This window comes from Oncorhynchus nerka, unplaced genomic scaffold, assembly GCF_034236695.1.
Source record: "Oncorhynchus nerka isolate Pitt River unplaced genomic scaffold, Oner_Uvic_2.0 unplaced_scaffold_869, whole genome shotgun sequence".
NCBI lineage: Eukaryota > Metazoa > Chordata > Actinopteri > Salmoniformes > Salmonidae > Oncorhynchus > Oncorhynchus nerka.
In genome coordinates this window covers 79,550-151,638 of record NW_027040417.1, presented here as the reverse complement: position 1 = coordinate 151,638, position 72,089 = coordinate 79,550, and the positions used below count along the sequence as shown (strand labels likewise).

Genomic DNA, 72,089 nt, shown 5'->3' with positions numbered 1-72,089 from the left:
AAGGGGGACTTTACCTAGCAGGGTCTTGTAGATGACATGGAGCCAGTGGGTTTGGCGACGAGTATGAAGCGAGGGCCAGCCAACGAGAGCGTACAGGTCGCAATGGTGGGTAGTATATGGGGCTTTGGTGACAAATTCTAAGCTCTGACCAGTGGAATGATGAATACAGGACCCCGGGTCCAGTGGAGGAATCCGGATCTTTTAATTATGTTGACGAGACAATATTTGATGTTTAGGAGATTTAGGTTATTCATATTTCAATGTATGGACTGTTTTGAAATGACGATTGTAACGAAAATCCTGATAAGAAGTGTTCTGATTCTGATGTAGGTTAAAACAGTCACGGGCGTTGATCGTGTGTACATACGTGTATTGGTTTGTATTATTCCTAGGATATCATTGACATTTCCTTTTAGTGTTTAATGATGGTATGAATTGTTTTGTCATTTTTAGGGTGGATTGTTAGAATTATTATGAATAAATGAATAAACAATATCCCCATTTAAAATAGAACTCTAACTAAGTAAACTTTTACTCTGTTTTATTATATCTGACTAACAATATGAGTTCATAAGAAGGGATTGTGAGACACGGACAAGGAGTAATTAAAGTTAATGAACACCATTCCAACTAGGCAGAAACGAATGGGTTGTGGACTGTGTAAACACATAAGGTAGTTAACCTATGGTTGAACCTACGGAACTGAGCTCTGGGGTTTTTAGATAAGACAGTGAGTGCATTCCTAATTTTTCTGTTAATTAGAACTGTCAGATCAGTGGTGATCGATAATGTTGAGGGGTCAAAAGTTACCTGGGAGTGTGTTAGTAAGTTAGAATGAACTTTTACCTCACTTTGTCCCTGTCGAGAGGAGGGGATTCTGTTAAAACAATGAAATGGCGTCATGTTTTGTATATAAACTGTTGCTCGTGGTGAAGTGGCAGCGCGCTCCGAGAATAAATTATGTTACCTATTATTGAAAAGACTGGTCTCCGTCTATTTTATGCAAACAAGAATCTTACAAATTCTCATAAAATAGATTAAGGGTTTTGAATTAATGAAAACACATTGGCATCATTAAATTACAGTAACAGTTTTATTCAGTAATAATATATATCTGCCTCACTCTCAGTGAAATCAGTAGTACTGCTAGGTTTTACACAGTAATAATATATATCTGTCTCACTCTCAGTGAAATCAGTAGTACTGCTAGGTTTTACACAGTAATAATATATATCTGCCTCACTCTCAGAGAAATCAGTAGTACTGCTAGGTTTTACACAGTAATAATATATATCTGCCTCACTCTCAGAGAAATCAGTAGTACTGCTAGGTTTTACACAGTAATAATATATATCTGCCTCACTCTCAGAGAAATCAGTAGTACTGCTAGGTTTTATACAGTAATAATATATATCTGCCTCACTCTCAGAGAAATCAGTAGTACTGCTAGGTTTTACACAGTAATAATATATATCTGCCTCACTCTCAGAGAAATCAGTAGTACTGCTAGGTTTTACACAGTAATAATATATATCTGCCTCACTCTCAGAGAAATCAGTAGTACTGCTAGGTTTTATACAGTAATAATATATATTTGCCTCACTCTCAGAGAAATCAGTAGTACTGCTAAGTTTTACACAGTCAAATGAGAAATCAGTAGTACTGCTAAGTTTTACAAAATGTAACAAATAATACGTTTTTAGTAAAGAACTGTGGAAGTGGATGGCAATGGAATGGTGATGGAATGGTGATGGAATGGTGATGGAATGGTAATGGAATGGTGATGGAATGGTAAACAGAATGGTAGTGGAATGGTGATGGAATGGTAGTGGAATGGTAGTGGAAAGGTAGTGGAATGGTAAACAGAATGGTAGTGGAATGGTGATGGAATGGTAGTGGAAAGGTAGTGGAATGGTAAACAGAATGGTAGTGGAATGGTGATGGAATGGTAGTGGAATGGTAGTGGAAAGGTAGTGGAATGGTAAACAGAATGGTAGTGGAATGGTGATGGAATGGTAGTGGAATGGTAAACATAATGGTAGTGGAATGGTAAACATAATGGTAGTGGAATGGTGATGGAATGGTGATGGAATAGTGATGGAATGGTAGTGGAAAGGTAGTGGAATGATGATGGAATGGTGATGGAATGGGAATGGAAAGGTAGTGGAATGATGATGGAATGGAAAACAGAATGGTAGTGGAATGGTAAACAGAATGGTAGTGGAATGGTGATGGAATGGAAAACAGAATGGTAGTGGAATGGTAAACATAATGGTAGTGGAATGGTAAACATAATGGTAGTGGAATGGTAAACATAATGGTAGTGGAATGGTGATGGAATGGTAAACATAATGGTGATGGAATGGTAAACAGAATGGTGATGGAATGGTAAACAGAATGGTAGTGGAATGGTGATGGAATGGTAATGGAATGGTGATGGATTGGTAGTGGAATGGTAATGGAATGGTGATGGAAGACTGACAGTATTGTAGAGATGTTCCTCTCTGTAACTGCTAGATGGAGGCTGACAGTATTGTAGAGACAGAGATGTTCCTCTCTGTAACTGCTAGATGGAGGCTGACAGTATTGTAGAGACAGAGATGTTCCTCTCTGTAACTGCTAGATGGAGACTGACAGTATTGTAGAGACAGAGATGTTCCTCTCTGTAACTGCTAGATGGAGACTGACAGTATTGTAGAGACAGAGATGTTCCTCTCTGTAACTGCTGATGGAGACTGACAGTATTGTAGACAGAGATGTTCCTCTCTGTAACTGCTAGATGGAGACTGACAGTATTGTAGAGATGTTCCTCTCTGTAACTGCTAGATGGAGACTGACAGTATTGTAGAGACAGAGATGTTCCTCTCTGTAACTGCTAGATGGAGACTGACAGTATTGTAGAGACAGAGATGTTCCTCTCTGTAACTGCTAGATGGAGACTGACAGTATTGTAGAGACAGAGATGTTCCTCTCTGTAACTGCTAGATGGAGACTGACAGTATTGTAGAGACAGAGATGTTCCTCTAACTGCTAGATGGAGACTGACAGTACAGACAGAGATGTTCCTCTCTCTAACTGCTAGATGGAGACTGACAGTATTGTGTGACCTGCAGAGTGGAAAGGATGGGCAGATGTCCTTTCAGGTCACAGGTCACACACGGAGGGTTTGAGAGGCAGGTTTATGGTTCCCCCTAGACTCTCAGGAGCTCTTTGCCACCTTCTCCTCCCTCTTGAATCCTCCTCCCCTCCCCCCCCCTCCTCCCTCTCTGCAGATGACTTCGTCAACCATTTTGAAAAGAAGGTCGACGACATCCGATCCTCGTTTGCTAAGTCAAACGACACCGCTGGTTCTGCTCACACTGCCCTACCCTGTGCTCTGACCTCTTTCTCCCCTCTCTCCAGATGACATCTCGCGTCTTGTGACGGCCGGCCGCCCAACAACCTGCCCGCTTGACCCTATCCCCTCCTCTCTTCTCCAGACCATCTCTGGTGACCTTCTCCCTTACCTCACCTCGCTCATCAACTCATCCCTGACCGCTGGCTACGTCCCTCCTGTCTTCAAGAGAGCGAGAGTTGCACCCCTTCTGAAAAAACCTACACTCGATCCCTCCGATGTCAACAACTACAGACCAGTATCCCTTCTTTCTTTTCTCTCCAAAACTCTTGAACGTGCCGTCCTTGGCCAGCTCTCCCGCTATCTCTCTCAGAATGACCTTCTTGATCCAAATCAGTCAGGTTTCAAGACTAGTCATTCAACTGAGACTGCTCTTCTCTGTATCACGGAGGCGCTCCGCACTGCTAAAGCTAACTCTCTCTCCTCTGCTCTCATCCTTCTAGACCTATCGGCTGCCTTCGATACTGTGAACCATCAGATCCTCCTCTCCACCCTCTCCGAGTTGGGCATCTCCGGCGCGGCCCACGCTTGGATTGCGTCCTACCTGACAGGTCGCTCCTACCAGGTGGCGTGGCGAGAATCCGTCTCCTCACCACGTGCTCTCACCACTGGTGTCCCCCAGGGCTCTGTTCTAGGCCCTCTCCTATTCTCGCTATACACCAAGTCACTTGGCTCTGTCATAACCTCACATGGTCTCTCCTATCATTGCTATGCAGACGACACACAATTAATCTTCTCCTTTCCCCCTTCTGACGACCAGGTGGCGAATCGCATCTCTGCATGTCTGGCAGACATATCAGTGTGGATGACGGATCATCACCTCAAGCTGAACCTCGGCAAGACGGAGCTGCTCTTCCTCCCGGGGAAGGACTGCCCGTTCCATGATCTCGCCATCACGGTTGACAACTCCATTGTGTCCTCGTCCCAGAGCGCTAAGAACCTTGGCGTGATCCTGGACAACACCCTGTCGTTCTCAAATAACATCAAGGCGGTGGCCCGTTCCTGTAGGTTCATGCTCTACAACATCCGCAGAGTACGACCCTGCCTCACACAGGAAGCGGCGCAGGTCCTAATCCAGGCACTTGTCATCTCCCGTCTGGATTACTGCAACTCGCTGTTGGCTGGGCTCCCTGCCTGTGCCATTAAACCCCTACAACTCATCCAGAACGCCGCAGCCCGTCTGGTGTTCAACCTTCCCAAGTTCTCTCACGTCACCCCGCTCCTCCGCTCTCTCCACTGGCTTCCAGTTGAAGCTCGCATCCGCTACAAGACCATGGTGCTTGCCTACGGAGCTGTGAGGGGAACGGCACCTCAGTACCTCCAGGCTCTGATCAGGCCCTACACCCAAACAAGGGCACTGCGTTCATCCACCTCTGGCCTGCTCGCCTCCCTACCACTGAGGAAGTACAGTTCCCGCTCAGCCCAGTCAAAACTGTTCGCTGCTCTGGCCCCCCAATGGTGGAACAAACTCCCTCACGACGCCAGGACAGCGGAGTCAATCACCACCTTCCGGAGACACCTGAAACCCCACCTCTTTAAGGAATACCTAGGATAGGATAAAGTAATCCTTCTCTCCTCCCCCCCCCCCCCTTAAAAGACCTAGATGCACTATTGTAAAGTGGCTGTTCCACTGGATGTCATAAGGTGAAAGCACCAATTTGTAAGTCGCTCTGGATAAGAGCGTCTGCTAAATGACTTAAATGTAAATGTAAATGTGAGTTAACACACACAGGTCAGGGAGGGTTTGAGAGGCAGGTTTATGGTTCCTCCTAGACTCTCAGGAGTTAACACACACAGGTCAGGGAGGGTTTGAGAGGCAGGTTTATGGTTCCTCCTAGACTCTCAGGAGTTAACACACACAGGAGGGTTTGAGAGGCAGGTTTATGGTTCCTCCTAGACTCTCAGGAGTTAACACACACACGGAGGGTTTGAGAGGCAGGTTTATGGTTCCCCCTAGACTCTCAGGAGTTAACACACACAGGTCAGGGAGGGTTTGAGAGGCAGGTTTATGGTTCCTCCTAGACTCTCAGGAGTTAACACACACAGGTCAGGGAGGGTTTGAGAGGCAGGTGTATGGTTCCTCCTAGACTCTCAGCTCTGGTTGTGGTTGATTGGTAGTGGTGTGGACAGCTTTGGGTTGTGAGGTGCTGACAACAGTCACCGACAGGGAATTCGTAACAGAGGTGTTTTCCAAAATCATTGTTAACCTTTTCAAGTAAAACTTTAATTTCAAATTGAAACCAAGATGACTGCTTTAATACATTACAATATAAACAGCAGGCTATAGTCCTATTTCAATCATACTGAAATACATTTAACTTGTCCATTCGCTTTGTGTGATTATTCTGATGAAGGCTGAAACGTTAATCTTTTAACCTTGATTAAATAAAACAAATCATTTTCCAGGCCACACATCATCAAATATACTGAGACAAATTACAGACAGTAGCCTACAAGTAGCAAAACAGAAGTCAATTGATTGAACATGAAATGCTCCAATCCAGTACTCAACTGATAAACCATGTGATTCTTTGTTTAGCGGGGATCTTCTGTGTATAACGTGACGCAGGAGGGCAGATAAGCATCTAACGATGCATTTCCTGCTCTATGCCTGGGCTGAGGCAGGAGGTACATTACAACTGTTTTCAGGTGCAACCTGAATAACCATGGTTTTGGGAAAGAGATTTAACGATGCTCCTATGAAGGTTAACTTTGCCTTAATATGCGGTTGGGAAACTGGTCCCAGATCAGTTCACAGAACATTATATTATTTATTAAATGTGTTTATGTGACCTTCATTTAACTGGTCACAGATCAGTTCACAGAACATTATATTATTTATTAAATGTGTTTATGTGACCTTCATTTAACTGGGTCAGTTAAGAACAAATTCTTTTTACAATGACGTTTATGTGACACTGGGCCAAACCTGGACGACGCTGGGCCAAACATGGACGACGCTGGGCCAAACCTGGACGACACTCGGCCGAACCTGGACGACGCTGGGCCAAACCTGGACGACACTGGGCCAAACCTGGACGACGCTGGGCCAAACCTGGACGACGCTGGGCCAAACCTGGACGACGCTGGGCCAAACCTGGACACTAGACGCTGGGCCAAACCTGGACGACGCTGGGCCAAACATGGACGACGCTGGGCCAAACCTGGACGACACTGGGCCAAACCTGGACGACACTGGGCCAAACCTGGACGACACTGGGCCAAACCTGGATCACGCTGGGCCAAACCTGGTAGACGCTGGGCCAAACCTGGACGACGCTGGGCCAAACCTGGACGACGCTGGGCCAAACCTGGTAGACGCTGGGCCAAACCTGGACGACGCTGGGCCAAACCTGGTCGATGCTGGGCCAAACCTGGCCGACGCTGGGCCAAACATGGTCGGCCTGATAACTGGGCCAAACCTGACTATTGAATGTCTGATGACGACCAAACCTGGACGCCCCCTCTTTCTTCAGCAAGCTTTGTTCTGCCTTTTATCTACCTGGTACGATGGAGCTGGACCTGCCAAGTACTGATACAGTAGTAACGGGTATCAGGTGGTCTATGGTGGCTGCACCTCTATCACTGTGATGCAGTGCCTTAGACCACTGTGATACAAATAACGTTGCAGCAGGACAGAGCATGTAGCCTAGGCCTGATAACTGATCAGAGCTCAAACCTACTCTGACTATTGAATGTCTGATGAGACCTAACTTTCTGTTCCCCCTATTTCTTCAGCAAGATTTGTTCTGCCTTTATCTAGGCTGGTAGTGATGGAGAGATGAGACCTGGGTTCTATCAGGTGGTCTATATATATATATATATATGGCAGTAGTAGTGGCTAGTACTGATAGAGAGATGAGACCTGGGTTCTATCAGGTGGTCTATATATATATATAGTGGCATGGCTATATATTTCTATCAGGTGGTCTATAGAGAGACCTGTAGTGGCTAGTGGCTATCAGGTGGTCTATATATATATATAGTAGTATATATATATATAGTGGCAGTAGTAGTGGCTGGTAGTGATAGAGAGATGAGACCTGGGTTCTATCAGGTGGTCTATATATATATATATATGGCAGTAGTAGTGGCTGTAGTAGTGATAGAGAGATGAGACCTGGGTTCTATCAGGTGGTCTATATATATATAGTGGCAGTAGTAGTGGCTAGTAGTGATAGAGAGATGAGACCTGGGTTCTATCAGGTGGTCTATATATATATATATATATGGCAGTAGTAGTGGCTAGGTAGTGATAGAGAGATGAGACCTGGGTTCTATCAGGTGGTCTATATATATATATATAGTGGCAGTAGTAGTGGCTAGTACTGATGAGAGATGAGACCTGGGTTCTATCAGGTGGTCTATATATATATAGTGGCAGTAGTAGTGGCTAGTACTGATAGGCAGATGAGACCTGGTTCTATCAGGTGGTCTAGTAGTGATAGATAGATGAGACCTGGGTTCTAGACAGGATTGGTGAGGCCAGATCTGGGAAAGGTGGCCCATATATATGTAGCATATAGTGAATATATATATATATGTATATCTAGCATTGTTTTGGAGAACCAAGAACCCGGTTCCAGAAGGACAACCATCTCTGCAGCACTCCACCAATCAGGCCTTTATGGTAGAGTGGCCAGATGGAAGCCAGTCCTCCGTAAAAGGCACATGACAGTAAGCTTGGAGTTTTCCAAAAGGCACCTAAAGGACTCTCAGACCATGAGAAACAAGATTCTCTGGTCTTTTGAAACCAAGATTTACCTGGTTTGCTAAGCAAACTGAATGCTAAGCATCACATCTGAAGGTAACCTGGCACCATCCCTACGATGAAGTATGGTGGTGGCAGCATCATGCTGTGAGGATGTTTTTCAGCTGCAGGGACTGGGAGACTAATCAGGATTACGGGTAAGATGAACAGAGCAAAGTACAGAGATCCTTGATGAAAACCTGCTCCAGAGCGCTCAGGACTTCAGACTTGTGATTAAGGTTGACCTTCCAAAAGGACAACAACCCGAAGCACACAGCCAAGACAACGCAGGAGTGGCTTCTGGACAAGTCTCTGAATGCCTTTGAATGGCCAATCCACAGCCCAGAACCCGATCAAACATCTCTGGAGAGAACTGAAAATAGCTGTGCAGCGACGCTCCCAATCCAACCTGACAGAGCTTGAGAGGATCTGCAGAGAAGAATGGGAGAAACTCCCCAAATACAGGTGTGCCAAGCTTGTAGCAACATACCCAATAAGAATCAAGGCTGTAATCGCTGCCAAAGGTGCTTCAACAAAGTGCTGAGTAAAGGGTCTGAATACTTATGTAAATATGATCTATGTTTTTTTTAAATAAAAATGTTCACACATAAACAGTTTTTGCTTTGTAATTCTGGGTTATTGTGTGTAGATTGATGAGGGGAAAAACACATTTAATCCATTTTAGAATAAGGCTGTAACGTGACAAAATGTGTAAAAAGTCAAGGGGTCTGTCACGCCCTGGTCTAGTATTTTGTGTTTTTCTTCATGTATTGGGTCAGGCCAGGGTGTGGCATGGAGTTTTTGTATTGTGGTGTGTTTTGTCTTGGGGTTTTGGTGTGCATGTTTTTGGGATTGTAGCTAGTGGGGTTATCTAGCAAGGTCTATGGCTGTCTGGAGTGGTTCTCAATCAGAGGCAGGTGGTTATCGTTGTCTCTGATTGGGAACCATATTTAGGCAGTCATATTCTTTGAGTTTGTCGTGGGTGATTGTCCTATCTGTCCTATGTGTACTCTCTGTTAGTTTGCACAAGTATAGGCTGTTTTCGGATTTCGTTTATTGTTTTGTAGTGTTCGTGTTTAGTCGTGTTTACGTTTGTTTAAATAAACATGGATCGCAATCGACACGCTGCAGTTTGGTCCGACTCTCCTTCATCACAACTAGAAAGCCGTAACAGGGTCTGGCAATACTTTCTGAATGCACTGTAAATCAGTATATTAGTCTCTCTGAAATCTCTCTCTCTCTGCAGTGATGTTGTTTTCATCACTTCTGGTTTAACACTGCCATCAAGTGGTGATTGTCCAAACTTCACCACTGTTAAGATAGATAGAGCAAAGAATGTGGGAGAGAGAGAGAGAGAGAGAGAGAGAGCAGAGTGTGGGAGAGAGAGAGAATAGAGAGAGAGCAGAGAGTGTGGGAGAGAGAGAGCAGAGAGCCGTGTTGGAGAGAGAGAGCAGAGAGTGTGGGAGAGAGAGAGCAGAGAGTGTGGGAGAGAGAGAGCAGAGAGTGTGGGAGAGAGAGCAGAGAGTGTGTGTGAGAGAGATAAGAGCAGAGAGTGTGTGTGTGAGAGAAGATCTCCAGAGAGCAGAGCACACAGAGAGAGCAGAGAGCGGGGAAAAGAGAGAGAGAGCAGAGAGAGGGGAGGGGGAGCGGAGACCAGGCTTCGAGAACAAAGAGAGAGAGCAGAGAGTGAGATCAAAGAGAGCAGAGATAATAGAGTGAGAGAGCAGAGAGAACAAAGGCAGAGAGAGAAGAAAACAGAGAGAGAGCAGAGAACAGAGAGAGAAGAGAGAGAGAGCAGCCAGAGAGAGAGAAGAGAGAGCCTGTTCAGAGAACAGAGAGAGAAGAGAGAGAGAGCAGAGAGAACAGAGGAGCTGCCAGAGCTGCCAGAAGAGAGAGAGAGCAGAGAGAACAGAGAGAGCAGAGAACAGAGAGAAGAGAGAGCAGAGAGCAGCAGAGGAAGTGAGGAGAGCAGAGAACAGAGAGGAGAGAGAGCAGAGAACAGAGAGAGCAGAGGGAGAGAGAGAGCAGAGAACAGAGAGAGCAGAGAACAGAGAGAAAAGAGAGCAGAGAGCATAGAGAGAGACAGCCAGATAACTGAGGAGCAGAAAGAGAGAGAGCAGAGAGAGAGTCTGCAGAGAGAGCAGAGAAAAGCTGAGAGAGCAGAGAGTGTGTGAGAGAGAGAGAAGAGAGCAGAGCACACAGAGAGATCAGAGAGCAGGGAAAAGAGAGAGAGAGCAGAGAGAGAGCAGAAAAAAGAGAGCAGAGAGTTGAGAGAGCAGAAAGCAGGCAGAAAGCAGGCTGAGAGAGCAAAGAGCGAGAGCAGAGAGAAGAGAGAAGGCTGAGAGAGGGCAGAGAGCATTTCCAGTCAGAGAGAGAGAGAGAGAGAGATCTGAGAGAGGGATCTGCCAGGGAGAGAGCGGAGAGCAGGCTGAGAGAACAAAGCCAGCAGAGAGTGAGAGAGAGATCAAAGAGAGCAGAGAGAGCAGAGATAATAGAGAGTGCGAGAGCAGAGAGAGCAGAGAGCAGAGAGAACAAAGGGCAGAGAGAGAGCAGAGAACAGAGAGAAGAGAGAGCAGAGAAGGCAGAGGGAGTGAGAGAGCAGAGAACAGAGAGAAGAGAGCAGACAGAGAAGAGGGAGAGAGAGAGCAGAGAACAGAAAGAGCAGAGAACAGAGAGAAGAGAGAGAAGAGAGCAGAGAGAGAGGGAGCAGAGAGCAGAGGGAGAGAGAAGAGACCAGATAGGGAGAGAAGAGACCAGATAGAGAGAGAGAAAAGAGAGAGAGCAGAGGGAGAGAGAGAGAGAGCAGAGAGAGAGAGCAGAGAGAGCAGATAAAAGCGAGAGAGCAGAGAGTGTGTGTGTGAGAGAGAAGAGAGCAGGGAAAAGAGAGAGAGAGCAGAGAGAGAGCAGAAAAAAGAGAGCAGAGAGTTGAGAGAGCAGAAAGCAGGCAGAACGCAGGCTGAGAGAGCAGAGAGCGAGAGCAGAGAGAAGAGAGAAGGCTGAGAGAGGGCAGAAAGCATTAGAGAGAGAGAGAGAGAGAGAGAGAGAGAGAGAGAGAGAGGGGGGAGGGAGAGAGCGGAGAGCAGGCTGAGAGAGCAAAGCGAGCAGAGAGAGCAGAGATAATACAGAGTGTGAGAGCAGAGAGGGCAGAGAGAGAGCAGAGAGGGCAGAGAGAGAGCAGGGCAGAGAGGGCAGAGAGAGAGCAGAGAACAGAAAGAAGAGAGCAGACAGAGAAGAGGGAGAGAGAGAGCAGAGAACAGAGAGAGCAGAGAACAGAGAGAAGAGAGAGCAGAGACAGAGGGAGCAGAGAGAGACAGCAGATAATGAGAGCAGAAAGAGAGAGAGCAGAGAGCAGAGGGAGAGAGAAGAGACCAGATAGGGAGAGAGAAAAGAGAGAGAGCAGAGGGAGAGAGAGAGAGAGCAGAGAGAAAGAGCAGAGAGAGAGCAGAGAACAGAGAGATAGCAGAATGAGAGAGGAGAGAACAGAGAGAGAGAGAGCAGAGAGAGAGAGCAGAGGGAGAGAGATAGCAGAGAGAGCGAGCGAGCAGAGAGCAGAGAGAGTGAGAAGAGAGAGAGAGCAGAGAGGGCAGAGAGAGGGCAGAGAAAGAGAGAGAGAGAGAGAGAGAGCAGATAAAATAGAGAGCAGCAGAGCAGAGAGTAGAGAGAGCAGAGGGAGCAGAGGGAGAGAGAGAACAGAGAGAGCAGAGAACAGAGAGAAGAGAGAGCAGAGAGCATAGAGAGGGAGCAGAGAGAGACCGCAGATAACGAGAGCAGAAAGAGAGAGAGCAGAGAGAGAGAGCAGAGAGCAGAGAAAAGCAAGAGAGCAGAAAGCAGAGAGCAGAGCACACAGAGAGAGCAGAGAGCAGGGAAAAGAGAGAGCAGAGAGAGAGAGAGCAGAGAGAGAGCAGAGAAAAGAGAGCAGAGAGAAGCAGAGTTGAGAGAGCAGAAAGCAGGCAGAGAGAGAGAGAGAGAGAGAGAGAGCACAAAGAGAGAGAGAGAGAAACAAAGGGCAGAGAGAGCAGAGAAAGATAGAGGGAGTGAGAGAGGAGAGCAGAGAACAGAGAGAAGAGAGAGAGAGCAGACAGAGCAGAGGGATGGAGAGAGCAGAGAGGGCAGAGAGAGAGCAGGGCAGAGAGGGCAGAGAGAGAGCAGAGAACAGAAAGAAGAGAGCAGACAGAGAAGAGGGAGAGAGAGAGCAGAGAACAGAGAGAGCAGAGAACAGAGAGAAGAGAGAGCAGAGAGCAGAGACAGAGGGAGCAGAGAGAGACAGCAGATAATGAGAGCAGAAAGAGAGAGAGCAGAGAGCAGAGGGAGAGAGAAGAGACCAGATAGGGAGAGAGAAAAGAGAGAGAGCAGAGAGAGAGAGAGAGGAGAGAGAGAGAGAGCAGAGAGAAAGAGCAGAGAGAGAGCGAGCAGAGAGATAGCAGAATGAGAGAGGAGGAGAGAACAGAGAGAGAGAGAGCAGAGAGAGAGAGCAGAGGGAGAGAGATAGCAGAGAGAGCAGCGAGCAGAGAGCAGAGAGAGTGAGAAGAGAGAGAGAGCAGAGAGGGCAGAGAGAGGGCAGAGAAAGAGAGAGAGCAGAGAGGAAGAGCAGAGAGAGCAGATAAAATAGAGAGCAGCAGAGCAGAGAGTAGAGAGAGCAGAGGGAGCAGAGGGAGAGAGAGAATAGAGAGAGCAGAGAACAGAGAGAAAGAGAGCAGAGAGCAGAGAGGGAGCAGAGAGAGACCGCAGATAACGAGAGCAGAAAGAGAGAGAGCAGAGAGAGAGAGCAGAGAGCAGAGAAAAGCAAGAGAGCAGAAAGCAGAGAGCAGAGCACACAGAGAGAGCAGAGATCAGGGAAAAGAGAGAGAGCAGAGAGAGAGCAGAGAGAGAGCAGAGAAAAGAGAGCAGAGTGTTGAGAGAGCAGAAAGCAGGCAGAGAGAGAGAGAGAGAGAGAGAGAGAGAGAGAGAGAGAGAGAGAGAGCACAAAGAGAGAGAGAGAGAACAAAGGGCAGAGAGAGCAGAGAAAGTAGAGGGAGTGAGAGAGCAGAGAACAGAGAGAAGAGAGAGAGAGCAGACAGAGCAGAGGGATGGAGAGAGCAGAGAACAGAGAGAGCATAGAACAGAGAGAAGAGAGAGCAGAGAGCAGAGAGAGAGGGAGCAGAGAGAGACAGCAGATAATGAGAGCAGAAAGAGAGAGAGCAGAGAGAGCAGAGAGAGCAGAGAAAAGCGAGAGAGCAGAGAGAGCAAATAGAGAGGCCAGAGGGAGAGAGAAGAGAGCAGAGAGCAGAGGGAGAGAAGAGAGCAGAGAGAGAGAGCCGAGAGCAGAGAGAGAGCAGAGTGAAAGAGATAGCTGAGAGAGAGCGAGCAGAGAGCAGGCTGAGAGAGCAGAGAGAGAGCGGAGAGCAGAGAGAGCAGAGAGTGAGCAGAGAGCAGAGAGAGTAATAAGAGAGAGAGAGAGCAGAGAGGGCAGAGAAAGAGAGAGCAGAGAGAGCAGATAAAATAGAGAGCAGCAGAGCAGAGAGCAGAGGGAGCAGAGGGAGAGAGAGAGCAGAGAACAGAGAGACGAGAGATAGCAGAGAACAGAGAGAGCAAAGGGAGAAAGAGAGAGAGAGAGAGAACAGAGAGAGAGCAGAGAGAGCAGAAGGAGTGAGAGAGCAGAGAACAGAGAGAGCAGAGGGAGAGAGAGCAGAGAACAGAGAGAGAGAGCAGAAAACAGAGAGAGGGCAGAAAACAGAGAGACGAGAGAGCAGAGAGAGAGCAGAGGGCAGAGAGAGAGCAGCAGAGCAGAGAGAGAGCATAGAGAGAGCAGAGAGAGAGCAGAGAACAGAGAGAGAGCGCAGAGAGAGAGCAGAGGGAGAAAGAGAGAGAGAGAGGGAGCATAGAGCAGAGAGAGCAGAGAGAGCAGAGGGAGAGAGCAGAGAATAGATAGAATAGAGAGAGAGTTAGCAGAGAGCAGGCTGAGAAAGCAAAGAGAGAGTGAGAGAGCAAAGAGTGAGAGAGGAGAGAGAGCAGAGAGCAAAGAGAGAGAGCAGAGAGGGCAGAGAGAAAGACCAGAGAGAGAGAGCAGAGAAAAGAGAGAGCACAGAGAGCAGAAAGAGAGCAGAGAGCAGGCTGAGAGAGAAGAGAGAGCAGAGAGTGAGCAGAAAGAGAGCAGAGAATAGAGAGCAGAGAGAGCAGAGAGAGAGAGCAGAGAAAAGAGAGCAGAGCAGAGAGAGCAGAGAGCAGAGAGAGCAGAGAACAGAGAGAAAAGAGTGAGAGAGCAGAGAGGGAGAGAGCAGAGGGAGAGAGCAGAGAGGGCAGAGAGAGAGAACAGAGAGGGCAGAGAGAGAGAGCAGAGAGAGCAGAGAGAGCTGAGAGCAGAGAGACAGATCAGGGAGAGCAGAGGGCAGAGAGAGCAGAGAGAAACCAGAGAGAGAGCAGAGAGATCAGAGGAAGTGAGAGAGCAGAGAGAGAGGGAGCAGAGAGAAAGAAACAGCAGAGAGAGAGCAGAGAGCAAAGAGATACTCTCTTCTGTTGCTATAGTGACCCTGCATCACAACACTACATTGCTATAGTGACCCTGCATCACAACACTATGTTGCTATAGTGACCCTGCATCACAACACTCTGTTGCTATAGTAACCCTGCATTACAACACTCTGTTGTACTAATTGTACAATCTGTATAATTATATTCCACATATTTAATTGTTTTGTATTTCATTTCATATTTGTTTCATGTTTCAACCAGTCGCAGGTTAACATCAACCTGACAGAGGAAACGTAAAATCAATAAACAAACTGTTTTCACAATTAACAGGCCTTTTCTTGTTTCAAGTATGTTTTATTATGAAAAGTACAATATATCCTTGTTTACTTGTACAACTATGGAGCGTATGTCCATATATAATTATATATAATTGTACAATTTGTTGTTCAACATAAAAGACATAAAACAAATGATCACATTGGTATTTTAACAGTGTTATTGTCATGTGTGTGTCCAGTGTGTGTGTGTGTCCAGTGTGTGTGTGTGTCCAGTGTGTGTGTGTGTGTTGTGTGTGTGTGTGTGTGTTTGTTTGTCCAGTGTGTGTGTGTGTGTGTGTGTCCAATGTGTCCGGTGTGTGTGTGTGTGTGTGTTATTGTTTGTCCAGTGTGTGTGTGTGTGTGTTTTTGTTTGTCCAGTGTGTGTGTGTGTGTGTGTGTGTCCAGTGTGTGTGTGTCCAGTGTGTGTGTCAGTGTGTGTGTGTGTCCAGTGTGTGTGTCCAGTGTGTGTGTGTGTGTCCAGTGTGTGTGTGTGTGTCAGTTTGTTTGTCCAGTGTGTGTGTGTCCAGTGTGTCCAGTGTGTGTGTGTGTCCAGTGTGTCCAGTGTGTGTGTCAGTGTGTGTGTGTGTCCAGTGTGTGTGTGTCCAGTGTGTGTGTGTGTCCAGTGTGTGTGTGTGTGTGTGTGTGTGTGTGTTTGTTTGTCCAGTGTGTGTGTGTCCAGTGTGTGTGTCCAGTGTGTCCAGTGTGTGTGTGTGTGTGTTTTTGTTTGTCCAGTGTATGTCCAGTGTGTGTGTGTCCAGTGTGTGTGTCCAGTGTGTGTGTGTGTGTGTGTGTGTGTTTGTTTGTCCAGTGTGTGTGTGTCCAGTGTGTGTGTCCAGTGTGTCCAGTGTGTGTGTGTGTGTGTTTTTGTTTGTCCAGTGTGTGTTCAGTGTGTGTGTGTGTCCAGTGTGTGTGTGTGTCCAGTGTGTGTGTGTGTCCAGTGTGTCCAGTGTGTGTGTGTGTGTGTGTGTTTGTCCAGTGTGTGTGTGTGTGTTCAGTGTGTGTGTGTCCAGTGTGTGTGTCTGTGTGTCCAGTGTGTGTGTGTGTGTGTGTGTTTGTCCAGTGTGTGTGTGTGTGTGTGTTCAGTGTGTGTTTGTCCAGTGTGTGTGTCCTGTGTGTGTGTGTGTCCAGTGTGTGTGTGTGTCCAGTGTGTGTGTGTGTGTCCAGTGTGTGTGTGTGTGTCCAGTGTGTGTGTGTGTATGTGTGTGTGTGTGTGTGTTTGTTTGTCCAGTGTGTGTGTGTCCAGTGTGTCCAGTGTGTGTGTGTTTTTGTTTTGTTCAGTGTGTGTGTGTGTGTGTGTGTCAGTGTGTGTGTGTGTCCAGTGTGTGTGTGTCCAGTGTGTGTGTCCAGTGTGTCCAGTGTATTTGTGTGTCCAGTGTGTCCAGTGTGTGTGTCAGTGTGTGTGTGTGTGTGTCCAGTGTGTGTGTGTCCAGTGTGTGTGTCCAGTGTGTGTGTGTGTGTGTGTGTGTGTGTGTGTGTGTGTGTGTGTTTGTTTGTCCAGTGTGTGTGTGTCCAGTGTGTGTGTCCAGTGTGTCCAGTGTGTATGTGTGTCCAGTGTGTGTGTCAGTGTGTGTGTATGTCCAGTGTGTGTGTGTCCAGTGTGTGTGTGTGTGTGTGTGTGTGTGTGTGTTTGTTTGTTTGTCCAGTGTGTGTGTCCAGTGTGTGTGTCCAGTGTGTCCAGTGTGTGTGTGTGTGTGTGTTTTTGTTTGTCCAGTGTGTGTTCAGTGTGTGTGTCAGTGTGTGTGTGTGTGTCCAGTGTGTGTGTGTGTCCAGTGTGTGTGTGTGTCCAATGTGTGTGTCCAGTGTGTCCAGTGTGTGTGTGTGTGTTTGTCCAGTGTGTGTGTGTGTGTTCAGTGTGTGTGTGTCCAGTGTGTGTGTGTGTGTCCAGTGTGTGTGTGTGTGTGTGTGTTCAGTGTGTGTTTGTCCAGTGTGTGTGTCCTGTGTGTGTTCAGTGTGTGTTTGTCCAGTGTGTGTGTGTGTTCAGTGTGTGTGTGTTTGTGTATTTTTGTTTGTCCAGTGTGTGTGTGTGTGTGTGTGTGTGTGTGTTCAATGTGTGTGTGTCCAGTGTGTGTGTGTGTGTTCAGTGTGTGTGTGTGTCCAGTGTGTTTGTGTGTGTGTTCAGTGTGTGTGTGTGTCCAGTGTGTTTGTGTGTGTGTGTTCAATGTGTGTTTTTCCAGTGTGTGTGTTTGTCCAGTGTGTGTGTGTGTGTTCAATGTGTGTGTGTCCAGTGTGTGTGTGTTTGTGTGTGTGTGTGTGTGTGTGTGTGTGTGTTTTTGTTTGTCCAGTGTGTTTATGAGTGTTTGTCCAGTGTGTGTGTGTTTTTTGTCCAGTGTTTGTGTGTCAAGTCTGTGTGTGTGTGTGTTCAGTGTGTGTGTGTGTGTCCAGCGTGTGTGTGTGTGTGTGTGTCTATTTGTGTGCGTGTGTGTGTGTGTGTGTGTGTGTGTATCACTGACAGAGAGACACTGAGTTGGAGTAATAATGAACCCTAAACCCTGGATAGAGGGGCTCAGTGAATGTGGAGGTGAATGTGATCAGGTGGGTCATTGTGTCAGAGGAGGCTCTATAGAAGGACAGAGTGCCGGCTGGCCAGTCCAGATACACTCCTACTCTGTGGGGGCTGGAGGAGGGGACGTCTATGGTAGTGGGATTATTATTGTGACAGGCATAGTAACTGTTGTCAGAGCAGAACAGACTCCAGGACTTGTCATTGTGTCCAAGACAACCGTCCTTATCCCTTCCTCTCCTGCTGATTCCTTTATATGTCACTCCTATAACAGCCTCTCCACTCCACTCGACCTCCCAGTAACAGCGCCCAGTCAGACCCTCTCTACACAGCACCTGTCTACAGTCCTCAAATCTCTCTGGGTGATCAGGATACGGCTGCTTCTCTGTCCTCCATGTCACCTTTCTGTTCTCCTCAGACAGAGAGAGGAGTCTGTTTACTGTGTTTAGGTCCAGTGTGAGATCACAGACATCTGATGGATGAAACTCAATACCCTCCCTCTCTCTCTTTCAATCTGTTCTGACTCTATACCCTCCCTCTGTTCTGACTCTCTACCCTCCCTCTCTCTCTTTCCCTCTGTTCTGACTCTCTACCCTCCATCTCTCTCTTCCCTCTGTTCTGACTCTCTCCCCTCCATCTCTCTCTTTCCCTCTGTTTTGACTCTCTACCCTCCCTCTGTTCTGACTCTCTACCCTCCCTCTCTCTCTCTTTCCCTCTGTTCTGACTCTCATCTCTCTCTCTCTTTCCCTCTGTTCTGACTCTCTACCCTCCATCTCTCTCTTCCCTCTGTTCTGACTCTCTCCCCTCCATCTCTCTCTTTCCCTCTGTTCTGACTCTCTACGCTCCCTCTCTCTCTCTTCCCTCTGTTCTGACTCTCTACCCTCCCTCTCTCTCTCTTTCCCTCTGTTCTGACTCTCTCCCCTCCATCCCTCTCTTTCCCTCTGTTCTGACTCTCATCTCTCGCTCTTTCTCTCTGTTCTGACTCTCTCCCCTCCATCTCTCTTTCCCTCTGTTCTGACTCTCTCCCCTCCATCTCTCTCTTTCCCTCTGTTCTGACTCTCGACCCTCCATCTCTCTCTTCCCTCTGTTCTGACTCTCTCCCTCCATCTCTCTCTTTCCCTGTTCTGATTCTCTACCCTCCCTCTGTTCTGACTCTCTACTCTCCCTCTCTCTCTCTTCCCTCTGTTCTGACTCTCTCCCTCCATCTCTCTCTTTCCCTCTGTTCTGACTCTCTACTCTCCCTCTCTCTCTGTGATATCTACGTTTTTTTTTTAAATAAAAATGTTCACACATAAAGTGAACCGTTTTTGCTTTGTAATTCTGGGTTATTGTATGTAGATTGATGAGGGGAAAAACACATTTAATTCATTTTAGAATAAGGCTGTAACGTGACAAAATGTGTAAAAAGTCAAGGGGTCTGAATACTTTCTGAATGTTACTGAATACTTTCTGAATGTTACTGTATATCTGTATATTAGTCTCTCTCTCTCTCTCTCTCTCTGCAGTGATGTTGTTTTCATCACTTCTGGTTTAACACTGCCATCAAGTGGTGATTGTCCAAACTGCACCACTGTTAAGATAGAGAGAAAAAAAGTGTGGGAGAGAGATTATTAGAGAGAGCAGAGAGCAGAGTGTGGGAGAGAGAGCAGAGAGAGAGCAGAATGTGGGAGAGAGAGAGCAGAATGTGGGAGAGAGAGAGAGCAGAATGTGGGAGAGAGAGCAGAGAGAGCAGAGTGTGTGGGAGAGAGAGCAGAGAGTGTGAGAGAAAGAGAGAGCAGAGAGAGCAGAGAACAGAGAGAGCAGAGAACAGAGAGAGCAGAGCAGAGCAGAGAGAGAGCAGGCTGAGAGAGCTGATAGAGCAGAGCGAGGAGAAGAGAGCAGAGTGAGATCAGAGAGTGAGAGAGAAGAGGGCAGAGAGAGCAGAGAACAGAGAGAGCAGAGAACAGAGCAGAAAGAGAGAGAACTCTGTTGCTATAGTGACCCTGCATTACAACACTCTGTTGCTATAGTAACCCTGCATTACAACACTCTGTTGCTATAGTAACCCTGCATCACAACACTCTGTTGTACAATTTGTTTAATTCTATTCCACATATTTAATTGTTTTGTATTTCAGTTCATATTTGTTTCATGTTTCAACCAGTCGCAGGTTAACATCAACCTGACAGAGGAAACGTAAAATCAATAAACAAACTGTTTTCACAATTAACAAGCTTTTCTTGTTTCAAGTATGTTTTATTATGAATAGTACAATATATCCTTGTATACTTGTACAACTATGTAGCGTATGCCCATATATAATTATATATAATTGTATAATTAGTTGTTCAACATAAAAGACAAAACATGATCACATTGGTATTTTAACAGTGTTGTTGTCAGAGGTCCTCACAACTATAGAAAGACGCGCATGTGTGTGTGTGTGTGTCCAGAATGTGTGTGTGTGTGCGTGTGTGTCTAGAGTGTGTGTATGTGTGTCCAGAGTGTGTGTGTGTGTGTGTCCAGTGTGTGTGTGTGTCCAGAGTGTGTGTGTGTGTGTCCAGAGTGTGTGTGTGTGTGTGTGTCCAGAATGTGTGTGTGTGTGTGTGTCTAGAGTGTGTGTGTGTGTCCAGAGTGTGTGTGTGTGTGTGTCCAGAGTGTGTGTGTGTCCAGTGTGTGTGTGTGTGTCCAGAGTGTGTGTGTGTGTGTGTCCAGAGTGTGTGTGTGTCCAGTGTGTGTGTGTGTCTAGAGTGTGTGTGTGTGTCCAGAGTGTGTGTGTGAGTGTGTGTCCAGAGTGTGTGTGTGTGTGTGTGTCCAGAGTGTGTGTGTGTGTGTCCAGAGTGTGTGTGTGTGTCCAGAGTGTGTGTGTGTGTCCAGTGTGTGTCCAGTGTGTCGAGTGTGTGTGTGTCCAGAATGTGTGTGTGTCCAGTGTGTGTGTGTGTCCAGTGTGTGTGTGTGTCCATAGTGTGTGTGTGTCCAGTGTGTGTGTGTGTCCAGTGTGTGTGTGTGTCCAGTGTGTGTGTGTGTCCAGAGTGTGTGTGTGTGTCCAGTGTGTGTGTGTGTCCTGTGTATGTGTGTGTCCTGTGTGTGTGTTTGTCCTGTGTGTGTGTGTGTGTCCAGAGTGTGTGTGTGTCCAGTGTGTATGTGTGTGTGTTTGTGTGTGTTTGTCCAGTGTGTGTGTCCAGAGTGTGTGTGTGTCCAGAGTGTGTGTGTGTGTCCAGTGTGTGTGTGTGTCCTGTGTATGTGTGTGTCCTGTGTGTGTGTTTGTCCTGTGTGTGTGTGTGTGTCCAGAGTGTGTGTGTGTCCAGTGTGTATGTGTGTGTGTTTGTGTGTGTTTGTCCAGTGTGTGTGTCCAGAGTGTGTGTGTGTCCAGAATGTGTGTGTGTGTGTCCAGAGTGTGTGTGTGTCCAGAGTGTGTGTGTGTCCAGAGTGTGTGTGTGTGTCCAGAGTGTGTGTGTGCGTCCAGTGTGTGTGTGTGTGTGTGTCCACTGTGTGTGTGTGTCCAGTGTGTGTGTGTGTCCAGTGTGTGTGTGTGTCCAGTGTGTGTGTGTGTCCAGTGTGTGTGTCCAGTGTGTGTGTCCAGTGTGTGTGTGTGTCCAGTGTGTGTGTCCAGTGTGTGTGTGTGTCCAGTGTGTGTGTGTGTCCTGTGTGTGACCATTGTGTGTGTGTCCAGAGTGTGTGTGTGTCCAGTGTGTGTGTGTCCTGTGTGTGTGTGTCCTGTGTGTGTGTGTGTGTGTGTGTGTGTCAGGTTATTATTGACACTGAGTCACCATCACCATTATTTTAGGGACACTGAGTCGCCTTCATCCCAAACCCAAAACCCTGGATAGAGGGGCTCAGTGAATGTGGAGGTGAATGTGATCAGGTGGGTCATTGTGTCAGAGGAGGCTCTATAGAAGGACAGAGTGCCGGCTGGCCAGTCCAGATACACTCCTACTCTGTGGGAGCTGGAGGAGGGGACGTCTATGGTAGTGGGATTATTATTGTGCCAGGCAGAGTAACTGTTGTCAGAGCAGATCAGACTCCAGGACTTGTCATTGTGTCCAAGCCAACAGTCCTTAACCCCTCCTCTCCTGTTGATTCCTTTATATGTCACTCCTATACCAGCCCCCATTCTCCCCCTCCACTCTACCTCCCAGTAACAGCGCCCAGTCAGACCCTCTCTACACAGCACCTGTTTCCAGCCCTCAAATCTCTCTGGGTGATCAGGATACGGCTGCTCCTCTCTCCTCCATGTCACCTTTCTGTTCCCCTCAGACAGAGAGAGGAGTCTGTTTACTGTGTTTGGGTCCAGTGTGAGATCACAGACATCTGATGGATGAAACCAGACACAATATTAGAAATCATCATCATTCACATTAGAATGTTAACTCACTTTTCACTAATTAATTTAATGTAGATGTTTCTAGGTATCAAAAGGAGAAGTTAAGGTAACTTGAGACTTGTTGAATGATCATATGTTATACTGTGTGTTAATATAAAACACACTTATTCACAATAATTACACACACACACACACACTCCCTGATTTCTGCTTCTGTGGAACTACAGCTGATATTTAATATGACCAAGTCAGTAATGATGGTGGTCTTTGACTTTGACTTAACTTGAATTAAGACTTATTCTTAGTCATATTCTTCACAGCAGTCAACACTCACATTTTCTAGGCCCAGGTTTCATTCTGTTCTCTCCACCATGTTCCACACTGTAGCGGTAAGCAGAAGAACAGACAGTCATTGAGGGATACACCTGAACTCCTCACACACACACACACACACACACACACACATCATATAACTTTATCCAAGTGGTGGTCAGAATGTTTGTCTTAACTAGCCTGATAAGTCCAACATGTCTGATATGAACATTGACATAAACCCTCTACATACTTGAGTTTCTCCAGTCTGCAGTGTGGATCCTCCAGTCCAGCAGAGAGCAGTCTGACTCCTGAGTCTCCTGGGTGATTGTAGCTCAGGTCCAGCTCTCTCAGGTGTGAGGGGTTTGACCTCAGAGCTGAGACCAGAGAAGCACAGCCTTCCTCTGTGACTAGACAGCCTGACAGCCTGCAAAGAGTCAAATCATATTAAAACCACACTGATATTCTTTGGTGGTGAAAATAGTGACAGTATATTTTTTCAACATATTCAGATACATCAGTGTCCTGAAACCTTCCATATATATTTATAAAATAGTGTATCATTATAAAAAATGACAAATGATCAAAGTATTGCCTGCAGATAGAAACATGTTTAGTACAAATATTTGAGTAGACTGACCAGACCAGTTTAAAAAGCAGTATCAGTCAAAAGACAGACAGTGAGGAATCAGATTTAGATTGTATTGAGTATACAGTCCCCACAATATCTATTTAGACAGTGAGGTATCAGATTTAGATTGTATTGAGTATACAGTCCACACCATATCTATTTAGACAGTGAGGTATCAGATTTAGATTGTATTGAGTATACAGTCCACACCATATCTATTTAGACAGTGAGGTATCAGATTTAGATTGTATTGAGTATACAGTCCACACCATATCTATTTAGACAGTGAGGTATCAGATTTAGATTGTATTGAGTAAACAGTCCACATCATATCTATTTAGACAGTGAGGAATCAGATTTAGATTGTATTGAGTATACAGTCCACACCATATCTATTTAGACAGTGAGGTATCAGATTTAGATTGTATTGAGTATACAGTCCACATCATATCTATTTAGACAGTGAAGCTAACATTTCAAATGTGGCTCTATACTTCAACATTTTGGATTTGAGGTCAAATGTTTCATATGAGGTGACAGTTAATAATGTCATCTTTAATTTGAGGGTATTTTAAGACACATTTAGTATTTGGTCGTAAACTCCTTGGTTGCATTTGCAGTTTGTTTTGGTTGTGTTTTGCCCAATAATAAAATGGTGGATGATGAGTGGAGTAACTTTTCTGTCTAAGAGAGTAGATAACATGTTTCTAAACAATAATAAATTAATCCTGATGATGTCATGATTAAGAAAAATCATGAAAGAATCATGAATAATAATGAGTGAGAAAGTTACAGAGGCTACAACAACACATGCTAACCTCTCACCATTACCAATAACAGAGGCTACAACAAAACATGCTAACCTCTCACCATTACCAATAACAGAGGCTACAACAAAACATGCTAACCTCTCACCATTACCAATAACAGAGGCTACAACAAAACATGCTGACCTCTCACCATTACCAATAACAGAGGCTACAACAAAACATGCTGACCTCTCACCATTACCAATAACAGAGGCTACAACAAAACATGCTAACCTCTCACCATTACCAATAACAGAGGCTACAACAAAACATGCTAACCTCTCACCATTACCAATAACAGAGGCTACAACAAAACATGCTAACCTCTCACCATTACCAATAACAGAGACTACAACAAAACATGCTAACCTCTCACCATTACCAATAACAGAGGCTACAACAAAACATGCTAACCTCTCACCATTACCAATAACAGAGGCTACAACAAAACATACTAACCTCTCACCATTACCAATAACAGAGGCTACAACAAAACATGCTAACCTCTCACCATGACCAATAACAGAGGCTACAACAAAACATACTAACCTCTCACCATTACCAATAACAGAGGCTACAACAAAACATGCTAACCTCTCACCATTACCAATAACAGAGACTACAACAAAACATGCTAACCTCTCACCATTACCAATAACAGAGGCTACAACAAAACATGCTAACCTCTCACCATTACCAATAACAGAGGCTACAACAAAACATGCTAACCTCTCACCATTACCAATAACAGAGACTACAACAAAACATGTTAACCTCTCACCATTACCAATAACAGAGGCTACAACAAAACATACTAACCTCTCACCATTATCAATAACAGAGACTACAACAAAACATGCTAACCTCTCACCATTACCAATAACAGAGACTACAACAAAACATGCTAACCTCTCACCATGACCAATAACAGAGGCTACAACAAAACATACTAACCTCTCAACCATTATCAATAACAGAGGGGGTGTGATATTTGTGCCTCTGTAACTTTCTCATTCATCATCATTCAAGATTCATTCCTGATTATTCATCATCATAGTAGAATCCACATGAATGTAGAAGTGTTCAGAAACATCTTCTATTCTTACTGACAATACAAGTGAAGTGACTCCAAAATGACAGGACATTATTCACCATTCAGTTTCTATTAGGAAAAACATCCAAAACACAACCAAGACAAATTGCAAATTATTTCAACAAGTTCATAGAGTCACAAGCTTGATGTAATCACTGCAGGCATAGAATATGGGACCAAACACTAAACTTATGACAAAAATAATTTATCCAAAATATTAGGACTGTTTCAAAATGGAGAACTAGATACATAAAGTGTTTTCATTTATAAACTGTAAAATATATATGTATGAAAATACCTTTAAATAAAAGGTGACAAAAGGTGGCACTGTTACTTAATATGAAACATTATATCTCAAATCCAAAATACTGGAGCAAAGCACCACATTTAAAACTGTAAGCTTCACTGTCCAAACACATATGGTGTGGACTATGTGTGTCTGGTAAACACATGTGGATCTGGTGAACAGTTATCACTTGTTGACCAACTACAGGAATACTGACCTCAGAGTCTCCAGTTTACAGTGGGGATTCCCCAGTCCAGCAGAGAGCAGCTTCACTCCTGAATCCTTCAGGTCATTGTTACTCAGGTCCAGCTCTCTCAGGTGTGAGGGGTTTGACTCAGAGCTGAGACCAGAGAAGCACAGCCTTCCTCTGTGACCAGACAGCCTGACAACCTGCAAAGAGTCAAATCATTTTAAAATCACACTGCTATTCTCTGGTGGTGAAAATAGTGACAGTATATTTTTTCAACATATGGAACCTTCCATATCTATTCGTAAATTAATGTATCATCATTAAAAATGACAAATTATCAAATCATCACCTGAGGATAGAAACAAGTACAAATATTTGAGTAGACTGACCAGACCATTTTAAAAAGCAGTATTAGTCAAAACACTGATAGACGCAATACCCTAGATGCAGTTGCACCCCTAAAAACTAAAAACATTTCTCATAAGAAACTAGCTCCCTGGTACACAGAAAATACCCGAGCTCTGAAGCAAGCTTCCAGAAAATTGGAACGGAAATGGCGCCACACCAAACTGGAAGTCTTCCGACTAGCTTGGAGAGACGGTACCGTGCAGTACTGAAGAGCCCTTACTGCTGCTCGATCATCCTATTTTTCTAACTTAATTGAGGAAAATAAGAACAATCCGAAATTCCTTTTTGATACTGTCGCAAAGCTAACTAAAAAGCAGCATTCCCCAAGAGAGGATGGCTTTCACTTCAGCAGTGATAAATTCATGAACTTCTTTGAGGAAAATATCATGATTATTAGAAAGCAAATTACGGACTCCTCTTTAAATCTGCGTATTCCTTCAAAGCTCAGTTGTCCTGAGTCTGCACAACTCTGCCAGGACCTAGGATCAAGAGAGATGCTCAAGTGTTTTAGTACTATATCTCTTGACACAATGATGAAAATAATCATGGCCTCGAAACCTTTAAGCTGCATACTGGACCCTATTCCAACTAAACTACTGAAAGAGCTGCTTCCTGTTCTTGGCCCTCCTATGTTGAACATAATAAATGGCTCTCTATCCACCGGATGTGTACCAAACTCACTAAAAGTGGCAGTAATAAAGCCTCTCTTGAAAAAGCCAAACCTTGACCCAGAAAATATAAAAAACTATCGGCCTATATCCAATCTCCCATTCCTCTCAAAAACTTTTGAAAAGGCTGTTGCGCAGCAACTCACTGCCTTCCTGAAGACAAACAATGTATACGAAAGGCTTCAGTCTGGTTTTAGACCCCATCATAGCACTGAGACTGCACTTGTGAAGGTGGTAAATGACATTTTAACTTCTTGGATATAGGGGGCGCTATTTTAATTTTTGGATGAAAAACGTTCCCGTTTTAAACAAGATATTTTGTCACGAAAAGATGCTCGACTATGCATATAATTGACAGCTTTGGAAAGAAAACACTCTGACATTTCCAAAACTGTAAAGATATTGTCTGTGAGTGCCACAGAACTGATGCTACAGGTGAAACCAAGATGAAACTTCAAACAGGAAGTGCCCTAGATTTTGAAGGCGCTGTGTTCCAATGACTCCTTATATGGCTGTGAATGGCTCACGAATGACAATTTCTGTCGTTTCCCCAAGGTGTCTGCAGCATTGTGATGTATTTGTAGGCATATCATTGGAAGATTGACCATAAGACACCACATTTACCAGGTGGTCGCTTGATGTCCTCCGTCGCAATTATTGCGTAATCTCCAGCTGCAGTACTTTTCCGTTTGCTACTGAGGAGAAACCCAACTGCCACAAATGATTTACCATCGAATAGATATGTGAAAAACACCTTGAGGATTGATTCTAAACAACGTTTGCCATGTTTCTGTCGATATTATGGAGTTAATTTGGAAAAAAGTTTGGCGTTGTAATGACTGAATTTTCGTTTTTTTGTGATTTCTCCTACACAAATAATATTTTGGGAAAAACTGAACATTTGCTATCTAACTGAGAGTCTCCTCATTGAAAACATCCGAAGTTCTTCAAAGGTAAATTATTTTATTTGAATGCTTTTCTTGTTTTTGTGAAAATATTGCCTGCTGAATGCTAGGCTTAATGCTATGCTAGCTATTAATACTCTTACACAAATGCTTATGTAGCTATGGTTGAAAAGCATATTTTGAAAATCTGAGATGACAGTGTTGTTAACAAAAGGCTAAGCTTGTGAGTGAATATATTTCTTTCATTTCATTTGCGATTTTCATGAATAGTTAACGTTGCGTTATGGTAATGAGCTTGAGGCTATGATTACGCTCCCGGATACGGGATTGCTCGACACAAGAAGTTAATGGCATCAGACCGAGGCTTTGCATCTGTCCTCGTGCTCCTAGACCTTAGTGCTGCTTTTGATACCATCGATCACCACATTCTTTTGGAGAGATTGGAAACCCAAATTGGTCTACACGGACAAGTTCTGGCCTGGTTTAGATCTTATCTGTCAGAAAGATATCAGTTTGTCTCTGTGAATGGTTTGTCCTCTGACAAATCAACTGTAAATTTCGGTGTTCCTCAAGGTTCCGTTTTAGGACCACTATTGTTTTCACTATATATTTGACCTCTTGGGGATGTCATTCGAAAACATAATGTTAACTTTCACTGCTATGCGGATGACACACAGCTGTACATTTCAATGAAACATGGTGAAGCCCCAAAATTGCCCTCGGTAGAAGCATGTGTTTCAGACATAAGGAAGTGGTTGGCTGCAAACTTTCTACTTTTAAACTCAGACAAAACAGAGATGCTTGTTCTAGGTCCCAAGAAACAAAGAGATCTTCTGTTGAATCTGACAATTAATCTTAATGGTTGTACAGTCATCTCAAACAAAACTGTGAAGGACCTCGGTGTTACTCTGGACCCTGATCTCTCTTTTGAAGAACATATCAAGACCATTTCAAGGACAGCTTTTTTCCATCTCCGTAACATTGCAAAAATCAGAAACTTTCTGTCCAAAAATGATGCAGAAAAATGTATCCATGCTTTTGTCACTTCTAGGTTAGACTACTGCAATGTACTTTCCGGCTACCCGGATAAAGCACTAAATAAACTTCAGTTAGTGCTAAATGAGGCTGCTTGAATCCTGACTAGACATCCTGACAGTTTGTTTTGGTTGTGTTTTTGGTTGTGTTTTGAGCAATAATAAAATGGTGGATGATGAGTGGAGTAACTTTTCTGTCTAACAGAGTAGATAACATGTTTCTAAACAATAATAAATTAATCCTGATGATGGCTTAATTAAGAAAAATCATGACTGAATCATGAATAATAATGAGTGAGAAAGTTACAGAGGCTAGAACAAAACATACTAACCTCTCACCATTACCAATAATAGAGGCAACAACAAAACATGCTAACCTCTCACCATTACCAATAACAGAGGCTACAACAAAACATGCTAACCTCTCACCATTACCAATAACAGAGGGGGTCTGATCTTTGTGCCTTTGTAACTTTCTCATTCATCATCATTCACAATTCATTCATGATTATTCATAATCATGGTAACATCCACATGAATTTAGACGTGTTCAGAAACATCTTCAATTCTTACTGACAATACAAGTGAAGTGACTCCAAAATGACAGGACATTATTCACCATTCAGTTTCTATGAGGAAAACATCTAAAACACAACCAAGACAAACTGGAAATACATTCAACAAGTTAGTAGAATCACAAGCTTGATGTAATCACTGCAGGCTTGGAATATGGGACCAAATACTAAACTTATGACAAAAATAATTTATCCAAAATATTATGACTTTTTCAAATGGGAGAACTAGATACATAAAGTGCGTTCATTTCTAAACAGTAAAATGTATATCTATGAAAATACCTTTAAATAAAAGGTGACATTTTGTACTGTCCCCTAATATGAAACATTATATCGCAAATCCAAAATGCTGGAGTACAGCACCACATTTAAAACTGTAAGCTTCACTGTCCAAACACATATGGTGTGGACTATGTGTGTCTGGTAAACACATGTGGATCTGGTGAACAGTTATCACTTGTTGACCAACTACAGGAATACTGACCTCAGAGTCTCCAGTTTACAGTGGGGATTCCCCAGTCCAGCAGAGAGCAGCTTCACTCCTGAATCCTTCAGGTCATTGTTACTCAGATCCAGCTCTCTCAGGTGTGAGGGGTTTGACCTCAGAGCTGAGACCAGAGAAGCACAGCCTTCCTCTGTGACTCCACAGCCTGACAGCCTGACAAAGAGATCATCATGACTTCACAAACACACTGTTAATTTAACGATTAGTGTAGAAGGACAATGGTAGATGCATTTGGTTTATTCTCTCAAACAACATATAGATTCTTCTTCCGTCTCCGAGAATTGTATGGTCATGTTGTTATACTAATGTGAAAATCAATGAATTTATTCAATGTGTTTTTCAATATATTATAATACATATTTTTCTCTGAACGTATTATTTCTTCCTGATGATTAGTTCTTATATGTCATTTTATTTACTCACAGAACAGCTCTGGAGGCTTTGACCACTGGCAGCAGCCTCAGAAGACCTTCCTCTGATCTGGAGTATTTCTTCAGGTCAAACACATCCAGCTCCTTTTCTGAAGTCAGCAACACAAAGACCAGAGCTGACCACTGTGCAGGTGACAGTTGATCTTCTGAGAGACTTCCTGATCTCAGGAAGCTTTGGATCTCCTCCACTAGAGAATGGTCATTCAGTTCATTCAGACAGTGGAACAGATTGATGCTCCTCTCTGGAGAGGGATTCTCCCTGATTTTCTCCTTGATGTACTTGACTGTTTCTTCATGGCTCTGTGAGCTGCTTCTTGTCTTTGTCAGTAGACCTCGTAAGTGCTTCTGATTGGACTCCAGTGAGAGGCCCAGAAGGAAGCGGAGGAAAAGGTCCATGTTTCCTGTCTCACTTTGTAAGGCTTTATCCACAGCACTCTTGTAGAAAGTAACTTCAGTAACTTTAGGCTTCTCTCTGAAGAGCGACGAAAAGTATCTGAACTTTGTTTGCGGTTCATCCATTAGATTCTCATTGTTGTTGATGAATGAGAGGAACACATATACAGCAGCCAGAAACTCCTGAATGCTCAGATGAACAAAGCAGAACACCTTGTCCTGGTACAGCCCACATTCCTCTTTAAAGAGCTGTGTGCACAATCCTGAGTACACTGAGGCTTCATTAACATCAATGCCAGCATCTTTCAGGTCTTCTTCATAGAAAATCAGATTGCCCTTCACAAGCTGTTGAAAAGCCAGTTTTCCCAGTGACAGAATGATCTCTTTATTCCAGTGTGAACCTGTGTCTTCTTTCTCAAAATACTTTTCATTCTTCTGTTTGGTATGAAACACCACAAGGTGTGTGTACATCTCAGTCAGAGTCTTGGGCATTTCTTCTCTCTTATGTTTCAGCATGTGTTCAAGGACTGTTGCAGAAATCCAACAGAAGACTGGAATGTGGCACATGATGTGGAGGCTCCTGGATGTCTTTATGTGTGAGATGATTCTGCTGGCCAGGTCCTCATCCCTGAATCTCTTCCTGAAGTACTCCTCCTTCTGTGGGTCATTGAACCCTCGTACCTCTGTCACCTGGTCAACACACCCTGAAGGGATCTTATTGGCTGCTGCAGGTCGGGTAGTTATCCAGATGAGAGCAGAGGGAAGCAGATTTCCCCTGATGAGATTTGTCAGCAGAACATCCACTGAGGTTGACTCTGTGACGTCCCAACAGATCTTGTTCTTCTGGATGTCTAGGGGCAGTCGGCACTCATCCAGACCATCAAAGATGAACAGAACTTTGTACTTGTCATAGTTGGAGATTCCTGATTGTTTGGTTTCCTTTGAGAAGTGATTGAGAAGTTCAATCAAAGTGTGTTTGTCCCCTTTCATCAAATTCAGCTCCCGAAAAGGGAATGAAAATACAAATTGGACGTCCTGATTTGCTTTTCCTTCAGCCCAGTCCAGAATGAACTTCTGCACAGAGACTGTTTTTCCAATGCCAGCGACTCCCTTTGTCAGCACAGTTCTGATAGGTTTGTCTTGTCCAGTTAAGGGTTTAAAGATGTCATTACATTTGATTGCAGTCTCTGGTCTTGCTTGTTTCCTGGTTGTTGTCTCAATCTGTCTCAGCTCATGTTCATTATTGACCTCTCCTGTTCCACCCTCTGTGATGTAGAGCTCTGTGTAGATCTTATTGAGAAGTGTTGGGTTTCCTTGTTGAGCGATCCCCTCAAATACACATTGAAACTTCTTCTTTAGATTAGATTTGAGTTCACGTTGGCAAATCACAGCAAGCTCATCTGAATCTAGAAATATCACAGAGGATATTAATATTACGTCTGTTTTAATGTCTACAGTATTGAAGGACTGTTATAAAGTTGTAAATTATAATAATTTATTCTCTTAACTGACGGTATAAATGTGTAAATGTTTTCATAATGCATTACAGACTGGTGTGACTGATTATATTATTATTGGTATTATTGATGGTATTATTAATGTTCTCTCTCTAAATGAATCACCACAACACATCCCTGCTGCTACTTGATGAGGCCACTAGGTGTTGTGTTAAGGCTGCTACAATATCATTGAGTTACACAGCTACTTTAGCTGTACTTTAGCTACAGCTTTTAAATGTTATAAAACATCATTCAACATGAGGCAGACAGATCTTACATTTCTCCAGTGTGTCAGCAAGCTCCTTCTGGTTCATTTTCCTCAGGATGTGCAGTGTGATCTTCAGAGCCCCCTCTCTGGCACTGCTCTCCTGCTTCTCATCTTCAGCATCCACCACTTCCTTATCCTGCTTCTGACTCTCAAAGCCTTCTGGGAATTCTGGACTAAGAATCCTCTTGAACATCTTCAGCTCGTTCTTCACAAATGTCATAATTTTCTCTTCAAGCAACTGAAATAAATCAAGTAAATAAGTTAAGCAAGAGAATAAATGCTTTCTCATTAACACATTAATGAATGATTGACAGATCAACTTTACTTGAGGTAAACAAAAACAAATGTACATAACAGGACCACATACACTGAATATGGAGGCCAGGTCTGTTTGATGACTCTGGGAAGACTGACCACTGAGAATCTCTGACTCTGATCTCTCCTGTTGGTTTCTGTGGACAAAACATGAGGTTACATCTCCTCATCCAGGGAGTTCACACACACACACACACACACACAAACTCACACACACGCACACACACGGAGGGAATGTTGTGTTTGTTTAATATTGTTTTAGGACTATGAAATTGGATAAAAGGATGAGCCTATTGATTATGAAAACAACAACAATAAATGGGAAAATGGGAGAGGAGAAATGACTAGAGACAGTGTTGTTTAACTCACTGACCAGGACCCATGAGTTCTTCTTACCTTTGTTCAGTAGAAAAGTCTCCCTCTCTAAAGTTTAGAGGAGGTTCCATAGACCAGTCACTCTTCATGGACACACAGCTGGGAACAGGGGAGGCTGGTCTCTCCTGCTTGATTGGTCTTCAACACAACAGAGACAAACATTGCATCTCTCATCTTCTCTGAGCTCAGATGGGGAAACATAAGAGTTTCATTCCAAAACACTATATATCACTTTTCAGAAATGTTAGTAAATTATCTTTTATTGTTCAAAGCATTTCTGAAAGAGATTGGTGTGTTTTTTCACTATCTAATCATGGGATTGTTCACTATCTAATCATGGGATTGTTCACTATCTAATCATGGGATTGTTCACTATCTAATCATGGGGTTGTTCACTATCTAATCATGGGGTTGTTCACTATCTAATAATGGGATTGTTCACTATCTAATCATGGGATTGTTCACTATCTAATCATGGGGTTGTTCACTATCTAATCATGGGATTGTTCACTATCTAATCATGGGATTGTTCACTATCTAATCATGGGATTGTTCACTATCTAATCATGGGGTTGTTCACTATCTAATCATGGGGTTGTTCACTATCTAATCATGGGGTTGTTCACTATCTAATCATGGGATTGTTCACTATCTAATCATGGGATTGTTCACTATCTAATCATGGGATTGTTCACTATCTAATCATGGGGTTGTTCACTATCTAATCATGGGGTTGTTCACTATCTAATCATGGGATTGTTCACTAGCTAATCATGGGGTTGTTCACTATCTAATCATGGGGTTGTTCACTATCTAATCATGGGATTGTTCACTATCTAATCATGGGGTTGTTCACTATCTAATCATGGGATTGTTCACTATCTAATCATGGGATTGTTCACTATCTAATCATGGGATTGTTCACTATCTAATCATGGGGTTGTCCCCTATCTAATCATGGGGTTGTTCACTATCTAATCATGGGGTTGTTCACTATCTAATCATGGGGTTGTTCACTATCTAATCATGGGATTGTTCACTATCTAATCATGGGGTTGTTCACTATCTAATCATGGGATTGTTCACTATCTAATCATGGGATTGTTCACTATCTAATCATGGGATTGTTCACTATCTAATCATGGGGTTGTCCACTATCTAATCATGGGGTTGTTCACTATCTAATCATGGGATTGTTCACTATCTAATCATGGGGTTGTTCACTATCTAATCATGGGGTTGTCCACTATCTAATCATGGGGTTGTTCACTATCTAATCATGGGGTTGTTCACTATCTAATCATGGGATTGTTCACTATCTAATCATGGGGTTGTCCACTATCTAATCATGGGGTTGTTCACTATCTAATCATGGGGTTGTTCACTATCTAATCATGGGGTTGTTCACTATCTAATCATGGGGTTGTTCACTATCTAATCATGGGGTTGTTCACTATCTAATCATGGGGTTGTTCAATGACAGATATGTATTTGTTTAAAATCACTTGATGTCTTCATTTCAGAGAGACAAATAATCATGTTTTTTTCCGCAAAATGCTATATATTTGCCTCACTCTCAAATGTTACCGGAATAATGAGGCTATAAGGAGTACCAGTACTGAGTCAATGTGCAGGGTACCAGGTAGTTGAGGTAATAATGAGACTATAAGGAGTACCAGTACTGAGTCAATGTGCAGGGTACCAGGTAGTTGAGGTAATAATGAGACTATAAGGAGTACCAGTACTGAGTCAATGTGCAGGGTACCAGGTAGTTGAGGTAATAATGAGACTATAAGGAGAACCAGTACTGAGTCAATGTGCAGGGTACCAGGTAGTTGAGGTAATAATGAGGCTATAAGGAGAACCAGTACTGAGTCAATGTGCAGGGTACCAGGTAGTTGAGGTAATAATGAGACTATAAGGAGTACCAGTACTGAGTCAATGTGCAGGGTACCAGGTAGTTGAGGTAATAATGAGACTATAAGGAGTACCAGTACTGAGTCAATGTGCAGGGTACCAGGTAGTTGAGGTAATATGTACCAGGTACCACACACACACACACACACACACAGTGAGGGAATGTTGTGTTTGTTTAATATTGTTTTAGGACTATGAAAATGGACAAAAGGATTTGGAAAATGGGAGAGGAGAAATGACTAGAGACAGTGTTGTTTAGTTGAGGTAATAATGAGACTATAAGGAGTACCAGTACTGAGTCAATGTGCAGGGTACCAGGTAGTTGAGGTAATAATGAGATATCTCCAAGATGGCGTAGCAGTAAGTTGTCCTGTCGTATCGTCTCTCTGTAAATATCGTCTCTTTTTCGTTTTAGATATTTTTTTGATATTTTTTTCTCCGCATATCTTTAAAAACATTTTGCTAAACCTAAGCTTCCAAATACTCTACTGCAACCCGCCAATGTAGCTACTTTCCTAAAGTAGTTATATTTACTTCGGAACCGGACCCCCTCAACTGAAGCTAGCCAGCTAACTACCAGCTATGCTAGCGGTCTTCAGCTAACCGGTCATCAACCTTCAGCTCGGAAAGCTCTCGCCAGTTCGAACAACGCGACGCTAACCAGAGCATAACGGACCTATTTTTTTTAATTTTTATATATATATATTTTTTTACCCCCGGATTCCCACCACAAACGGAACATTCTTCAGCTGGATCCTCGCAACTAGCTATCGAGCTAAACAGCATCCCTGGTTGATTACTCCTGGCTAGCGTTTCCACCCACGTAGCTTGAAGCTAGCCCGGCCAGAGCTCCTAGCATACTCCTGGGCTACAATACCTTGACTACGACCGGTCTATCGATATCACTGCATGAAGAGGAATAAACAGACTCACCCCATCGCGACGTCCTCTAAAGGCTAACTCTCTAGCCCTCGCTATCTCCTTGCTTGCTAGTTCGGCATGCTAACTGCTAGCTTGTTTAGCCCAGGTCCGCTAACTACTACCTTGTTTACCCCGGCCTGCTAATCTGTTAGCTTGTTAGCACAGGCCTGCTAACCGTCTGCATCGCTGCGTCCCAAAAACGCAGTGGCCCATATGTACTCTCTCTTCCCGATTTAAAAAAAAATTGTTTATACCTTCCGGAAACCTGCCTCACCCTATGTGATACGGAATCACTATTATCTTTATTTTTAGAACACACTCAAGAACCTCCAGAAGCTAACCAGCTAGCTAGCTACAATCTATTTAGTCATTGTTAGTTTTCTTAACCTGGATAACACTCGCCAGCCCCGCCCCCCTGCCCCATCCACCGCTGCCCCCCTGGACTCTGATCACTTGGCTACATAGCTGATGCACGCTGGACTGTCCATTAATCACGGTACTCCATTCTGCTTGTTTGTTTTATCTGTCGGCCGAGTTGCCTAGTCAATGCCATCTCACCTGCTGTTGTTATGCTAGCTGATTAGCTGTTGTCTCACCCACTGTTTTAGCTAGCTTTCCCAATTCAACACCTGTGTTTACTGTATGCCTCGCTGTATGTCTCTCTCAAATGTCAATATGCCTTGTATACTGTTGCTCAGGTTAGTTATCATTGTTTTAGTTCACAATGGAGCCCCTAGTCCTATTCCTCACACCCCTGATACCTCCTTTGTCCCACCTCCCACATATGCGGTGACCTCACCCATTACAACCAGCATGTCCAGAGATAAAACCTCTCTCATCATCACCCAGTGCCTGGGCTTACCTCCGCCGTACCCGCACCCCACCATACCCCTGTCTGTGCATTATGCCCTGAATATATTCTACCATGCCCAGAAACCTGCTCCTCTTATTCTCTGTCCCCAACGCTCTAGGCGACCAGTTTTGATAGCCCTTAGCCGCACCCTCATACTACTCCTTCTCTGTTCCGCGGGTGATGTGGAGGTAAACCCGGGCCCTGCATGTCCCCAGGCACCCTCATTTGTTGACTTCTGTGATCGAAAAAGCCTTGGTTTCATGCATGTCAACATTAGAAGCCTCCTCCCTAAGTTTGTTTTACTCACTGCTTTAGCACACTCTGCTAACCCTGATGTCCTTGCCGTGTCTGAATCCTGGCTCAGGAAGGCCACCAAAAATTCAGAGATTTCCATACCCAACAATAACATCTTCCGTCAAGATAGAACTGCCAAAGGGGGAGGAGTCGCAGTCTACTGCAGAGATAGCCTGCAAAGTAATGTCATACTTTCCAGGTCCATACCCAAACAGTTCGAACTACTAATTCTGAAAATTACTCTCTCCAGAAATAAGTCTCTCACTGTTGCCGCCTGCTACCGACCCCCCTCAGCTCCCAGCTGTGCCCTGGACACCATTTGTGAATTGATTGCCCCCCATCTAGCTTCTGAGTTTGTTCTGTTAGGTGACCTAAACTGGGATATGCTTAACACCCCGGCAGTCCTACAATCTAAGCTAGATGCCCTCAATCTCACACAAATCATCAAGGAACCCACCAGGTACAACCCTAACTCTGTAAGCAAGGGCACCTCATAGACGTCATCCTGACCAACTGGCCCTCCAAATACACCTCCGCTGTCTTCAACCAGGATCTCAGCGACCACTGCCTCATTGCCTGTATCCGCTACGGTGCCGCAGTCAAACGACCACCCCTCATCACTGTCAAACGCTCCCTAAAACACTTCTGTGAGCAGGCCTTTCTAATCGACCTGGCCCGGGTATCCTGGAAGGACATTGACCTCATCCCGTCAGTTGGGGATGCCTGGTCATTCTTTAAGAGTAACTTCCTCACCATATTAGATAAGCATGCTCCGTTCAAAAAATGCAGAACTAAGAACAGATACAGCCCTTGGTTCACTCCAGACCTGACTGCCCTCGACCAGCACAAAAACATCCTGTGGCGGACTGCAATAGCATCGAACTGTCCCCGCGATATGCAACTGTTCAGGGAAGTCAGGAACCAATACACGCAGTCAGTCAGGAAAGCTAAGGCCAGCTTCTTCAGGCAGAAGTTTGCATCCTGTAGCTCCAACTCCAAAAAGTTCTGGGACACTGTGAAGTCCATGGAGAACAAGAGCACCTCCTCCCAGCTGCCCACTGCACTGAGGCTAGGGAACACGGTCACCACCGACAAATCCATGATTATCGAAAACTTCAACAAGCATTTCTCAACGGCTGGCCATGCCTTCCGCCTGGCTACTCCTACCTCGGCCAACAGCTCCGGCCCCCCCGCAGCTCCTCGCCCAAGCCTCTCCAGGTTCTCCTTTACCCAAATCCAGATAGTAGATGTTCTGAAAGAGCTACAAAACCTGGACCCGTATAAATCAGCTGGGCTTGACAATCTGGACCCTCTATTTCTGAAACTATCCGCCGCCATTGTCGCAACCCCTATTACCAGCCTGTTCAACCTCTCTTTCATATCGTCTGAAATCCCCAAGGATTGGAAAGCTGCCGCAGTCATCCCCCTCTTCAAAGGGGGAGACACCCTGGACCCAAACTGTTACAGACATATATCCATTCTGCCCTGCCTATCTAAGGTCTTCGAAAGCCAAGTCAACAAACAGGTCACTGACCATCTCGAATCCCACCGTACCTTCTCCGCTATGCAATCTGGTTTCCGAGCCGGTCACGGGTGCACCTCAGCCACACTCAAGGTACTAAACGACATCATAACCGCCATCGATAAAAGACAGTACTGTGCAGCCGTCTTCATCGACCTTGCCAAGGCTTTCGACTCTGTCAATCACCATATTCTTATCGGCAGACTCAGTAGCCTCGGTTTTTCGGATGACTGCCTTGCCTGGTTCACCAATTACTTTGCAGACAGAGTTCAGTGTGTCAAATCGGAGGGCATGTTGTCCGGTCCTCTGGCAGTCTCTATGGGGGTGCCACAGGGTTCAATTCTCGGGCCGACTCTTTTCTCTGTGTATATCAATGATGTTGCTCTTGCTGCGGGCGATTCCCTGATCCACCTCTACGCAGACGACACCATTCTATACACTTTCGGCCCGTCATTGGACACTGTGCTATCTAACCTCCAATCGAGCTTCAATGCCATACAACACTCCTTCCGTGGCCTCCAACTGCTCTTAAACGCTAGTAAAACCAAATGCATGCTTTTCAACCGATCGCTGCCTGCACCCGCTTCCCGACTAGCATCACCACACTGGATGGTTCCGACCTTGAATATGTGGACACCTATAAGTACCTAGGTGTCTGGCTAGACTGCAAACTCTCCTTCCAGACCCATATCAAACATCTCCAATCGAAAATCAAATCAAGAGTCGGCTTTCTATTCCGCAACAAAGCCTCCTTCACTCACGCTGCCAAGCTTACCCTAGTAAAACTGACTATCCTACCGATCCTCGACTTCGGCGATGTCATCTACAAAATTGCTTCCAACACTCTTCTCAGTAAACTGGATGCAGTTTATCACAGTGCCATCCGTTTTGTCACTAAAGCACCTTATACTACCCACCACTGCGACTTGTATGCTCTAGTCGGCTGGCCCTCGCTACATATTCGTCGCCAGACCCACTGGCTCCAGGTCATCTACAAGGCCATGCTAGGCAAAGCTCCGCCTTATCTCAGCTCACTGGTCACGATGGCAACACCCATCCGTAGCACGCGCTCCAGCAGGTGTATCTCATTGATCATCCCTAAAGCCAACACCTCATTCGGCCGCCTTTCGTTACAGTACTCTGCTGCCTGTGACTGGAACGAATTGCAAAAATCGCTGAAGTTGGAGACTATTATCTCCCTCACCAACTTCAAACATCAGCTATCTGAGCAGCTAACCGATCGCTGCAGCTGTACATAATCTATTGGTAAATAGCCCACCCATTTTCACCTACCTCATCCCCACAGTTTTTATTTATTTACTTTTCTGCTCTTTTGCACACCAATATCTCTACCTGTACATGACCATCTGATCATTTATCACTCCAGTGTTAATCTGCAATATTGTAATTATTCGCCTACCTCCTCATGCCTTTTGCACACATTGTATATAGACTCCCCTTTTTTCTCTACTGTGTTATTGACTTGTTAATTGTTTACTCCATGTGTAACTCTGTGTTGTCTGTTCACACTGCTATGCTTTACCTTGGCCAGGTCGCAGTTGCAAATGAGAACCTGTTCGCAACTAGCCTACCTGGTTAAATAAAGGTGAAATAAAATAAAATAAATTAAAAAATGAGACTATAAGGAGTACCAGTACTGAGTCAATGTGCAGGGTACCAGGTAGTTGAGGTAATAATGAGACTATAAGGAGTACCAGTACTGAGTCAATGTGCAGGGTACCAGGTAGTTGAGGTAATAATGAGACTATAAGGAGTACCAGTACTGAGTCAATGTGCAGGGTACCAGGTAGTTGAGGTAATAATGAGACTATAAGGAGTACCAGTACTGAGTCAATGTGCAGGGTACCAGGTAGTTGAGGTAATAATGAGACTATAAGGAGTACCAGTACTGAGTCAATGTGCAGGGTACCAGGTAGTTGAGGTAATAATGAGACTATAAGGAGTACCAGTACTGAGTCAATGTGCAGGGTACCAGGTTGTTGAGGTAATAATGAGACTATAAGGAGTACCAGTACTGAGTCAATGTGCAGGGTACCAGGTAGTTGAGGTAATAATAAGACTATAAGGAGTACCAGTACTGAGTCAATGTGCAGGGTACCAGGTAGTTGAGGTAATAATGAGGCTATAAGGAGTACCAGTACTGAGTCAATGTGCAGGGTACCAGGTAGTTGAGGTAATAATGAGACTATAAGGAGTATCAGTACTGAGTCAATGTGCAGGGTACCAGGTAGTTGAGGTAATATGTACATGTAGTTAGGAGAAAAAGTGACTAGGCAATCAGGATGGAGGTTACATCTCTTCACCCAGGGAGCGTGTACACACACACACACACACACACACACACACACAGGGAATGTTGTGTTTGTTTAATATTGTTTTAGGACTATGGAAATGGACAATATGATTAGCAAATGGATTATGAAAACAACAACAATAAATGGGAATATGGGAGGAGAAATGACTAGAGACAGTGTTGTTTAACTCACTGACCAGGACCCATGAGTTCTTCTTACCTTTGTTCAGTAGAAAAGTCTCCCTCTCTAAACATTATAGGACGACCCATAGACTGGTCACTCTTCATGGACACACAGCTGGGAACAGGGGAGGCTGGTCTCTCCTGCTTGATTGGTCTTCAACACAACAGAGACAAACATTACATCTCTCATCTTCTCTGAGCTCAGATGGGGAAATATAAGAGTTTCATTCCAAAACACTATATATCCCTTTTCAGAAATGTTAGTAAATGAGCTTTTATTCTTCAAAGCATTTCTGAAAGAGATTGGTGTGTTTTTTCTCTATCTAATCATGGCATGGGATTGTTCACTATCTAATCATGGGGTTGTTCACTATCTAATTATGGGATTGTTCACTATCTAATCATGGGGTTGTTCACTATCTAATCATGGGATTGTTCACTATCTAATCATGGGGTTGTTCACTATCTAATCATGGGATTGTTCACTATCTAATCATGGGGTTGTTCACTATCTAATCATGGGGTTGTTCACTATCTAATCATGGGGTTGTTCACTATCTAATCATGGGATTGTTCACTATCTAATCATGGGGTTGTTCACTATCTAATCATGGGGTTGTTCACTATCTAATCATGGGATTGTTCACTATCTAATCATGGGGTTGTTCTCTATCTAATCATGGGGTTGTTCACTATCTAATCATGGGGTTGTTCACTATCTAATCATGGGGTTGTTCACTATCTAATCATGGGGTTGTTCACTATCTAATCATGGGGTTGTTCACTATCTAATCATGGGATTGTTCACTATCTAATCATGGGGTTGTTCACTATCTAATCATGGGGTTGTTCACTATCTAATCATGGGGTTGTTCAATGACAGATATGTATTTGTTTAAAATCACTTGATGTCTTCATTTCAGAGAGACAAATAATCATGTTTTTTTTCCGCAAAATGCTATATATTTGCCTCACTCTCAAATGTTACCGACCGGAATAATGAGGCTATAAGGATTACCAGTACTGAGTCAATGTGCAGGGTACCATGTAGTTGAGGTAATAATGAGACTATAAGGAGAACCAGTACTGAGTCAATGTGCAGGGTACCAGGTAGTTGAGGTAGTAATGAGACTATAAGGAGAACCAGTACTGAGTCAATGTGCAGGGTTCCAGGTAGTTGAGGTAATAATGAGACTATAAGGAGTACCAGTACTGAGTCAATGTGCAGGGTACCAGGTAGTTGAGGTAATAATGAGGTTACCAGGTAGTTGAGGTAATAAATAGACTATAAGGAGTACCAGTACTGAGTCAATGTGCAGGGTACCAGGTAGTTGAGGTAATAATGAGACTATAAGGAGTACCAGTACTGAGTCAATGTGCAGGGTATCAGGTAGTTGAGGTAATAATGAGGTTACCAGGTAGTTGAGGTAATAAATAGACTATAAGGAGTACCAGTACTGAGTCAATGTGCAGGGTACCAGGTAGTTGAGGTAATAATGAGACTATAAGGAGTACCAGTACTGAGTAAATGTGCAGGGTACCAGGTAGTTGAGGTAATAATGAGGTTACCAGGTAGTTGAGGTAATAAATAGACTATAAGGAGTACCAGTACTGAGTCAATGTGCAGGGTACCAGGTAGTTGAGGTAATAATGAGACTATAAGGAGTACCAGTACTGAGTCAATGTGCAGGGTACCAGGTAGTTGAGGTAATAATGAGACTATAAGGAGAACCAGTACTGAGTCAATGTGCAGGGGTACCAGGTAGTTGAGGTAATAATGAGACTATAAGGAGTACCAGTACTGAGTCAATGTGCAGGGTACCAGGTAGTTGAGGTAATAATGAGACTATAAGGAGTACCAGTACTGAGTCAATGTGCAGGGTACCAGGTAGTTGAGGTAATAATGAGACTATAAGGAGAACCAGTACTGAGTCAATGTGCAGGGTACCAGGTAGTTGAGGTAATAATGAGACTATAAGGAGTACCAGTACTGAGTCAATGTGCAGGGTACCAGGTAGTTGAGGTAATAATGAGACTATAAGGAGAACCAGTACTGAGTCAATGTGCAGGGTACCAGGTAGTTGAGGTAATAATGAGACTATAAGGAGTACCAGTACTGAGTCAATGTGCAGGGTACCAGGTAGTTGAGGTAATAATGAGACTATAAGGAGTACCAGTACTGAGTCAATGTGCAGGGTACCAGGTAGTTGAGGTAATAATGAGACTATAAGGAATACCAGTACTGAGTAAATGTGCAGGGTACCAGGTAGTTGAGGTAATAATGAGGTTACCAGGTAGTTGAGGTAATAAATAGACTATAAGGAGTACCAGTACTGAGTCAATGTGCAGGGTACCAGGTAGTTGAGGTAATACTGAGACTATAAGGAGTAGCAGTACTGAGTCAATGTGCAGGGTACCAGGTAGTTGAGGCAATAATGAGACTATAAGGAGTACCAGTACTGAGTCAATGTGCAGGGTACCAGGTAGTTGAGGTAATAATGAGACTATAAGGAATACCAGTACTGAGTAAATGTGCAGGGTACCAGGTAGTTGAGGTAATAATGAGGTTACCAGGTAGTTGAGGTAATAAATAGACTATAAGGAGTACCAGTACTGAGTCAATGTGCAGGGTACCAGGTAGTTGAGGTAATACTGAGACTATAAGGAGTAGCAGTACTGAGTCAATGTGCAGGGTACCAGGTAGTTGAGGCAATAATGAGACTATAAGGAGTACCAGTACTGAGTCAATGTGCAGGGTACCAGGTAGTTGAGGCAATAATGAGACTATAAGGAGTACCAGTACTGAGTCAATGTGCAGGGTACCAGGTAGTTGAGGTAATAATGAGGCTATAAGGAGTACCAGTACTGAGTCAATGTGCAGGGTACCAGGTTGTTGAGGTAATAATGAGACTATAAGGAGAACCAGTACTGAGTCAATGTGCAGGGTACCAGGTAGTTGAGGTAATAATGAGACTATAAGGAGAACCAGTACTGAGTCAATGTGCAGGGGTACCAGGTAGTTGAGGTAATAATGAGACTATAAGGAGTACCAGTACTGAGTCAATGTGCAGGGTACCAGGTAGTTGAGGTAATAATGAGACTATAAGGAATACCAGTACTGAGTCAATGTGCAGGGTATCAGGTAGTTGAGGTAATAATGAGGTTACCAGGTAGTTGAGGTAATAAATAGACTATAAGGAGTACCAGTACTGAGTCAATGTGCAGGGTACCAGGTAGTTGAGGTAATAATGAGACTATAAGGAGTACCAGTACTGAGTAAATGTGCAGGGTACCAGGTAGTTGAGGTAATAATGAGGTTACCAGGTAGTTGAGGTAATAAATAGACTATAAGGAGTACCAGTACTGAGTCAATGTGCAGGGTACCAGGTAGTTGAGGTAATAATGAGACTATAAGGAGTACCAGTACTGAGTCAATGTGCAGGGTACCAGGTAGTTGAGGTAATAATGAGACTATAAGGAGAACCAGTACTGAGTCAATGTGCAGGGGTACCAGGTAGTTGAGGTAATAATGAGACTATAAGGAGTACCAGTACTGAGTCAATGTGCAGGGTACCAGGTAGTTGAGGTAATAATGAGACTATAAGGAGTACCAGTACTGAGTCAATGTGCAGGGTACCAGGTAGTTGAGGTAATAATGAGACTATAAGGAGAACCAGTACTGAGTCAATGTGCAGGGTACCAGGTAGTTGAGGTAATAATGAGACTATAAGGAGTACCAGTACTGAGTCAATGTGCAGGGTACCAGGTAGTTGAGGTAATAATGAGACTATAAGGAGTACCAGTACTGAGTCAATGTGCAGGGTACCAGGTAGTTGAGGTAATAATGAGACTATAAGGAGTACCAGTACTGAGTCAATGTGCAGGGTACCAGGTAGTTGAGGTAATAATGAGACTATAAGGAATACCAGTACTGAGTAAATGTGCAGGGTACCAGGTAGTTGAGGTAATAATGAGGTTACCAGGTAGTTGAGGTAATAAATAGACTATAAGGAGTACCAGTACTGAGTCAATGTGCAGGGTACCAGGTAGTTGAGGTAATACTGAGACTATAAGGAGTAGCAGTACTGAGTCAATGTGCAGGGTACCAGGTAGTTGAGGCAATAATGAGACTATAAGGAGTACCAGTACTGAGTCAATGTGCAGGGTACCAGGTAGTTGAGGTAATAATGAGACTATAAGGAATACCAGTACTGAGTAAATGTGCAGGGTACCAGGTAGTTGAGGTAATAATGAGGTTACCAGGTAGTTGAGGTAATAAATAGACTATAAGGAGTACCAGTACTGAGTCAATGTGCAGGGTACCAGGTAGTTGAGGTAATACTGAGACTATAAGGAGTAGCAGTACTGAGTCAATGTGCAGGGTACCAGGTAGTTGAGGCAATAATGAGACTATAAGGAGTACCAGTACTGAGTCAATGTGCAGGGTACCAGGTAGTTGAGGCAATAATGAGACTATAAGGAGTACCAGTACTGAGTCAATGTGCAGGGTACCAGGTAGTTGAGGTAATAATGAGGTTACCAGGTAGTTGAGGTAATAAATAGACTATAAGGAGTACCAGTACTGAGTCAATGTGCAGGGTACCAGGTAGTTGAGGTAATACTGAGACTATAAGGAGTAGCAGTACTGAGTCAATGTGCAGGGTACCAGGTAGTTGAGGCAATAATGAGACTATAAGGAGTACCAGTACTGAGTCAATGTGCAGGGTACCAGGTAGTTGAGGCAATAATGAGACTATAAGGAGTACCAGTACTGAGTCAATGTGCAGGGTACCAGGTAGTTGAGGTAATAATGAGGCTATAAGGAGTACCAGTACTGAGTCAATGTGCAGGGTACCAGGTTGTTGAGGTAATAATGAGACTATAAGGAGAACCAGTACTGAGTCAATGTGCAGGGTACCAGGTAGTTGAGGTAATAATGAGACTATAAGGAGAACCAGTACTGAGTCAATGTGCAGGGGTACCAGGTAGTTGAGGTAATAATGAGACTATAAGGAGTACCAGTACTGAGTCAATGTGCAGGGTACCAGGTAGTTGAGGTAATAATGAGACTATAAGGAATACCAGTACTGAGTCAATGTGCAGGGTATCAGGTAGTTGAGGTAATAATGAGGTTACCAGGTAGTTGAGGTAATAAATAGACTATAAGGAGTACCAGTACTGAGTCAATGTGCAGGGTACCAGGTAGTTGAGGTAATAATGAGACTATAAGGAGTACCAGTACTGAGTAAATGTGCAGGGTACCAGGTAGTTGAGGTAATAATGAGGTTACCAGGTAGTTGAGGTAATAAATAGACTATAAGGAGTACCAGTACTGAGTCAATGTGCAGGGTACCAGGTAGTTGAGGTAATAATGAGACTATAAGGAGTACCAGTACTGAGTCAATGTGCAGGGTACCAGGTAGTTGAGGTAATAATGAGACTATAAGGAGAACCAGTACTGAGTCAATGTGCAGGGGTACCAGGTAGTTGAGGTAATAATGAGACTATAAGGAGTACCAGTACTGAGTCAATGTGCAGGGTACCAGGTAGTTGAGGTAATAATGAGACTATAAGGAGTACCAGTACTGAGTCAATGTGCAGGGTACCACGTAGTTGAGGTAATAATGAGACTATAAGAGAACCAGTACTGAGTCAATGTGCAGGGTACCAGGTAGTTGAGGTAATAATGAGACTATAAGGAGTACCAGTACTGAGTCAATGTGCAGGGTACCAGGTAGTTGAGGTAATAATGAGACTATAAGGAGAACCAGTACTGAGTCAATGTGCAGGGTACCAGGTAGTTGAGGTAATAATGAGACTATAAGGAGTACCAGTACTGAGTCAATGTGCAGGGTACCAGGTAGTTGAGGTAATAATGAGACTATAAGGAGTACCAGTACTGAGTCAATGTGCAGGGTACCAGGTAGTTGAGGTAATAATGAGACTATAAGGAATACCAGTACTGAGTAAATGTGCAGGGTACCAGGTAGTTGAGGTAATAATGAGGTTACCAGGTAGTTGAGGTAATAAATAGACTATAAGGAGTACCAGTACTGAGTCAATGTGCAGGGTACCAGGTAGTTGAGGTAATACTGAGACTATAAGGAGTAGCAGTACTGAGTCAATGTGCAGGGTACCAGGTAGTTGAGGCAATAATGAGACTATAAGGAGTACCAGTACTGAGTCAATGTGCAGGGTACCAGGTAGTTGAGGTAATAATGAGACTATAAGGAATACCAGTACTGAGTCAATGTGCAGGGTACCAGGTAGTTGAGGTAATAATGAGGTTACCAGGTAGTTGAGGTAATAAATAGACTATAAGGAGTACCAGTACTGAGTCAATGTGCAGGGTACCAGGTAGTTGAGGTAATACTGAGACTATAAGGAGTAGCAGTACTGAGTCAATGTGCAGGGTACCAGGTAGTTGAGGCAATAATGAGACTATAAGGAGTACCAGTACTGAGTCAATGTGCAGGGTACCAGGTAGTTGAGGCAATAATGAGACTATAAGGAGTACCAGTACTGAGTCAATGTGCAGGGTACCAGGTAGTTGAGGTAATAATGAGGCTATAAGGAGTACCAGTACTGAGTCAATGTGCAGGGTACCAGGTTGTTGAGGTAATAATGAGACTATAAGGAGAACCAGTACTGAGTCAATGTGCAGGGGTACCAGGTAGTTGAGGTAATAATGAGACTATAAGGAGTACCAGTACTGAGTCAATGTGCAGGGTACCAGGTAGTTGAGGTAATATGTACATGTAGTTAGGGGAAAATGTGACTAGGCAATCAGGATGGAGGTTACATCTCCTCACCCAGGGAGCGTGCACACACACACACACACACACACACACACACACACACACACACACACACACACACACACACAGGGAGGGAATGTTGTGTTTGTTTAATATTGTTTTAGGACTATGAAAATGGACAAAAGGATTAGCCTATGGATTATGAAAACAACAACAATAAATGGGAAAATGGGAGGAGAAATGACTAGAGACAGTGTTGTTTAACTCACTGACCAGGACCCATGAGTTCTTCTTACCTTTGTTCAGTAGAAAAGTCTCCCTCTCCAAACTTCATAGGTAGATCCATAGACCAGTCACTCTTCATGGACACACAGCTGGGAACAGGGGAGGCTGGTCTCTCCTGCTGGATTGGTCTTCAACACAACAGAGACAAACATTACATCTCTCATCTACTCTGAGCTCAGATGGGGAAACATAAGAAGAGTTTCATTCCATAACGCTATATATCAATTTTCAGAAAAGTTCGTAAATGAGCTTTTATTGTTTAAAGAAGTTAAGTTAATGTTAAGTTATGTTTTTTTGTTAAATGAGGAGTTGGCATGTGGGTACCTGCTTCTATAAACCAATGAGATGCAGCGCGAACTGCGTCACAAATAGAACTGACTTCTAGACGGTCGTTGGCGCGCGCGAGCAGTGTGTCATTTTTAATAACGAAATTCATTTAGCGACGCGACCGTTGTAGTCAGTCTGTCAGCCCCGCTAAAAGGCTGGTGTCGTTACTCTGCCTTCTCCGGGGGATGTTGAGGTACATTTACTAACCGGGAGGGTTGAATTATGTAATTAATTGGAGGGCTGGAAGACGCACTCTCGAGGTAGTTTACTCACAATATCAGATATTAAGATGATTTTTATAATGAATGTATACTGAGGTTGAGGTTCTGACTAGTGATTATTTACCCGGGGTTCAATACCTGCTATTGAGGCGCCCTGAAAATAATATTCAAAAGTTCGGTCCTTGGACACAGAGGTTTAAACACTAAAGTTACCGTCCATCTAGTGAAGAGAGGAGAACCGGACAGAGGTAGCCAGCATCCGTCAACGAGAGAGGGAGGAGAAGCCTCACCGGGATTTAACAGGTGGAAGAAACAACCGGGGAGCTCCATCCGTCCACAAGAAATGCAGACAGCCGGTGATGATGTAGTGGTAGCTATGGTAACTAGGATGCTGCTGGTAGAGTAGCTAGCTAGCTTACCGAGCTGTACCGACTAGCTAGGATAACTAGGATGCTGCTGGTAGAGTAGCTAGCTAACTTACCGAGCTGTACCGACTAGCTAGGATAACTAGGATGCTGCTGGTTAGTTAGCAGGTCGTTTGTCTGTCCCTCGTCTCGATGATGAATCCGGTGAACCACAAATTGAAACAAGGATAGAGAGTGAAAAGGATCTGGCTACACTCATACTGTCCCTGACCGTAAAGAAAAAAGCAAATTGAACAGTAAACTTCGGTGTCTCAACACTGTAACAAACACCGTCGTTATTCCCCAAGATCACCTCAGTCCACTCTGCGCGTAACCGGACAATATCCTTGGCGCCACACCGAACGTGGACGCGGACAGTTCTGTACGGGGACGCGGACGGTTCTGTACGGGACGCGGACGGTTCTGTACGGGACGCGGACAGTTCCAGAACGCGGACATGAGCAGTGCAACACAATCAACTGAACCCAGTCTTTACAGTGGGTTACATTAGTAATATTAATTATTTATTATTATGTAAAACAAACATTCTATGTTTTTTTATAACAATATTTTGAGATCTGGGTCCATATCGCCAAACTGTCTCAGAGGAGAAAATTGGTCGTATAAGTGCTGAGAATAAAGACATTTTACACTTATGGGTATAAATTAAAGCTATTTATGAAGTCTCTAGTCCCACCTAGTTGGCAGAAATTTATGACACCTCGTGAGCTGTCCTAAGTAGTTATGAGTTAACAGCAGGTGTCCTAAGTAGTTAAGAGTTAACAGCAGGTGTCCTAAGTAGTTATGAGTTAACAGCAGGTGTCCTAAGTAGTTAAGAGTTAACAGCAGGTGTCCTAAGTAGTTAAGAGTTAACAGCAGGTGTCCTAAGTAGTTAAGAGTTAACAGCAGGTGTCCTAAGTAGTTAAGAGTTAACAGCAGGTGTCTTGATAATACTATAGAATAATGCAGTGAGTCAGTGGTTTCTGCACAACATGTAATTGTTTTGGAGCAGATAAAAATAATGTTTTGATATTTGATATGATCAATCCATTAATAATATATGTCTTGTGCTTTTGGCAATGATTTATGTGTAATAATTATGAATAACAAGTGATACCATGTATCAGGCTTATTCCCCAAGATTAACTCAGGTTTTCACCCAGTGGCTAAGGAGTTGGACCTGTGGCCTAAAGGTGGCTGGTTTGAATCCATGTGTAAAATGTGCTATTTGCTAACTGCTGGGTTGCATGATGTCATTTATTGACGGGCTGGAAGTCCCACTCTGTCTTTTCTATTCCGAGGTTGTTTATAAGCAATATCAGATATTAAGGTGATTTTTATAATGAATGTATACTGAGGTTGAGGTTCTGACTAGTGATTATTTACCCGGGGTTCAATACCTGCTATTGAGGCGCCCTGAAAATAATATTCAAAAGTTCGGTCCTTGGACACAGAGGTTTAAACACTAAAGTTACCGTCCATCTAGTGAAGAGAGGAGAACCGGACAGAGGTAGCCAGCATCCGTCAACGAGAGAGGGAGAAGCCTCACCGGGATTTAACAGGTGGAAGAAACAACCGGGGAGCTCCATCGGTCCACAAGAAATGCAGACAGCCGGTGATGATGTAGTGGTAGCTATGGTAACTAGGATGCTGCTGGTAGAGTAGCTAGCTAGCTTACCGAGCTGTACCGACTAGCTAGGATAACTAGGATGCTGCTGGTAGAGTAGCTAGCTAACTTACCGAGCTGTACCGACTAGCTAGGATAACTAGGATGCTGCTGGTTAGTTAGCAGGTCGTTTGTCTGTCCCTCGTCTCGATGATGAATCCGGTGAACCACAAATTGAAACAAGGATAGAGAGTGAAAAGGATCTGGCTACACTCATACTGTCCCTGACCGTAAAGAAAAAAGCAAATTGAACAGTAAACTTCGGTGTCTCAACACTGTAACAAACACCGTCGTTATTCCCCAAGATCACCTCAGTCCACTCTGCGCGTAACCGGACAATATCCTTGGCGCCACACCGAACGTGGACGCGGACAGTTCTGTACGGGGACGCGGACGGTTCTGTACGGGGACGCGGACGGTTCTGTACGGGGACGCGGACATGAGCAGTGCAACACAATCAACTGAACCCAGTCTTTACAGTGGGTTACATTAGTAATATTAATTATTTATTATTATGTAAAACAAACATTCTATGTTTTTTTATAACAATATTTTGAGATCTGGGTCCATATCGCCAAAGTGTCTCAGAGTAGAACATTGGTCTTATAAGTGCTGAGAATAAAGACATTTTACACTTATGGGTATAAATTAAAGCTATTTATGAAGTCTCTAGTCCCACCTAGTTGGCAGAAATTTATGACACCTCGTGAGCTGTCCTAAGTAGTTATGAGTTAACAGCAGGTGTCCTAAGTAGTTAAGAGTTAACAGCAGGTGTCCTAAGTAGTTATGAGTTAACAGCAGGTGTCCTAAGTAGTTAAGAGTTAACAGCAGGTGTCCTAAGTAGTTAAGAGTTAACAGCAGGTGTCCTAAGTAGTTAAGAGTTAACAGCAGGTGTCCTAAGTAGTTAAGAGTTAACAGCAGGTGTCCTAAGTAGTTAAGAGTTAACAGCAGGTGTCTTGATAATACTATAGAATAATGCAGTGAGTCAGTGGTTTCTGCACAACATGTAATTGTTTTGGAGCAGATAAAAATAATGTTTTGATATTTGATATGATCAATCCATTAATAATATATGTCTTGTGCTTTTGGCAATAATTTATGTGTAATAATTATGAATAACAAGTGATACCATGTATCAGGCTTATTCCCCAAGATTAACTCAGGTTTTCACCCAGTGGCTAAGGAGTTGGACCTGTGGCCTAAAGGTGGCTGGTTTGAATCCATGTGTAAAATGTGCTATTTGCTAACTGCTGGGTTGCATGATGTCATTTATTGACGGGCTGGAAGTCCCACTCTGTCTTTTCTATTCCGAGGTTGTTTATAAGCAATATCAGATATTAAGGTGATTTTTATAATGAATCTATACTAAGGTTGAGGTTTTGACTAGTGATTATTTACCTGGGATTCAATACCTGCTATAGTCACTTGTTTTTCTCTCCCAAAAGCAACACAGCCCTAATAGGAGATATACAGCTAACTAAAGTCATGAGACCATTTTAGAAAAGCATGGGACATATAGTCTGTGGTTGCATGCTATTTTATGTCAATCATATTGCTGCTTGTAGCCTATAAGTGATGCTTTGTGGTCATATGCTGCCATCTATTGGACATTTTGCAATTAAAAGTTATTTATTTACAGACATTGGTGGGGCAGCTGAGAAATAAAGTGAATTTTTCTGGTTAATTCCTTAGATCTCTAACCTGCCCCAACTATCACACGCCAATTGCTAGACTTTCACATAGAGGTTTCCAGGTCACCCAGTTCAAACCACATTTGAAAAATAAAACACGTGGCTTGTTGATCAAGTGTTCAGCCTTGCAATAATAAATATAATAAAATAACAAAACAAAAACAGCAAAATGCTGAGACAGGTTTTGATTAACAAAATAATCAGTGCTATTTAGTACTATAATGGTATTTACTAACATAATATTATTACTAAAACAGTTTCTAAAATAATTAGGGTTAATGTTAATGCTAAAATAGGTAATATGTAGGGTTAGATGCTGATGTAAAAAGGGCTTTATAAATACATTTGATTTGATTGTTAGGTTCAGGGTTTTTAAGGTAAAAACATTATGGGTTTATAGGTCTCTTGCTCCTCCCTGTGGCCTTCTGTGGGTACTACATAACTCAATCACGACACCTGCTAGGCTCATAATCTGAGGTAGCATCTGCGTCAGATCTACAAATCAGTGAGCTACACCTGTCCATTTGTTTTCTAACTCAGTGAAACTGCGCAGCTTTCACTCAATCCGATGTCTACGAACGAACATTTCGATGCTATCAAATTACCCAGCAGCCATTTAGAAACAAGTCATAAAAAAAAGTGATGTTTCTTCATTTTAAAAAGTTCTTCTGGCTGTTTAAATTGGCCTTATCTTGAAAAAGAGGACAGGGACATTCGTTTTAGTTAGGTGGTATACCTTTTTCTGAAAACAAATATGGTAAACCATGACCAGAAAAGATTTAAGGTTTAGCACTGTGGGTCACCACAACGTGTATCCAGGCGAACATTGATCACGCTCACCAAATAGCTGTAACCCTGTTGATAATAAGTAACCTGACGTCAGAGTTGAAGCTTAATGCCAGCAGGTGTCATTGATACAATAGTGAAGCTGCCATTGTGACGCAGAACAATGAGCTGGGAATAGAACGTTCAGAAGGTGACTTGATTCCACGGAGCTCAATAGAACTAATAGGAGCTGGCAGGGAGAAGAATTACCTAAAATAAGGCCTGTTTTATAGCGATTACTATATAACATAACATAATATTATGAAACTGGGCTCCATGGCGGATGCAATTAACTAGTTATCAGAAAAAAAACGTTGTTGTAAATGTCATGTTTCCAGCCTACTTGAGGTGCACCGAAAATAATATTCAAAAGTTTGGTCCTTGGACACATAAGGGTTAAACACTAAAGTTTACTGTCCATCTAGTGAAGAGAGGAGGGGTTAAACACTGAAGTTTACTGTCCATCTAGTGAAGAGAGGAGGGGTTAAACACTAAAGTTACTGTCCATCTAGTGAAGAGAGGAGGGGTTAAACACTAAAGTTACCGTCCATCTAGTGAAGAGAGGAGGGGTTAAACACTAAAGTTACCGTCCATCTAGTGAAGAGAGGAGGGGTTATACACTAAAGTTACCGTCCATCTAGTGAAGAGAGGAGGGGTTAAACACTAAAGTTACCGTCCATCTAGTGAAGAGAGGAGGGGTTAAACACTAAAGTTACCGTCCATCTAGTGAAGAGAGGAGGGGTTAAACACTAAAGTTACCGTCCATCTAGTGAAGAGAGGAGGGGTTAAACACTAAAGTTACCGTCCATCTAGTGAAGAGAGGAGGGGTTAAACACTAAAGTTACCGGCCATCTAGTGAAGAGAGGAGGGGTTAAACACTAAAGTTACCGTCCATCTAGTGAAGAGAGGAGGGATTAAGAACGGAGCAGAAGAGACATGTTTGTTGTTTGCTGTAACTAATGGTCAAGGTTGTATTGTAATGTATGTATTGTATTGTAATGTAGGTATTGTATTGTAATGTATGTAATGTATTGTATTGTATTGTATTGTAATGTAATGTATTGTAATGTATTGTATTGTAATGTATCGTATTGTAATGTAATGTGATGTAATGTATTGTAATATATTGTAATGTATTGTATTGTAATGTATTGTATTGTATTGTATTGTATTGTATTGTAATGTATTGTAATGTATTGTAATGTATGTATTGTATTGTATTGTAATGTATTGTATTGTATTGTATTGTATTGTATTGTAATGTATTGTATTGTATTGTAATGTATTGTATTGTATTGTAATGTATGTATTGTATTGTATTGTAATGTATTGTAATGTATGTATTGTATTGTATGTATTGTATTGTATTGTATTGTAATGTATGTATTGTATTGTAATGTATGTATTGTATTGTAATGTATTGTAATATATTGTAATGTATTGTATTGTAATATATTGTATTGTAATGTATGTATTGTATTGTATTGTAATATATTGTAATGTATTGTATTGTAATGTATTGTAATATATTGTAATGTAATGTATTGTATTGTAATGTATTGTAATATATTGTAATGTATTGTAATGTATTGTAATGTATTGTAATATATTGTAATGTATTGTAATGTATTGTATTGTATTGTATTGTATTGTAATGTATGTATTGTAATGTAATGTAATGTATTGTAATATATTGTAATGTATTGTATTGTATTGTAATATATTGTAATGTATTGTAATGTATTGTAATGTATGTATTGTAATGTAATGTAATGTATTGTAATATATTGTAATGTAATGTATTGTAATGTAATGTATTGTATTGTAATATATTGTAATGTAATGTATTGTAATGTAATGTATTGTAATATATTGTAATGTATTGTAATGTATTGTAATGTATTGTATTGTAATGTATGTATTGTAATGTATTGTATTGTAATGTATTGTAATGTATGTATTGTATTGTATTGTATTGTATTGTATTGTAATGTATGTATTGTATTGTATTGTATTGTAATGTAATGTAATGTATTGTATTGTAATGTATTGTATTGTATTGTATTGTAATGTAATGTAATGTATTGTATTGTAATGTATTGTATTGTAATGTATTGTATTGTAATGTATTGTATTGTAATGTATTGTAATGTATGTATTGTAATGTATGTATTGTAATGTAATGTATGTATTGTAATGTATTGTAATGTATTGTAATGTATGTATTGTAATGTATTGTATTGTATTGTATTGTAATGTATGTATTCTAATGCCAGAGTTGACGTGGACCATCGTTGAAACAAAGAGATGCCTCCCTGACCACCAGTGTGTTTGGATATAATGAAGATCAATTCAGTGAAGAAGAACCTCTAGAGTTCTGACCAATATATATTCTATATATACTGTATACTCAGACACTTCCTTACCTCCTATAAAGGGTTCTATATATATTCTATATATACTGTATAGTCAGACACTTTGTCACGCCCTGGTCTTAGTATTTTGTGTTTTCTTTATTTATTTGGTCAGGCCAGGGTGTGACATGGGTTTATTTTGTGGTGTGTTTTTGTATTGGGGTTTTAGTAGGTATCGGGATTGTGGCTGAGTAGGGTTGTCTAGGAAAGTCTATGGTTGCCTGAGGAGGTTCTTAATCAGAGGCAGGTGATTATCGTTGTCTCTGATTGGGAACCATATTTAGGCAGCCATATTCTTTGAGTGTTTTGTGGGTGATTGTTCCTGTCTTTGTGTTTGCATCAGATAGGGCTGTTTCGGTTTTCACATTTCATTATTTTCTATTTTCTTCATGTATAGTTTTTTCCTTCATTAAAATATCATGAATCATCATCACGCTGCATTTTGGTCCGACTCTCCTTCACCACAAGAGAACCGTTACACACTTCCTAACCTCCTATAAAGGGTTCTATATATATTCTATATATACTGTATACTCTGACACTTCCTAACCTCCTATAAAGGGTTCTATATATATTCTATATATACTGTATACTCTGACACTTCCTAACCTCCTATAAAGGGTTCTATATATATTCTATATATACTGTATACTCAGACACTTCCTAACCTCCTATAAAGGGTTCTATATATATTCTATATATACTGTATACTCAGACACTTCCTAACCTCCTATAAAGGGTTCTATATATATTCTATATATACTGTATACTCAGACACTTCCTAACCTCCTATAAAGGGTTCTATATATATTCTATATATACTGTATACTCAGACACTTCCTAACCTCCTATAAAGGGTTCTATATATATTCTATATATACTGTATACTCAGACACTTCCTAACCTCCTATAAAGGGTTCTATATATATTCTATATATACTGTATACTCAGACACTTCCTAACCTCCTATAAAGGGTTCTATATATATTCTATATATACTGTATACTCAGACACTTCCTAACCTCCTATAAAGGGTTCTATATAGAACTCTAGTGGTTCTGTATATTGTAGGAAGATAGAACCCTTTTTGGTTTCAACAGGAGTGAAGAGTGTGTTGATATAACGGATATATTGTCAGAATTCAGCTTGTAACAACGATCAGAATAAACACTATAAAGTTTTGCTGCCAACATATTAGATAATAATTAAGAGGCTCAATGATTGTGTCATGCTAACATTTTATAGAGGTGTGTGTGTGTGTGTGTGTATATGTGTATGTATGTGCGTGTGTGTGTGTGCGTGTGTGTGCTGGTGAGACAACCACATATCACAGTCTAATATACAGGATACAAACATTCCATTCCAGCTAAATAGCTTTTTGAAAAACAAAAATTCATACACAAAAATCCATGAATTAAAATGTTAGAACAACAATATTTTACAGATAAGGTTCCCCTGAGCAATACTGTCTGATAAATAACAAATGTGAAAAAATTGTGGAAACACGTTTTAGAAACAAACAACATTGTAATCTCACCTCTTAGCTTTGGTGTCATGTTCCCCAGAGAGTCTCGTTTCAGAGGCAGGGCCCCCCTCCTTTTTCGCTCCAGAGAGACTCATTTTAGAGAACTGTCCCCTAAACAGAGATCCAACATGATGGTTGTGGTTAACACAGTGACAACTAAACAGAGATCCAACATGTTGGTTGTGGTTAACACAGTGTCAACTAAACAGAGATCCAGCATGTTGGTTGTGGTTAACACAGTGACAACTAAACAGAGATCCAACATGTTGGTTGTGGTTAACACAGTGACAACTAAACAGAGATCCAACATGTTGGTTGTGTTTAACACAGTGACAACTAAACAGAGATCCAACATGTTGGTTGTGGTTAACACAGTGACAACTAAACAGAGATCCAACATGTTGGTTGTGGTTAACACAGTGACAACTAAACAGAGATCCAACATGTTGGTTGTGGTTAACACAGTGACAACTAAACAGAGATCCAGCATGTTGGTTGTGGTTAACACAGTAACAACTAAACAGAGATCCAGCATGTTGGTTGTGGTTAACACAGTGACAACTAAACAGAGATCCAACATGTTGGTTGTGGTTAACACAGTGACAACTAAACAGAGATCCAACATGTTGGTTGTGGTTAACACAGTGACAACTAAACAGAGATCCAACATGTTGGTTGTGGTTAACACAGTGACAACTAAACAGAGATCCAACATGTTGGTTGTGGTTAACACAGAGACAACTAAACAGAGATCCAACATGTTGGTTGTGGTTAACACAGAGACAACTAAACAGAGATCCAACATGTTGGTTGTGGTTAACACAGTGACAACTAAACAGAGATCCAACATGTTGGTTGTGGTTAACACAGTGACAACTAAACAGAGATCCAACATGTTGGTTGTGGTTAACACAGTGACAACTAAACAGAGATACAACATGTTGGTTGTGGTTAACACAGAGACAACTAAACAGAGATCCAACATGTTGGTTGTGGTTAACACAGTGACAACTAAACAGAGATCCAACATGTTGGTTGTGGTTAACACAGTAATTTTTGAATGCCAATTGTTCTCATTTATTCATTTAACTCTTTGAGAAATAAAACATTTACTAACAGACATAGAAACAGTCAGGTGATTTAATGTAGTGACATTTCATCTCCATGGCAACTGTCTGTAATAATAATAATAAGTCACTGTTTGTTAAGGTAGTTATAGACAGTACAACAACAATAATAATAATAATAATAAGTCACTGTTTGTTAAGGTAGTTATAGACAGTACAGCAACAATAATAATAATAATAATAAGTCACTGTTTGTTAAGGTAGTTATAGACAGTACAACAACAACAATAATAATAATAATAATAATAATAATAATAATAAGTCACTGTTTGTTAAGGTAGTTCTAGACAGTACAGCAACAATAATAATAATAATAATAATAAGTCACTGTTTGTTAAGGTAGTTATAGACAGTACAACAACAACAATAATAATAATAATAAGTCACTGTTTGTTAAGGTAGTTATAGACAGTACAGCAACAATAATAATAATAAGTCACTGTTTGTTAAGGTAGTTATAGACAGTACAGCAATAATAATAATAATAATAATAATAATAATAATAATAAGTCACTGTTTGTTAAGGTAGTTCTAGACAGTACAGCAACAATAATAATAATAATAATAATAATAATAAGTCACTGTTTGTTAAGGTAGTTATAGACAGTACAGCAACAATAATAATAATAATAAGTCACTGTTTATTAAGGTAGTTATAGACAGTACAGCAACAATAATAATAATAATAATAATAATAATAATAATAAGTCACTGTTTGTTAAGGTAGTTCTAGACAGTACAGCAACAATAATAATAATAATAATAATAATAATAATAATAAGTCACTGTTTGTTAAGGTAGTTATAGACAGTACAGCAACAATAATAATAATAATAATAAGTCACTGTTTATTAAGGTAATAAACAATAATAATAATAATAATAAGTCACTGTTTGTTAAGGTAGTTATAGACAGTACAGCAACAATAATAACAATAATAATAATAATAATAAGTCACTGTTTGTTAAGGTAGTTATAGACAGTACAGCAACAATAATAATAATAATAATAAGTCACTGTTTGTTAAGGTAGTTATAGACAGTACAGTAACAATAATAATAATAATAAGTCACTGTTTATTAAGGTAGTTCTAGACAGTACACCAACAATAATAATAATAATAATAATAATAAGTCACTGTTTGTTAAGGTAGTTATAGACAGTACAGCAACAATAATAATAATAATAATAATAATAAGTCACTGTTTGTTAAGGTAGTTATAGACAGTACAGCAACAATAATAATAATAATAATAATAATAAGTCACTGTTTGTTAAGGTAGTTATAGACAGTACAGCAACAATAATAATAATAATAATAATAATAATAAGTCACTGTTTGTTAAGGTAGTTATAGACAGTACAGCAACAATAATAATAATAATAATAAGTCACTGTTTGTTAAGGTAGTTATAGACAGTACAGCAACAATAATAATAATAATAAGTCACTGTTTGTTAAGGTAGTTATAGACAGTACAGCAACAACAATAATAATAATAATAAGTCACTGTTTGTTAAGGTAGTTATAGACAGTACAGCAACAATAATAATAATAATAATAAGTCACTGTTTGTTAAGGTAGTTATAGACAGTACAGCAACACAAGGCCATGTCTCACACTTATTTGTATTAATCAAAAGTGGCTTTTTATTGTCTTTCAATCTGATATTTTATAAATGTATCTGAGAATGTAGACAGAAGGGCTAAAACGGATATGATTGATCTGAGGGGGAAATCATTGATCCATTCAGAAAGGTTTTATGCAACAAGTAAGATATTTTATATTATGTAAAGTAGACTAGGTTATAATGTATAGTAGTGGGTTGTTAGTGATATGTTATATTATGTAAAGTAGACTAGGTTATAATGTATAGTAGTGGGGTTGTTAGTGATATGTAGATTTTATATTATGTAAAGTAGACTAGGTTATAATGTATAGTAGTGGGATGTTAGTGATATGTAGATTTTATATTATGTAAAGTAGACTAGGTTATAATGTATAGTAGTGGGGTTGTTAGTGATATGTAGATTTTATATTATGTAAAGTAGACTAGGTTATAATGTATAGTAGTGGGTTGTTAGTGATATGTAGATGTTATATTATGTAAAGTAGGCTAGGTTATAATGTATAGTAGTGGGGTTGTTAGTGATATGTAGATTTTATATTATGTAAAGTAGACTAGGTTATAATGTATAGTAGTGGGTTATTAGTGATATGTAGATGTTATATTATGTAAAGTAGACTTATTAGTGATATGTAGATTTTATATTATGTAAAGTAGGCTAGGTTATAATGTATAGTAGTGGGTTGTTAGTGATATGTAGATTTTATATTATGTAAAGTAGACTAGGTTATAATGTATAGTAGTGGGTTGTTAGTGATATGTAGATGTTATATTATGTAAAGTAGACTAGGTTATAATGTATAGTAGTGGGGTTGTTAGTGATATGTAGATTTTATATTATGTAAAGTAGACTAGGTTATAATGTATAGTAGTGGGTTGTTAGTGATATGTAGATGTTATATTATGTAAAGTAGACTAGGTTATAATGTATAGTAGTGGGGTTGTTAGTGATATGTAGATTTTATATTATGTAAAGTAGACTAGGTTATAATGTATAGTAGTGGGGTTGTTAGTGATATGTAGATTTTATATTATGTAAAGTAGACTAGGTTATAATGTATAGTAGTGGGGTTGTTAGTGATATGTTATATTATGTAAAGTAGACTGGGTTATAATGTATAGTAGTGGGGTTGTTAGTGATAACCTACATATGTAAAGTAGACTAGGTTATAATGTATAGTAGTGGGGTTGTTAGTGATATGTAGATGTTATATTATGTAGAGTAGACTAGGTTATAATGTATAGTAGTGGGTTGTTAGTGATATGTAGATGTTATATTATGTAAAGTAGACTAGATTATAATGTATAGTAGTGGGTTGTTAGTGATATGTAGATGTTATATTATGTAAAGTAGACTAGGTTATAATGTATAGTAGTGGGTTGTTAGTGATATGTTATATTATGTAAAGTAGACTAGGTTATAATGTATAGTAGTGGGTTGTTAGTGATATGTAGATGTTATATTATGTAAAGTAGACTAGGTTATAATGTATAGTAGTGGGTTGTTTGTGATATGTTATATTATGTAAAGTAGACTAGGTTATAATGTATAGTAGTGGGTTGTTAGTGATATGTAGATGTTATATTATGTATAGTAGACTAGGTTATAATGTATAGTAGTGGGTTGTTAGTGATATGTAGATGTTATATTATGTAAAGTAGACTAGGTTATAATGTATAGTAGTGGGTTGTTAGTGATATGTTATATTATGTAAAGTAGACTAGGCTATAATGTATAACAGCAGGTTGTTAGTGATATACAGATCGAGGTCTATACCTCAGCTATAACCTACATATCATAGATGACCAGTCTAAACCTGTTCAGGTCAGTTCACATAATGTTATTGTCCTACCAGTAGCAGGACAGAGAATGTACTGTATATAACCTACATATCATAGATGACCAGCCTAAACCTGTTCAGGTCAGTTCACATAATGTTATTGTCCTACCAGTAGCAGGACAGAGAATGTACTGTATATAACCTACATATCATAGATGACCAGTCTAAACCTGTTCAGGTCAGTTCACATAATGTTATAGTCCTACCAGTAGCAGGACAGAGAATGTAGCCTAGGCCTGATATTTTTTACATTTTCAACGGAGGCCATCAGGTCGGTCGGCATGATAAGCAGTGATGTATTTTTTTAGGTGAGGGAGCACAGCAAACTATGTAAATGACGTCATAATTTATTCAATCAATGTTTGTATCGACATATGTAGCCTATTGAATAGTCTATCATTACAGGTCTCTCCAACCCTGTTTCTGGAGCGCTACCCTCCGGTAGGGTTTCACTCCAACCCTGTTTCTGGAGCGCTACCCTCCGGTAGGGTTTCTCTCCAACCCTGTTTCTGGAGCGCTACCCTCCGGTAGGGTTTCACTCCAACCCTGTTTCTGGAGCGCTACCCTCCGGTAGGGTTTCACTCCAATCCCAGTTGTAAATAGCATGATTTATCTTATAAACCAACTTATTATTTTAATCAGGTGACTAGTTTTGAATAGTAATGAAAACCTACAGGATGGTATCTCTCCAGGAACAGGATCGGAGAGCCCTGTTTTAGAAGATGGATAAAATCCATCCTACAATTTTTTTTACTATTCAGCTTCAGCTAACCGTCCTAAAATCTTTCTAGACATGTATATTTTTTGTAACAGTAACGTTACCATTCACCTGGTAATTAAATATAATTTATTTAGAATTTATCAGAACATTTTCTTCGTGTATTCTCAAAGTGAAAGTTCTCCCTCGCACTACACACATGATGATCAGTGATCATAGATCAAACCTAATCTTGGCTATTTAATGTCTGAATACGACCTAACTTCATAATAGTTTGTATGTTGCCTCTAAACTTACCAGAATCTGTTCGTCTTTCCTTCAAATCAATACTTTTACCAGACTTCTAATGTTGCCGAGAAATGTGCGCCACAGTTTCAACATCCATTTTGTAAGTGCATTCGCCTGCAAATTTACTTTCAACTTCATGAGGAAATGACATTACCAGAATTCCTAAACCCAGACGCAACATCCGGAGTCTACCGGGACCGCTGGGAAGAAGACTGTAGGAAGTCGACCGATGCCGTGATTTGGGGTTTGAGAAGTCAGAAGTGAAAAATTATTCCTTAGTTGTACATTTTCTCGAAATCTAAAGCCAAAACCTAGATTTGAGCCAATGTATTAAGTATTTGAACATGTTATTCCTCCAACTTCGTGAAAGTAACAAACTGGCACGTTATTATTTTAGTCAAAAATGACTTGATATCAAAGGAGTGTCTTTGATTTGACGGCCTGCACATGCGCAGTTCGGCGTGAGGCGACCATTACACCCGATAATGTGTTTCTGCGCATGAGTTTAGCAAACCAACGTAGACGTGATATGTGCGTCTGTGTCTAGTTAGTATAAATGTATGTGCATATTACACTTTTGGTGCGGCATGTAACCTAGTGGTTAGAGCGTTGGGACAGTAACAGGAGCTGACAAGGTAAACATCTGTTGTTCTGCCCCTGAAAAAAGCAGTTAACCCACTGTTCCCCTGAACAAGGCAGTTATCCCACTGTTCCCCTGAACAAGGCAGTTAACCCACTTTTCCCTGGTAGACCGTCATTGTAATAAATCATTTCTTCTTAACTGACTTGCCTAGTTAAATAAAGGTTACTTAATTTTTTAATATATATATATATATATATATACACATATAAACTAAGTATGTGGACACCCCTTCAAATTTGTGGATTTGGCTATTTCAGCCACACCTGTTGCTGACAGGTGTATAAAATCGAGCACACAGCCATGCAATCTCCATAGACAAACATTAGCAGTAGGATGGCCTTAATGAAAATCTCAGTGACTTTCAACGTGGCACAGTCATAGGATGCCACCTTTCCACAAAGTCAGTTCATCACATTTCTGCCCTGCTAGAGATTCCCCAGTCAACTGTAAATGCAGTTATTGTGAAGTTGAAACATCTAGGAGAAACAACGGCTCAGGCGCAAAGTGGTAGGCCACACAAGCTCACAGAACGGGGCTGCTGAGGGCTGAAGCACGTCTGTCCTCGGTTGTAACACTCACTATTGAGTTCCAAACTCGGTAGTGAGCCTCAGACCAGGCACATGAAGCTGAAGGACGAGCACAGTCAGAATGTATTTCAAATGGCTTATTTTGAGCATCTGTAAATACTAAATAAATACCTATTCTGCATTTGAAATAATACCACTTCCGATCGAGAAATCAAACGTGTCCGTGGCAAAATATCATGTGAGATTAAAGTAGACGGCACGCGTCAAAGTAATTGATTTATGACCCTGCGTCATGATGACGTGTGCTTGTCCAAATATGGGCCGAAGGCCCTGCCATCCTGTTCCTGTGGTCACGTGTTAAGAGGGTGTGTGTTATTTTATATCTATATGGCATCCTTTGAAGTAGTCATGGTGATTGATGTCTAGGGGCCTGGTTGAACTGGGGGGGTTGAGTGTTTGAACGTATATGTCCCCCACCCCCAGTTGGATTGTCCTTATGGTTGTTATCTATGAAGCAGGAATGTGTGTGTTAGAAACAAGGAGTGTGTGTGTTAGAAACAAGGTCCCTTGGCATTGTGTCCATTTCAGGCTTTAAACAACAATTAAACAACCATCTAAATAATGTTTCTCAGCCTAGTTTCCTATTGAGTTCTCTTTATATGTACAGGCACAGAGCTTCCAGATGGCTCCAGCCTAAGGATTTTCAGGGCCTGCACACCTGGGGAGATTAGAACCCCAAAGAAAAGATCCTAAAGGTAATTTCAGATTCAGGTTTATCATGACAGCTGCTTTATGAAAGGCCTTTACTTATGGCTAAACAGCTTCTACACAGCTTATTAATTAATGCTGTGGGATGAAATTAGGTGTTTCTAGGAGGTCTTAAACAGATCTACAGTGAAACAAACATGGACACTTTACACACATATTTATTGACTTTTAAAAAGACCACAGTAACATGACAGAATTTGAGCAAATGCGACGAAATCTGCTAGTGGATATTAAATGTACAACAGTAGTATTCTGTAACAAGCAATACGTGTTAAACATGTGGCACAGGCAATCATGACAGCCTCTTTATGAAAGGCCTTTAACTATGGCTAAACAGTTTTCTACACATCTTATTAATTAATGATGTACCCAGGATTTACAGGCAGGATGGTTGATCTACACATGGAGGGAAAACTTACGGAGTTATGATGGAGCGGGCGTCTTTGCGTTGGTGAATTGGAAACGGATAATGGTCAGGGCTAACCGGACCCTTTATCTGTAAGAAATAGTTAACATTTTGGAATTATAACGTGTTAAATTGTAGGTACTAAATATTTTGAATTAAATCACGGGTTTTAAAAATGTATCTCACGCTTTAACGATAGGGGAAGAGGGGGTTTAGGGGGGTTATTGACTTTATGGAAAACAATATTCACACTATGTGGATTATAAACATGTACATACATAGAGAACCAACACATCAAGATCTAACAGGGATGAGGGGCGATTCATAGTACAACAGGAGGCTTCTGTAACCTGCAATACGTGTTAAATATGTTTTACATACATCCACGACTGAATGGTTTCACAAACTACCTTTAAAGGTTTTGTCAGAAAGTTGTAACAGGTCTCATTCAACAGTCTAGAGATGAACCTAGAGACACCAAAAACATCACCGTTTAGAGCAGCTTGGAGATTATTACCCATGTAAGGGGGGAGCAAAGAGCTGATTTAACCAACTCTGTACAAACCCGACACGGGGTATGATAACTCTGACGCGTACGTCTAATGATTATTGTAGATGTTTACAACTGAGGGAGTTGACAGTAGGTCAATGAGATGTATAAAGGCAAATTGACATAACGGACCTCAAAGACCAACAGCCTACTTTATAATATAGAATGCAGGGGTGTGTAATGAACATGTAACCATTATAAAACAAAACATGTCTCGAAACACCTCCTAGTTAGGGACAGAACGTGGAGCATATACTTTAACACTATGTTACCACAGCTTTAGCACAAACACACAGCCCCGAATATTTAGCTGCCAGGACAGATTAAAAAGAGATGTGAATAAGTGAATATCTCCTAATGGATATTTCTGAAGGCTACTGGACATAAGTGATTGGGAAGCGACTGTTAGACGTAGATTCTCAGAAGCAATTTATAGTCTTTCCTACAATGGTATGTTATAAAGTTTGTAATAATGTACAACTGTAGGCCTCCAATGTTTTTACATAAAACACTAATGATGCATGTTTAAATAGTAGTACAATTTGGTCATTAATTCTAACACGTCTTTAAAACGTTTGTACTAAATATTTTGTAATTAAATCACTGGTTTTAAAAATGTCTCACCCTTTAACAATAGCAAAATCACCCCGGTCTGTCACCAAGAAAAAGACACGGAAAATCAGGGTGCGTGAGTGTGCGTCTGACGGAGCAGCAGGAGTGTGTGTGACGGAGCAGCAGGAGTGTGTGTGACGGAGCAGCAGGAGTGTGTGTGACGGGGCAGCAGGAGTGTGTGTGACGGAGCAGCAGGAGTGTGTGTGACGGGGCAGCAAGAGTGTGTGTGTGACGGAGCAGCAGGAGTGTGTGACGGAGCAGCAGGAGTGTGTGACGGAGCAGCAGGAGTGTGTGTGACGGGGCAGCAGGAGTGTGTGTGTGACGGAGCAGCAGGAGTGTGTGTGTGACGGAGCAGCAGGAGTGTGTGTGTGACGGGGCAGCAGGAGTGTGTGAGTGTCGGAGCAGCAGGAGTGTGTGTGTGACGGAGCAGCAGGAGTGTGTGTGTGACGGGGCAGCAGGAGTGTGTGAGTGACGGAGCAGCAGGAGTGTGCGTGTGACGGAGCAGCAGGAGTGTGCGTGTGACGGAGCAGCAGGAGTGTGTGACGGGGCAGCAGGAGTGTGTGTGTGACGGAGCAGCAGGAGTGTGTGTGTGACGGAGCAGCAGGAGTGTGTGTGCAGCAGGAGTGTGTGTGACGGAGCAGCAGGAGTGTGTGTGACGGAGCAGCAGGAGTGTGTGTGACGGAGCAGCAGGAGTGTGTGTGACGGGGCAGCAGGAGTGTGTGTGTGACGGAGCAGCAGGAGTGTGTGACGGAGCAGCAGGAGTGTGTGACGGAGCAGCAGGAGTGTGTGTGACGGGGCAGCAGGAGTGTGTGAGTGACGGAGCAGCAGGAGTGTGTGTGTGACGGAGCAGCAGGAGTGTGTGTGTGACGGGGCAGCAGGAGTGTGTGAGTGACGGAGCAGCAGGAGTGTGCGTGTGACGGAGCAGCAGGAGTGTGCGTGTGACGGAGCAGCAGGAGTGTGTGACGGGGCAGCAGGAGTGTGTGTGTGACGGAGCAGCAGGAGTGTGTGTGTGACGGAGCAGCAGGAGTGTGTGTGACGGAGCAGCAGGAGTGTGTGTGACGGAGCAGCAGGAGTGTGTGTGACGGAGCAGCAGGAGTGTGTGTGACGGAGCAGCAGGAGTGTGTGTGACGGGGCAGCAGGAGTGTGTGTGTGACGGAGCAGCAGGAGTGTGTGACGGAGCAGCAGGAGTGTGTGACGGAGCAGCAGGAGTGTGTGTGAGACGGAGCAGCAGGAGTGTGTGTGTGACGGGGCAGCAGGAGTGTGTGAGTGACGGAGCAGCAGGAGTGTGTGAGTGACGGAGCAGCAGGAGTGTGTGTGTGACGGAGCAGCAGGAGTGTGTAACGGAGCAGCAGGAGTGTGTGTGTGACGGGGCAGCAGGAGTGTGTAACGGAGCAGCATGAGTGTGTGTGTGACGGAGCAGCATGAGTGTGTGTGTGACGGGGCAGCAGGAGTGTGTGTGTGACGGAGCAGCAGGAGTGTGTCTGTGTGTGTGACGGAGCAGCAGGAGTGTGTGTGTGACGGAGCAGCAGGAGTGTGTGTGTGACGGGGCAGCAGGAGTGTGTAACGGAGCAGCATGAGTGTGTGTGTGACGGAGCAGCATGAGTGTGTGTGTGACGGGGCAGCAGGAGTGTGTGTGTGACGGAGCAGCAGGAGTGTGTCTGTGTGTGTGACGGAGCAGCAGGAGTGTGTGTGTGACGGGGCAGCAGGAGTGTGTGTGTGACGGGGCAGCAGGAGTGTGTGTGTGTGTGTGACGGAGCAGCAGGAGTGTGTGTGTGACGGAGCAGCAGGAGTGTGTGACGGAGCAGCATGAGTGTGTGACGGAGCAGCATGAGTGTGTGTGTGACGGAGCAGCATGAGTGTGTGTGTGACGGGGCAGCAGGAGTGTGTGTGTGACGGAGCAGCAGGAGTGTGTCTGTGTGTGTGACGGAGCAGCAGGAGTGTGTGTGTGACGGAGCAGCAGGAGTGTGTGTGTGACGAGGCAGCAGGAGTGTGTAACGGAGCAGCATGAGTGTGTGTGTGACGGAGCAGCATGAGTGTGTGTGTGTGTGACGGGCAGCAGGAGTGTGTGTGTGACGGGGCAGCAGGAGTGTGTGTGTGTGTGTGTGTGTGTGTGACGGAGCAGCAGGAGTGTGTGTGTGACGGAGCAGCAGGAGTGTGTGACGGAGCAGCATGAGTGTGTGACGGAGCAGCATGAGTGTGTGTGTGACGGGGCAGCAGGAGTGTGTGTGTGACGGAGCAGCAGGAGTGTGTGTGTGTGTGTGACGGAGCAGCAGGAGTGTGTGTGTCACGGAGCAGCAGGAGTGTGTGTGTGTGTGTGTGTGACGGGGCAGCAGGAGTGTGTGAGTGACGGAGCAGCAGGAGTGTGTGACGGAGCAGCAGGAGTGTGTGTGTGACGGGGCAGCAGGAGTGTGTGTGTGACGGAGCAGCAGGAGTGTGTGTGTGACGGAGCAGCAGGAGTGTGTGTGTGACGGAGCAGCAGGAGTGTGTGTGTGACGGAGCAGCAGGAGTGAGTGACGGAGCAGCAGGAGTGTGTGTGTGACGGAGCAGCAGGAGTGAGTGACGGAGCAGCAGGAGTGTGTGAGTGACGGGGCAGCAGGAGTGTGTGAGTAACGGAGCAGCATGAGTGTTTGTGTGACGGAGCAGCAGGAGTGTGTGTGTGACGGAGCAGCAGGAGTGTGTGTGTGACGGAGCAGCAGGAGTGTGTGTGTGACGGAGCAGCAGGAGTGAGTGACGGAGCAGCAGGAGTGTGTGTGTGACGGAGCAGCAGGAGTGAGTGACGGAGCAGCAGGAGTGTGTGAGTGACAGAGCAGCAGGAGTGTGTGTGTGACGGAGCAGCAGGAGTGTGTGTGTGTGTGCGTTTCAAAAACAAAGGTTGTGTGTGTGTTCAACAGGGGCCCAAACATGTAGCCCCATTCTATCTGTAGAGAATCGTTTGAAACCAAGGTGTGCACTATCATGCATAAGTCATGTCCAGATATCTGCCGACCACCCGGGGTTAAACATTGATATCTCTAAGCAGAGCCCGGTGCCCCCCCCCCCCAGGGTTAAACATTGATATCTCTAAGCAGAGCCCCGGTGCCCCCCCCACCCCAGGGTTAAACATTGATATCTCTAAGCAGAGCCCCGGTGCCCCCCCCAGGGTTAAACATTGATATCTCTAAGCAGAGCCCGGTGCCCCCACCCCGGGGTTAAACATTGATATCTCTAAGCAGAGCCCCAGGCGCCCCCACCCCGGGGTTAAACATTGATATCTCTAAGCAGAGCCCCGGTGCCCCCCCAGGGTTAAACATTGATATCTCTAAGCAGAGCCCCGGTGCCCCCCCCCACCCCAGGGTTAAACATTGATATCTCTAAGCAGAGCCCGGTGCCCCCCACCCCGGGTTAAACATTGATATCTCTAAGCAGAGCCCCGCGCCCCCCACCCCGGGGTTAAACATTGATATCTCTAAGCAGAGCCCCTGGTGCCCCCACCCCAGGGTTAAACATTGATATCTCTAAGCAGAGCCTGTTCAGTGCCCCCCCAGGGGTTAAACATTGATATCTCTAAGCAGAGCCCGGTGCCCCCACCCCGGTTGTAGACAGAATGTCTCGACATCCCCTCCTGTTGTTTGAATTCACAGCCATTGTTCTCTAAACCAAATATACAGGGTGTTGCATACAGGATATCTCCCGAAACTCATTCCGTGCTTTCGATAGTTAGGGACAGAACATGGAGCATATACTTTAACACTATGTTACCACAGCTTTAGCGCAAACCCACAGGCCCGAATATTTAGCTGCCAGGACAGATTAAAAAGAGATGTGAATAAGTGAATCCCTCCTAATAGATATTTCTGAAGGCTACTGGACATAAGTGATTGGGAAGCGACTGTACACAAGTTATTTGTGTTTTAAACAGGAGGGGGGACAACGTTTAATTTTGTTATTTTTTATTATTAACACATTCCACGCCCCAACAACCAACGCACAACTGTGGACCAAGTGCATTGCGCAGAATCACCAGAGGTATTAATTCTAGGCATTTACATGTATGTTTTTAAAAATGAAGACTATTTATACAATGAAACAAGGTTTTTTTATTCACACTGTTTGTAAACAATAACTTCTGCCCTCTTAGGGTCAACTTGACCCACTTATTGATTAGAAAGTATGATTAGAAACCAAGGCTGTGGAATATATTCTCTCTCACAGGCTATGAAAAAGACCAAAGCTAGGACATGGACTCCTGAGTGTTGAACTTATGCCCACTCTACAACAACCCAGGTTGTTATAAACCCACTCTACAACAACCCAGGTTGTTATAAACCCACTCTACAACAACCCAGGTTGTTATAAACCCACTCTACAACAACCCAGGTTGTTATAAACCCACTCTACAACAACCCAGGTTGTTATAAACCCACTCTACAACAACCCAGGTTGTTATATGCCCACTCTACAACAACCCAGGTTGTTATAAACCCACTCTACAACAACCCAGGTTGTTATAAACCCACTCTACAACAACCCAGGTTGTTATAAACCCACTCTACAACAACCCAGGTTGTTATAAACCCACTCTACAACAACCCAGGTTGTTATATGCCCACTCTACAACAACCCAGGTTGTTATAAACCCACTCTACAACAACCCAGGTTGTTATATGCCCACTCTACAACAACCCAGGTTGTTATATACCCACTCTACAACAACCCAGGTTGTTATAAACCCACTCTACAACAACCCAGGTTGTTATATGCCCACTCTACAACAACCCAGGTTGTTATAAGCCCACTCTACAACAACCCAGGTTGTTATATGCCCACTCTACAACAACCCAGGTTGTTATAAACCCACTCTACAACAACCCAGGTTGTTATAAACCCACTCTACAACAACCCAGGTTGTTATATGCCCACTCTACAACAACCCAGGTTGTTATAAACCCACTCTACAACAACCCAGGTTGTTATAAGCCCACTCTACAACAACCCAGGTTGTTATATGCCCACTCTACAACAACCCAGGTTGTTATAAACCCACTCTACAACAACCCAGGTTGTTATATACCCACTCTACAACAACCCAGGTTGTTATATGCCCACTCTACAACAACCCAGGTTGTTATATGCCCACTCTACAACAACCCAGGTTGTTATAAACCCACTCTACAACAACAGGTTGTTATATACCCACTCTACAACAACCCAGGTTGTTATAAACCCACTCTACAACAACCCAGGTTGTTATAAGCCCACTCTACAACAACCCAGGTTGTTATAAACCCACTCTACAACAACCCAGGTTGTTATAAACCCACTCTACAACAACCCAGGTTGTTATAAACCCACTCTACAACAACCCAGGTTGTTATAAACCCACTCTACAACAACCCAGGTTGTTATAAACCCACTCTACAACAACCCAGGTTGTTATAAGCCCACTCTACAACAACCCAGGTTGTTATAAGCAAACAACCCAGGTTGTTATAAACCCACTCTACAACAACCCAGGTTGTTATAAGCCCACTCTACAACAACCCAGGTTGTTATAAACCCACTCTACAACAACCCAGGTTGTTATAAACCCACTCTACAACAACCCAGGTTGTTATAAACCCACTCTACAACAACCCAGGTTGTTATAAACCCACTCTACAACAACCCAGGTTGTTATAAACCCACTCTACAACAACCCAGGTTGTTATATGCCAACAACCCAGGTCTCTACAACAACCCAGGTTGTTATAAGCCCACTCTACAACAACCCAGGTTGTTATAAACCCACTCTACAACAACCCAGGTTGTTATAAGCCCACTCTACAACAACCCAGGTTGTTATATGCCCACTCTACAACAACCCAGGTTGTTATAAACCCACTCTACAACAACCCAGGTTGTTATATACCCACTCTACAACAACCCAGGTTGTTATATGCCCACTCTACAACAACCCAGGTTGTTATATGCCCACTCTACAACAACCCAGGTTGTTATATACCCACTCTACAACAACCCAGGTTGTTATAAACCCACTCTACAACAACCCAGGTTGTTATAAACCCACTCTACAACAACCCAGGTTGTTATAAACCCACTCTACAACAACCCAGGTTGTTATAAACCCACTCTACAACAACCCAGGTTGTTATAAACCCCACTCTACAACAACCCAGGTTGTTATAAACCCACTCTACAACAACCCAGGTTGTTATAAGCCCACTCTACAACAACCCAGGTTGTTATAAACCCACTCTACAACAACCCAGGTTGTTATAAACCCACTCTACAACAACCCAGGTTGTTATAAACCCACTCTACAACAACCCAGGTTGTTATAAACCCACTCTACAACAACCCAGGTTGTTATAAAACCCACCCTACAACAACCCAGGTTGTTATAAGCCCACTCTACAACAACCCAGGTTGTTATAAGGCCCTGAGGATCATCTACGAACGTTGGAACATCTACAAC

At 42.7% G+C, this 72,089-nt stretch overlaps 1 protein-coding gene across 3 annotated transcripts; it reads right to left on the bottom strand.

Annotated features, from left to right (window-relative positions):
* Positions 1-19,622: 19,622 nt before the first annotated feature.
* LOC135570967 (NLR family CARD domain-containing protein 3-like) lies at positions 19,623-56,634 on the bottom strand. Of its 3 annotated transcripts, XM_065016790.1 has the most exons (11): positions 56,541-56,634; positions 47,467-47,583; positions 40,450-40,566; positions 32,430-32,546; positions 32,086-32,170; positions 31,728-31,956; positions 29,551-31,351; positions 29,107-29,280; positions 22,277-22,450; positions 22,046-22,092; positions 19,623-21,698 (listed from the first exon to the last, which is right to left on the bottom strand). In XM_065016790.1, exons 1-11 carry the CDS (start codon positions 56,621-56,623, stop codon positions 21,166-21,168), a joined length of 3,477 nt encoding a protein of 1,158 aa, XP_064872862.1. In that variant the 5' UTR covers positions 56,624-56,634; the 3' UTR covers positions 19,623-21,165. The 3 variants fall into 3 exon arrangements, with proteins under 3 accessions (XP_064872862.1, XP_064872860.1, XP_064872861.1); XM_065016788.1 differs by lacking the exons at positions 19,623-21,698; positions 22,046-22,092; positions 22,277-22,450 and adding an exon at positions 25,130-25,232 and having other exon boundaries at positions 29,551-31,357; XM_065016789.1 differs by lacking the exons at positions 19,623-21,698; positions 22,046-22,092; positions 22,277-22,450 and adding an exon at positions 25,131-25,232.
* Between the last annotated feature and the right edge of the window lie 15,455 nt (positions 56,635-72,089).

Bases quoted from the DNA above. Each gene is read 5' to 3' on its own strand.
- LOC135570967 (XM_065016790.1), bottom strand. From the start codon at position 56,623: ATGAGTCTCTCTGGAGCGAAAAAGGAGGGGGGCCCTGCCTCTGAAACG. The intron at 47,584-56,540 runs GTGAGATTACAA...GTTGTGTTGAAG, and splicing joins CATGACACCAAAGCTAAGAG to ACCAATCCAGCAGGAGAGAC. The intron at 31,352-31,727 runs GTAAGATCTGTC...TTCTAGATTCAG, and splicing joins TGCTGACACACTGGAGAAAT to ATGAGCTTGCTGTGATTTGC.